The sequence below is a fragment of the Ricinus communis genome, chromosome 2 (genome assembly GCF_019578655.1).
Source record: "Ricinus communis isolate WT05 ecotype wild-type chromosome 2, ASM1957865v1, whole genome shotgun sequence".
NCBI lineage: Eukaryota > Viridiplantae > Streptophyta > Magnoliopsida > Malpighiales > Euphorbiaceae > Ricinus > Ricinus communis.
Window position 1 is genome coordinate 15616882 of NC_063257.1, and position 72089 is coordinate 15688970.

The 72089-nt window shown below is 34.6% G+C and overlaps 2 protein-coding genes and 1 non-coding gene across 4 annotated transcripts; 2 read left to right on the top strand and 1 right to left on the bottom strand.

Annotated features, from left to right (window-relative positions):
- Positions 1 to 7717: 7717 nt before the first annotated feature.
- Positions 7718 to 11860, top strand: LOC8280537 (RNA-directed DNA methylation 4). Of its 2 annotated transcripts, none has more exons than XM_025157513.2 (10): positions 7718 to 8011; positions 8114 to 8200; positions 8368 to 8459; positions 8627 to 8689; positions 8802 to 8843; positions 10051 to 10205; positions 10290 to 10408; positions 10938 to 11016; positions 11120 to 11186; positions 11272 to 11860. In XM_025157513.2, the coding sequence occupies exons 1-10, from the start codon at positions 7903 to 7905 to the stop codon at positions 11599 to 11601; spliced, it is 1143 nt and encodes a 380-aa protein (XP_025013281.1). In that variant the 5' UTR covers positions 7718 to 7902; the 3' UTR covers positions 11602 to 11860. The 2 variants fall into 2 exon arrangements, with proteins under 2 accessions (XP_025013281.1, XP_002520100.1); XM_002520054.4 differs by having other exon boundaries at positions 7721 to 8011; positions 11113 to 11186.
- Positions 11861 to 21720: 9860 nt separating this feature from the next.
- On the bottom strand, positions 21721 to 22200 carry LOC107261316 (uncharacterized mitochondrial protein AtMg00810-like). The gene is made up of 2 exons (XM_015719757.2): positions 22044 to 22200; positions 21721 to 21938 (listed from the first exon to the last, which is right to left on the bottom strand). The coding sequence occupies exons 1-2, from the start codon at positions 22198 to 22200 to the stop codon at positions 21721 to 21723; spliced, it is 375 nt and encodes a 124-aa protein (XP_015575243.1).
- A 20383-nt stretch (positions 22201 to 42583) lies between these two features.
- LOC112534979 lies at positions 42584 to 42690 on the top strand. Its single transcript, XR_003079186.2, has one exon. It is a non-coding gene; the product is annotated as a small nucleolar RNA R71 (small nucleolar RNA).
- The last annotated feature ends 29399 nt before the right edge of the window (positions 42691 to 72089 follow it).

Genomic DNA, 72089 nt, shown 5'->3' on the forward strand with positions numbered 1-72089 from the left:
AATAAAGTCTTTTTAGTAAATTTATTTGTCTTCTTCTTTTCGCACATTTATATATGTTATGATAAAAAAAAGTTGTGAAGCAGAAAAGTAATAAAAAATATATTGAAATATTAATTTTATATTAACTTTTATTTTAAGATATTTATTACTTCAAGATATATTATACTTTATCTTTTAGAAAATATGAAAATACCATAACAATTTATGATAAATATAATTCTCATTTAAATTAAATTATGAAGATAAATGAGTGTAAAATTATTTATAAATTATAATGTAATGAATAATTAAATTCATAAAGGAAAAAATTATTAGCTATGGTAAAGGTTATTATATTTTTTTAAAACTTAAAAATATTTGTCACGATTGCTTTATAATTTAATTTCTTAATTGAAAATATATTTATTTAAAATTTTAATTCAATAAATTAGTAAGATATAGAAAGCATCTAAGATAAATAGTGATCAAATGATGTCATCGTGGAAATTTTAAAGCTTTAAGTTCTCAAATGTATCTTTTAATTAACTATAAATATAGGCTAACTAAAAAATGTAATTACCATTAATAATATAGGTTACAATTTTTAAAATAAGAAAATGAATAAAGAAAAAAAAAAGTACAAGTAAAAATGCAAAAGGATGTTCTTTTATGCTCTTTACTGTTTACTGAATGGTTATATCATGTCACGTCATCTTTTGAAAATAAAAATATTAGTATTTTCTTTTTTCTTTTTTGCAACTTCTTTGGTGTTTTAAAAAAAAAATGTATTTTTGCAAATGAAAAGAAATATTTTTACAAACTAATTTAGCTTGAAAGTAAAAATATTATTAAGACTTTAAGAAAGAGGATTCTTGTAAATAAAAAATTGATGAAAGTTTATATTGAGTATCTATATCCAATTTACTCGAGCTCATCATATCAATAATTATAATATATATAAAAGTGCAAAGAGGAGAAAGATATATAAATTTACTGAAATAGCCTCATGATTAGTGTTGTTAAAATAGGTCAATTTAATTATTTCACAAATTTAGTATAATTTAATAAGAAAAATACATCACAAGAAAACAATGTTTAGCCATGGACAATAGCATCGCTAAAAGTATGGTTGGCGTCGCTAAAACAAATCAGCGACAGACGCTAATTGTCGCTAACACAGGTGTCATTATCATTATTATAACGTCAAACACATTTGTCGGTATATATACCGATGACATGTAGGGCTCTATCGCTATTTGTGTAGGCAAAAATGCGTCGTATCTTCAATCACTTGCCAACAACTGAAGGGGGTTTGCAATTATTTTTAGACATATTATTTTATCTCTACAATTCTACCAAAATTTTGACAAAATATTTTCTATAATACAAACATACTCCCTATAAAATGGATCCAATTTCTAATTAAAAAATATTTCAAATATAGCTACAAACATAATACACATCCATAGCATATCATAGATTATTTATTCATCACTAATTAAACATACCAATCAATTTAACATACCAATATAAAAAGTATAACATACCAATCAATTAGATAAACCAATATAAATAATTTAACATACCAATCAATTCATCGACATAGTAAAAAAACTAATAGGGTAAAGTTCAAAAAACTACGGTTTGATATTTTTACACTTGAAGGACAAAAGTATTATTTGTATCAAATAAGTAACACACGTTTCATTTTATTAGTATTTTTTAGGTATATTTAATATCTTTTCATTATGTATATTATAAATATTAATAGAAATAGAAATATTTGATAAAATAAATATTTTTAATTAATTTAGCATCCGATTAGATATTCTATGATCATAATAAATTGTTAAAACATATATCTTTTTAATTTAATCGAATTTAAAAAATAATTTTTTTAAATAAGATTTTAATATATTTATAAATTCTTTAATGCATTGTTAGATACCACATTACTTATAAAATCATAATTTAGTAACAGTTCATATTAAATATATGCGAAACTATATAAAAAATAATAAAAATATAATGTATATCTAAAAAATACCAAAAAAGACACGTGATATCTTTTGATACAAAAAATATCTACATCCCTCAAGTAAAAAAAACGTTAAAGCATATGGTAGTTTTTTAAACTTTAACCTATTTAATAATTTATTCAATAACTTAAATAGTTAATTTGTTACCAATTTAGCATACTAATCTATTAATTAATTTATTCAATAAATTAAAAAATTAATATATATATACCGCTTATTAATCCCCGTACGTGTCTTCTAGCAAATAAAATCCGAAAATAATATCTATAAATATAAATAATATTTATATACTAAATAATAATTTAAATAATCAAAATAAGATTAATAAAAATAATTAACCAATTAATACTAGATTAACAGAAAAATAAAATAATAATAATAACAATTAACCAAATAATAATAAATTAACAAAAATAATTAAAATATTAAAAAAAAACTAAAAGTCTTAATTAAATACAAAAACTTACTAATTAGATCTTATTGCACTAAATTAAGATTACATTAAAAAACATCTTCAATTAAAAAAAATAATTAACTACATAAATTAGAGAGCTGTTTATGGCATAATCTTCATGCTGTAAACTCAAAGCATGGACAGATCCTCAAGTTAAGACACAAGCGGCCTCTTGCCATGGGGGTCTTTCTACTCTTTTGGATCTTTAGATAGCTGAGTTAGCTCTTTTGGATTACACCAGAAACAGATCGTAGCAACTATTAGAACATTGCCATTGGATCAAGAGAAGAGAAAGGAGAAAGTTAGAAAGCCATGAGAGAGTAAGAGAGTATAGAAGAGAGGGAAGCTTACTTAGAGAAACTTGCTTGAGTTTTATTATCACAGACTTCTCCTTATATAGAGTGGAGAGTCGGTACAAACATTTAAAAGTTAGTGGATATTCCACTAATACTTACAAACAAAAGTTAGTGGATATTCCACTAAGGCTAACAAATAAAAGTTAGTGGATATTCCACTAAGGCTAACAAACAATAATACACCACAACTATAGCAGCTTATGACGACCCACCATTATTACCAATAATACACTCCACTAACTGAGTGGATAATAATACATAATAAAGACAAACACAATAATACAGAAGAGTGGCCGACAGTTGCATGTGATCAGAAGACGTCATCATATGAGTCATCATCCATTGGCTGGGAGTCTTGCATGAGAGCTTCTTGCTGTGCCCTGGTTAAGGTAGGGTCATCTAGTGGAGTTGGAAAATCAGAGGAACATAAATGTTCAAAGGATTGTCCAGTTGATTGATGTCCATTGAATGTACATACTAATGGTGTCGAGACATTAGTCATCCTTGATTCATTTCTGTATTGCAGGACCTGTTTCAGATCTTTTGTGATTGCTGGCGAAGCAAGATGTAGAGGGCTATTAAGTATTCTCCAATGGTAACAGATATTCTGGGTTGCATATGTATTTTCTGTCAATCGGAGATAAGGCCTGTGTAATATAAAAATAGCATGGTATTCCGAAGCTTTGAAAATATTGTCTGAGAATAACCGATGCTCATAGATAAGTTTCAGGAGATCTCCTGTCCATTGATATGGTGTTTTGAACCAGGTAAGGAATCTCCATGGATATGACCCCGAGTTTGCTTCATTGTTGAAGAAGTGTAAAAGATTCATAATGGGTACTTCTATAGCATGATGACAGATTGTAGATAGGCACCATAGAAACCATAACTCACTTTCATGCTTTAGATGTTCAGGAGATAAGTGATAAATCAGACACCGAGGGTAGTTTGGAAAGAAGAAGTTGGGTTGTATTGGGAGTGAGAAGGTTTGTTGAAAAGTTGCAAAATAATGGAACATCATGTTCCGGGCAAAGTCAGTGACTTGTTTGGTTGTGAGATTGTTGGGAAGATCTGGTGGTGAAGGAGGTTGCAGGTTGGATCTGGAAGATGAAGAAGGCATAAAGATTATGGGAAGATTTATTGTAGAGGTGAGAAGGACTATAGGCTGATTCTGAGGTTTGGAAAGTCTGGATAAGAAATCCGGGATTAGGTTTCTTATCCCTTTTATATGCTCAACCTTAAAGTCATACCTGCTGAACCATGATTTTAATCGTAATAGTTGGGGCTCAGGCAAGGTCTTCTGGTTGGATTCAAGAATCTTTGGGAAGGAAGAGTTGTCCATCCGAACTAGGAAGTGCTGTCCAATCAGGAAGAATTCAAACTTTTTTATCCCGTACTTGACCGCCAAAATTTCTTTGTAGGTCGTGTGATAATGTTTTTCTGAAGAGGAAAATTGACCCGATGCATATCCACATAATTGTTCCTTGTCGTGGAGCTTTTCTAGGAGGATGGTCCCCCATGCATAGTCAGATGCATCTGTTTGGAGAATAAGTTCTCCTGCTAACGGGATTGTAAGAGGTGGCGAATTGTGAGCCAGCTCTTTTAATTTTTTGACAGTTGTTGTTTGTTCCGCTCCCCATGGAGGAGGGTTCTTCTTGAGCATCTTTGAGAGGTGGCACGTGTAACTAGACAGGTGTGGAATGGCCTCTCGAACATAGTTCAGGATTCCAAGGAACTGTTGAATTTATTTTACTGATAAATTCTCTTCTGGAAAATTATCAAGTTCCTTTGTCAGGTGGGGACCATATATATACTGGCCATTCTTGAAATGCATTCCGAGAAATTCAATTTCTCGTTGGCCAATAGTGCTCTTCTTTTCTGACAGCATAATGCCATATTTCTGGATGATGGCAAGGAAACTGTATGATTGGTGATGGTCCTCTGCTTCCGAGAATAGAAGGATGTCGTCGATGTAGATCAAAGAAGAGTAAAGGATAGGCCCAAAAATCTCAATCATTGTCTTCTGGAATTGAGATGGGGCCGTCTTAAGCCCAAAGGGCATAACAGTCCACTGGTATTGGGCATTAGGGATACAAAATGCAGTCTTGTATCTCTCTGTGGGCTGGATACCGAGTTGCCAAAAGCCCGCCTTTAGGTCAAATTTAGAATAGTATTGGGCCTTTTGGATGTGGACCTTGAGATTTGAGATCCGAGGGAGAGGAAATTTGTTGTCTTGAAGGAAATGGTTTAAGGGCTTGTAGTCTATGACAAGCCTCTTCTTTCCTCGGATCCTTTCAAATCTTTTTTCCACATAAAAGGCTTGGCAAGCCCATTGTGAAGTAGTGGGTTCAATTAGACCTTGCTGTAATAGTGTCAGGCATTCTGATCGGGCAAGGGCTAGGTCTGTGGGAGACATTCCCATGTGTGTGGCTCTAGTAGGGTTAATCTCTTCATTAAGTTTGAAGGGGAGGCTGATATAGAATTGTGGATTTTTCCACAGAGGAAGAGGATGTTGAAAATGTGAATGAGATTCCGGACAGAACTGAAGGAACTTTTCTGTGTAAGGAAGGAATGGTGGAATAGTATCCGTCACGAAAACAGATTTGAAGTTTCAGTGTATGGCCGAAACTGTCTCTTGAACTTTATGCCAGTTGGAAGAATTTGGAGCTTTTGAGCTTGGTGATAAACATCAAATCCTATCAGGATATCCTTGTTTGGAAGATCTGAACCAATGATGTGCGTCCATACAACGCAATCAGGAAAGAACTGAATTCCGATCTTCTGTCTTGTGATCAGAGTGGTTTGAAGGTTTGGCCATTCGCTCAAGAATCGATCATGGGGCTTCCAATACTCTGATGGGAGAACCATTGGGTTCATCATGCATCTTTGTGCTCCAGTGTCAAAGAAGGCTATTACTGGTACCGGCTTGGAGTATTTTGAAGATAGTATCTGTATGAGAATATATGGAACTGGGGGAGGTTTTGTAGTAAATTGAAAAGTTTCAGAAGGTGGAGAAGAAACAAAGAAAGAAGATAATAGGGTTGGAGAGAGAGGATATTGTATTACATCTTCCAAAATATTCTAATTATAGTAGAAATTAAAATAAAAAATAAATATAACAGAAAGTAAAATCAAAACTTAAGAAATAAAAAATTATATTAACAATATTAAACATAAAACATATTACAGAAATAATAAAATCAATATAAAAGAATAACAAAAATCATATATATATATATATATATATATATATATATATAATATAATATTATATTATATTAAACTTTAGAAAAATGACACAAAAATTAGAAAAGTACCCTACTGTCGTGGAAAGGGAGGCGACGTTGGGGAGGACACCGGTGGTTCCAACAGCAAGTAGCCTACGCTAAATTTTAAGGTTACCGATAAACTCCAAAGAAATAACAACATTTTAATAAACCAATTTTAGCGACTAAATATATTTCATTTGACTCCTTCAATGTAATATAGTGTTTTTTTATATTAAAAAACACATTATTAATAAGAATTATTTTATAAATATGATTAATGTTATATTAGCACTATATTATCATAAATTAATAATTTAATATGTTTAATACTAAATAATTTTTCATTATTAAAATTTTTAAAATACTTAGATTCTTTATTTTTTAATTAAATAAATGGTAATGATGTGAACTGATAAACTTAACGAATGATTAATATTTTAATAAAATATAAAACTTAGTACTTCTATTTTATATTTGGGCCAATAAACTTAAATTTTATTATAATAAAAATTGTTAGATTTGTATTTGGTAAGGTTATTTATCATTGAGTTTAAGTTTGTAAATAAATAAAATTTTAAATCGGTTTTAGTTTCGATTCTTCTAATTGAGACAATATAGAATGGTTCGGTACAGTTATCGGTATACAGAACTAATGAAATTCAGAACTGTACCAAAAAAAAATTTTAGAGCTGAGCATGGAACGCAAAGATTTCGAATAATACAGAAAAGTCGAACCGAAAATATCCAAAATTGAAAATATATATTGACCATTTGACTTTTTTTTGGACCGAATCGTACCAGCATCTTTTTTTGGAATGGTTTTGAATCTTATTTGTTATCCATGCTAAGAACTGTACCTAACTATATCATATTGTCCCGAACCAAAGAACCGAAATTAGAACCAATACTTTTAAAAATTTATTTATATATATATATAATTTACAATAAATAAGTCCAAATTTGAAATTTCCGATATTTGATATGATTTTGGAAATTTTTATTTGGATTCTCTTGAACTGTGCTCACCCTATAAAATTTTGGTATACTTGATTTGAAGAAAGTCAAATGGTCAACAAGTAAATCTTTTCAATTCCGAATACTTTCGGTTCGGTTTTCAGTATGGTTCGGAATCTCCGAATCCTGTGCCCAGCCTAATTAAAAATAAATTAAAAATTAAAAAATTTAGTTATAAAATGATATTTTAAGATAATAATAATAATTTATTACATAAATTATCATATTAATTTTATTTAAAATTATATTATATTAATAAAAAATATTAATAAATTATATTATTATAATTTACGTACAACGTGAGAAAAAGAAATTAGTATAGATAAAATTCATTTTCTACTATTTTTCTATAATCCGTTTAATTTTATATATATTCAATTTATTATATATATCCATATAATGATGCAAGCCTATGTTTCCATGCATGAATAGGCTGCTGTATGGAAAAGACTAAATATCCAATTTACACGGCGTCGTTTTCGGAGGCTGGTGACGTACTGAAAGAGGATGCGACGGTAAATGTTGCAGCATGAGAGTACCAATGACGGCTGAAGCATACGACATCATTCTAATGCAAGTAGGGGCTAAAAAAGTAATTGATGTTAAATGAATCTGATGCAAAAGAGGCAATCGCCCTCAAAATCAATTGAATTGCTACTAGTATTCCTAAGCGCATTGTATCGTTTGTTGGTTGTCACTCCAGCCCAAAACTTCTTCCCTCCTTTTAGACGGATACTTGAATGAATCAAAATTTAAAAATCGATCATAAATAAACAAATCCCTAAGAATTCATGGCGAGTATGGGTGAAAGCTCTTCCACTCCCAAATGCACCACTATAGAAAAGCCTCTAGTTGTTAGGGTTAAGCGCAAGTCCTCCCAGTTTCGGCTCGACGCTTTATGTGAGTAGCGTCTCTGAATTTCTTTTCTTAAATCTTCAGCAATAAACATTTATTTATTTAATAATTTATTTTAAGCTTTGGTTTAATGTTGATAATGTATAGGGCTTGAAATCAATGAGAGGCCATCAAAGCGCCCGCTGTTTGATTTTCAGAAGCTTTCCATTAGTGATGATTCAGCCCATAAAAAAGGTATGAACTACCCAACCTATGAGTTGCAAGTTGGTGGTAATTTTTGAACCGAATACCTTGTAGAAAGTAGGAAGGTCATAGGTATAGTATGTGAGGTGGTTTATGTGGTGCTCTGCATTGTGTGTGTGCGTGTGTGCGTATGCTGATGTGTTGATTCATTGTTGAAGTTGAGGAATCGAAGACTAAAAAGGTTTTTGTACATCACATTACCACAGTCAGCAGCTCAGATGTGATTACTGATATACTGCAATCATTTGTGGTAAGCATGTGGTTACTTTGTTTTGTCTGTGTATTGACAATTAGATAATTGCAATGTGCTCAGATATGATATGTTAGAATGAAATGCTTATATTTGCTTTTGTAAATTATCCTGCAAAGTAGTACCCCTTGTTTTTCTCCTTAATTGAGTTGCTCTTTCTTTTATAGCCTAGTTCTGCTGAAGCCATTCCAAAAAGTGAAGAACGAAAGCAAACATTTAAGAAGGATAATGTAAGTACTTTATGCCTATCTCAATATAACCAAAACTTGCTCCAATAGTGTCTAGGTCTTGCCCGTTCTGTGTCTGTATCTAACACAATACTTTTATTTCTAATACCTGCAGAAACAAGAGCAGCTTTTGTCCAAGGCTAGACAAAGTCAAGAGGTATGCATAGTGAAATTATACCTCATTAGTTTGAAACGTAATATTTCCATTCACGCAAAGTTTTTCTGCCTTTGTTGAAATAGAATATGATGGATGTTTTTTTTTTGTTTCTCCTGATCTCCAATTTGTACATGATGTACTTTTTAAATTATCATACTTTTGTTAAAATTTTCATTGTTGACATGCTGCACCTCTTTTTGTTGTTTGTTTGATAATTATCATTCTTGGGCAGCTTATTTAGCTGCCAGCATAGTCGTCTTGCTTTGGAGCCATGAATTTTGATTATAGTTTTGGTTACAATGAGTGTAGTGAGAGGTCTGTCCACATACTGCTCGTGAAGTAGTCATAAAGTAAATCTTTGTGAGTTTGCACATCCTTCTTGCTGAGGGCGACCATGAGTTGCTTACTCTTTGAGATTGTCCAAGTACAGGGACCATAATCCTTCTCCTTTATTTACAATAAAAAAACTCATTCATTGAAACCTTTCATGATTAGTCATTATTTATGATATATTAGGAATACATACATGTTGATGCTTATGTTCTAACATAGTTCTTTCTTGTAGTTGTAAAGTATTATTTGATAACATAACACAATATTATACTTTTACTTTGTGATATTGTTCTTTTGCTCATCTTCATAACTTAAGCTGTACCAACTTGTAGTTGTTTGAATTCTATTTGGTTTGGGACTGGATGGATTGTCCTAGTTTTTGTGGCATGAAAATTTTAATATGTCATTGAACTCTTAAGCTGATTGACATCAAGAATGTGAGCCACATCATTCTCATGAGCGTAATAATATTTTTGTGAGGCAAGCCAAGCTACATTAGATCCGCTTTGGGTTGGATTCTGTATAATGCAGCTCTCAGTCTCATTTTGGAATATGACGAGTCTCAGAGCCAAGGATTAACAAAGTTCTGCTTGGTTTGGTAGGATTTTGGTTACTTATGGATCTAGCGTACCATAATTATTTCATGATCAGGGCACCAGGTAATCTTGAGATGAAAAAGTGAACATTTTAATTTTATCATCTTATTAGCTCTAAAGCATGCCCAGGCAACTTGCTACTACCTTATTGGAGTTGTTTTCTCTCAAACTGTATGATCAGAGCAGATAACTATGTATTTTGTGATCATGTGCATGCTTGTATCTTTTTCTTATTCTTGTATGAAGCTTTATTTCATCTTTTTCTTCCTATCTATCAGATATCAGCTCAAAATGCTCGTTTTGAACAAATATGGAGGAGCCGTAGGGGAAACAAAGAGGCTTCAGATGATAGAGCACTGCATGACATGTGTCATTTCTATGATGTTGTTCGTGTTGATGTTGGGGGAAGATCTACTGTGATGCAAGAGCAGGAGTAAGTCTTGTCGTCATGTGTGGTACTAGATTGGTCTCTGCTCAAATTATTGAAAGCAACTTAATCTTTAACATGCTTTTGCAGAGTAATGTCCTTGGAGGATCAGAAGATTCTTTCTAGCTATCTGCCTCTGCTTAGAGAGTTTATTCCAAGTGCTGCAGCAGATATTGAATGTGATATAAATAATTGCATGTCTAAGCCTGGTTGTGCCTCTTGATCACCCTAAAGAGTATTCTTATATTACACTTGGTCTTGTGTATTTGAATTTTGGTTTTTGTTGTGGTGTCTGTCATATTCTACAAATCAAAAGTAACCTCATGTTCACAGCACATTTAGAGTTGGCGATTTTTAATTGGATTAGGGAGGGGAAAAATGTGTTGCTTCTTGGGATATGCTGTTGGCTTCTGTACTCACTGGTTCACTTCACTAAGAAATTAACAATTCAATTAAGCCCCGTCTGGTTTTGAGGTTGAGAAAAGCACTTCTAAAAAAAAAAATTCTTTTATTTTTTATTTTTGAGTTTTTGACAACTGCTTTTGGATAGAAGCATCTAAATTAAGTAGGTTTGAGAAAGCAGTTCTTGAAAAAGAAAATCACTCTATTAATTTAAGAAAATTCTAATCCCAACAGGCCCTTGGCCCATTTTGTCTAGTACCAGTGTGGCATATAATTTGTTTCATGTTGGTGAACCTTGCTTGATGGATTTTTGTTTCCTGCACATTATTTCTGCAGATGATTATGTTTATGACTATTATACTGTAAGGGATGACATGGGTATGGGTGATGAAGATTCTTTGAGCCCTTTTCCGCTGTAAGTATTTTATTTCTTATATTTGTTTTGCTGCACCTTTCTTTTCTGCTGTCATTGGTCATTTCCACAGTGGAAAGTGATTTTCTTTTGGTTCAGGGTACAGGTGGAGGATGAAGATTTCTATGATGGGCCAGATGATGAATCAGAATATGAAAGTGAAGATTCGAATGGTACGATAAATTCCGTTAGTATGTCATTCCTTCAATTCAAGTTTCTGTTGCCTTAAGAGCTTTTCTTCTCTTTGATAATTGTCAGCTGAGCATCATCCACGGAATGATTATCCTGATGAAGCATCTGAAGAGGAAGACGAAGAAGAGATTGAAGCATCTTCTAATGAATCAGAAGAACATGATGACACTAGCACTGGATCTTCAGAATTTGAGGAATGTCTGCATGGTTTGTCTGAAGATGCAGTTCCATCACATGAAGATGGACTTTATGACGATGATGACGACGACGCTTTTTACTATGAAGATGATGATGACTTTGAGCATGATGATGAAGATGTTGGTGAAAATTGGAGGTGATATTTTATCGTTTTTACAGGACTTACATTGCCCTCACCTCCTCTCATTCTGTAGCTAGTAAATATTTCTTCAGTTTAAACCATGAAGTTCTAGTTGTATAAACTTAGGTAGATTCCTGCATCATGTTCGGCTGCAGTAGGAACCCCTGAATATAGAGCTACTTGGCCTTGCAATCTAGTCGCAGCAATGCGTTTTTTTCAGACTCGGGAAAGTGGAATTGCTCGACATTTGAGTATTTTTCGTAATGGTCATTGTAGAATGTCAAGTCACCGCCCTTTGTTTCAATAGTTATCCAACTTTTATTTATGTTGTCTCAATTATGGATTAAACTTTTCCGGTATTTAGTTATTTTAATATTTAGTTTAATTTAATAAATATTTAAATTTTATTTTTTAAATATCTTTAATTTTTATTTTGATATAGTGATAATTGAGCTCTGTCGAGCAATAATATTGAAATATTTATGTATAATATAAGTGAATATATTAAATAAAATTATACATTAAAAAGTATTTAAATATAATAAAAATATAAAAAGAAGGTGTCTGTTGGTTTAATTTGAAAGTTAAAGTGTTAAAGGCAGTCAAACAGTGTAAAAAAGTATTTAAAAAATTATAAAAATATAAATTAAAATGTTTATTAATTTAAATTATAAAAATATAAATTGAGATATTTATTAATTTAAACTAAAAGTTAAAATATCAAAGTGATTAAATAGTTAAAATTTATGTCTTTTTAAATATGCATTTAACTATAATCTACTAGCATTTTTAACTTTAGTCACCTTCATTGGTGTTGGTTTCAAACCGAACAAATTTTTCAAGTGTCCGCAGTAAGAGTATAATTTTTATTACACGCTGGATATTTTAACGTCCGAAGCATGAAAATAACCAGAGCTAGATCATATGTCCATATTTTGCACTTTTAATACTTGTGAAAAAGACTTAAATCGTGGTGTATTTTTTATGCTGGGTTTTGTTAATAACCTAAGTAATTGATCTCATTTGTAAGTGACTGAAATTAATCTACAAATAATCTTTTTTATCTTTGATATGTTAAATTTTAGAAATTATTTTAAATAAAATAAATATTGTATTTGAAATAAATTATAATAAAAAGATTCATAAAAAAAAAAGAGAAAATTGAATGGCAAACAAGCTTAATAATGTGATTACTCCAAAGAGAAATTTGATACTTTTATGGCTTTTATTTTCATTCTGCAAGAGAATTATAAAAGATATTAATTAATAGCTAAATTTACTTTATTTTTTTTATTATAGAATGACCAAGCCTTTTTGAGCTGTATTATTCTTATTCTTTTTATCGGAAAAATTGCAATTCAATAATCATGAGAAGAGGAGTATATCATTGTGAACAAAACTTCAAATATGCTTAGGAACAATTTCCATAATCATTACAGTAAAATTTATTTATAGTAATATTCTATATAAGAATAATCTCTACACAGTCATAAAAAATTTTAGTCACAATTAGAAAATATCCCTAAAATAGAAATAAACTCTAAAATTTTTATATTTCGTTTTAAGAAAATATCCCTCTATATAATAATATTAGTATATATATATATATTTTAAAAAATATATATTATGTTATGTTTTATTTTACTATATTATTATTTTGTCTCATTAATTTTATTTGTATAATATAACAATATAATAACATATTTTATCTCTAGTTGCTATCATTTTGTCTAATGTAATTAAATATTAAGTTAAGAGAAAAATTTTAGTATTTAAACCTCAATTAAGTTATAACCTCTTCATAATCATAAAACTTATTTGGTTCCAAATGTATAAATATAAAAAAGTTTTACTGTATTTCCTCGTCCGGCCAAAGTTCTGGACAGTGTGTAGAATATCAACATAAATCAGATGATGCAGCAATCTGTTTGTCTCATCCGTTTTAAGCTTCTCAATGACTGTTGTGGAGTCACTTTCGATGATAACACGTCTTATACCATAATCCTGGGCAATAAAAATCCCATAAAGAATGGCCATTGCTTCAGCCATATCAACGTACCACACTTCCTTAATCCTCCTTGTTGCAGTCGTAATAATATTTCCATTACAGTTTCTGATAATTATACCTAAACCTGTTAAGTTTGAATCTAATTTCACAAAAGCATCATTGTTGATCTTATAACACCATTGGTGATGTGAACTCTATCCTTAGAGAAAAGAGAAATAGAACCCAAATTGAAGTTGATGCTAATTTTAGGATCGTCAAATTCAGATCTATGATGATGGAACTAAAACCTTTGATTATAAAGAATCAAGAACTTTAGTTATAAACAATTCCAAAAGCTTAAAAAGATTAAGTTTTGAAAATTGAAAAGACAAGAAATTTACAAACAATGCAAGAAAACTTGAAAAGTTCACAAAGAATAAAGTAAAATAACAACTCTCGATTTATTGATAAGAAAATAATTCATACAAGATTGATTGACATAGGTGGCCGAATGTAAAGTATTTATAGGCCTCCTACAACCCTAGAATGACACTAGAAAAGGAATAAAATCATTTAGGAAACAGTAGATTACTTCTAAAACTAAATAAGAACTAAAATGAAAATTCCTAAATAGCTAAGAAACATGTGTCACCTATAATTAAGTTAGAAAAAAGGAAATAAGTCATTTAGGAGTAAATCATTACTTCCTAAATAAAATAAAGCAAATAAATTTTTTTCTAAATAACAAAAATAGAAAGTGCCGCCTCCTCTTGTTACTAGTCTACAAGTTTAAGTTCAAACCTTAATTACTTAAGGAGGTTACATGCATGGGCTTGCTCTTTAAAGTCCTCCTTAGCCCAAATTGCTTCCTTAGTGCCTTATTAGCTTGATTTAAATAATTAAGGCCCAATTGGATTTAATCAAGCCCCTCGGTTTTGGATCAAACTAATAAGTCTTAGACTTGATTTCAGAGTTGACTCCTTATGGCTTGTAGTGTATTGAACTCAAATATTCTTAATAAGCCCAACAAATGCTTACTTCATCTTTTTGGCTTTTGATCTTATGATTATTCTTTCTTGGATGCTTAAAGAGTCTTGGCCTCTTGAAGTATATGGACTGGCCTTGGTCACATCATCCCCCTACTTCAAGATAATTCGTCCTTGAATCAGAACCTTCATTAAAATTAAAAGGAGACAAGTCAGCAACATTAAATAATCACCAGGAAAATCTAGTTCGTAGGCATTGTCATTGATGCGCCCAAGGACTTGAAATGTTCCATCTCCTCTTGGCAAAAGTTTGGATTGTCTCTTGGTTGGAAAATGCTCATTGCACACATGAACCCAAATCCATTCGCCAAGATCAGACACCACTTTTGGCTTGTTTTGCATATTGTTCATTCTTTCCTTCAAGATTTGCATGCACTTTTTCATGTAGCACCTTCACAAATTCTACCTTCTTTTTGCCATCTAGATTCATTTGTTCACTTAAATATAAAGAAATTAAATCTAGAGGACTCGATGAAAATAAACCATAAACAATCTCAAAAGGACATAAATTAGTAAAAGAATGCACACTATGATTATATGCAAATTCAATGTACGACAAGCAATCTCCCAAGATTTCAAATTTCACTTAACCTTGTTCCTAAGTAATTAAGACAAAGTTCTATTAAATACTTCAATTTGACCATCAGTTTGGGAGTGACAAGTAGTAGAAAATAAAATTTTAATACCCAACTTTTCCTATAAAGTTTTCCAAAGTAGCTCAAAAACTTGGCATCCCTATCATTAACAATGGTTTTTGGCATCCTATGTAAGTGCACAATCTTTTTAAAGAACAAACATGCGATATGTTGTGCATCATCGATTTTACTACAAGCAATTAAATATGACATTTTAAAAAACCTATCAATAACAACATAAATAGAGTCATACCCATGCTTAGTCCTAGGTAATTCAAGCATAAATTCCATAGAAATATCAATCCAAGGAGAACTAGGCACGGGTAAAGGTATATATAAACCATGTGGTTTGGTCTTAGACTTGGCTTGTTTATACACAATACATCTATAATAAATTCTAGCAACATCCTTTTTCATGTTAGGCCAATAAAAGTGATCATGTAAAACACTCAAAGTCTTAGCAATGCCAAAATGACCCATCAAACCACCCTGATAGGCTTCACGCACAAGCAACTCACGCATAGAACATGTAGGCACACACAATTTATTCTCTTTAAACAAGTAGCCTTCATGCCTATAGAACTTATTAAAAGCAACTTTCTCACATGCTTAATACACTTTGCCAAAGTCATTATCATTTATATAAACCTTTAATGTACTTAAATGCTAATAACTTAGCATCTAGAGTAGCAAGTAATGTGTATCTTCTTGAAAGTGCATCGTCCACAACATTGTCCTTACCTTGTTTGTATTTAATTACATAAGAAAAAGACTCTATGAAATTGCTCCACTTCGCATGGTGCCGATTGAGCTTGTTTTGCCCTTTCAAGTGCTTCAAGGACTCATGATCCTTATCAATTATAAATTCTTTCGGCCAAAGATAGTGTTGCCACGTCTCCAAAGCCCTAACCAACGCATATAGCTCTTTGTCATATGAAGGGTACTTTAATGTGAATCCATTCAGCTTTTCACTAAAGTAGGCCATTGGTTGCTCTTCTAGCATCGACACGGCACCAATTCCTAAATCTGAAGCATCTCATTTAATTTTAAAAGTGTTAGAGAAATTAGGAAGGGCAAGTAAAGGAGCATGAATGAAATTTTGTTTTAACATTTTAAATGCTTGTTCTTGCGCCTCTCCCCATTTGAATCCCACACTTTTCTTTATAACTTTAGTTAAGGGTGCGGCAAGAATACTGAAGTCCTTCACAAATCGTCTATAGAAGCTAGCCAATCCATGAAAGCTTCGTACATCATCAACACTTGTAGGCATTGGCCACTCCTTGATTGCTTTGACCTTTTCCTCATCCACCTCAATTCCTTTTGTAATAACTATAAAACCTAAGAAAATAAGTTTATTTATGCAAAAATCACACTAGGTTAGCATAGAAACACTCCTTATGCAAAACATCCAAAACCATGCGCACATATTTCAAATGCTCATTTAAAGACTTGCTATAAATAAGAATATCATTAAAATAGGCATCCACAAATTTACTAATAAAAGCATGCAAAACATGATTCATTAGTCTCATGAAGGTACTAGGTGCATTAGTTAAGCCAAATAGCATCACTAACCGCTCATACAAACCATGTTTAGTTTTCAAAATCAATTTTCCATTCGTCGCCTTCTTTCATACGAATTTGATGATATTCACTTTTTAAATCAACTTTAGAGAATATGCCAGAACAATGCAACTCATCTAACATGTCATCTAATCTAGAAATAGGATGGCGATAGTTTACAATGATTTTATTAACGGCACGACAATCATCATACATATGCCAAGTTCCATCCTTTTTAGGAATAAGTAGGACATGTATGACACATGGACTCATGATTTCTCTAATGAGCCTTTGCTCAAGAGCTCTTCAACTTGCCTTTGAAGTTCCTTCGTTTCCTCGGGATTACTTCGATACGCTGGCCTATTTAGAATTGTTGACCGAGATATGAAATCAATTTGGTGCTCAATGCCCCTTATAGGCGGTAAACTACTTGGAACTTCGTCGGAAAAGACATCCTCAAATTCCTGAAAAAGAGACACAAAAGAACTAGGCAAAGAAGGGTTCAACTCGTTAGTACTCAAGCAAGCCTCTTTGTAAAAAAGTACATATATAGACTGCCTCAAAAGTAAAGTTCTCTTCATATCTCTTTTTTTTGCATAAAAGCTCATTTTCCCTCTTTATGATTTATGCTGAACTCTCCTTTTCCATACACATCACTCTCTTTCTTTTTATTGCGCATCCTTTCACTCTCTCTTTTCTTCGCTGGTGTCTCATACCTCTCATTCTTTTCCACACAACTCTCCTTTTTCTTAAGTGCCTTTTCTTTTTCATGCACTTTCTCTCTCTATCTTGTCATCTTTTGATCTACATATACTTCCTTGGGGGTTAAAGGTATAAGGGTAATAGGCTTATTATGCATAACAAAAGAGTACCTATTTGAAAACCCTTCAAGAATGACCTTCCTATTATATTGCCAAGGATGCCCTAAAAGGATGTGCCTCGCATGCATAGGCACTATGTCGCATAAAAAATCTCATCTTCATACTTGCCTATGGTAAACGCCACTCTCACTTGCATGTTTTCCCTTCACTTCTCCATAATCATTCAACTATTATAAGGTGTATGGTCGAGAATGCTTTAAAGTAGGCAACAAAAGTTTCTCCACTAACAAAGGTGCTTGCAACGTTGGTATAACTTCCTCCATCAATGATTATGCTGCACACCTTATCTTTTACTTTGCATTTAGTGTGAAAGAAGTTTTCTCATTGCACTTCCTCTTCTACCCTGGCTTGCATGTTCACGGCTTGACATGCTACTAACATCTCACCATATGCAGGTACTTGCAAGGACTCATTATCACTTGCATCTTCTACCTTTTGAGCATCTTATCTTCTTTAATCTCACTCACAATTTTACCATCACCCTTAAGGTACATAGTACGCTTGCTTGGAGAATTTGAAGCTATGTGCCCATATCCTAAGCATCTAAAACACTTAAAAACTCTTATTTTAGTTGCTTGACCCTCGCTCTTCCCCTTTTCTTTTCTTTCGACATTTTTCCCTTCTTTATCACCTTTGCTGAAGTCTTTGATTTGTTGAAGTTCTTCTCTCCTCCTTTCTAATTCGACTTCCATGTAGAAGTGGTGGAAGCTAAATTATTCTTGGTGCATTTAGACTTCACTTGTCTCTCAATTCTGGCCGCCATGTATAACATATCCTCCATGTTGACATAGTGATATAGTTCCACTAAGTCAATAATGTTCTTGTTTATTCCATGTGGGAACCTTGCCATGGTTGCCTCGCAGTCCTCCTCAACATTGGCTCTAATCATCGGCATTTCTATTACTTGGTAGTACTCTTCCATACTTTTAGAGCCTAGTACAAGACTTTGAAGTTTATTGTACAAATCTCTATAATAATATGAAGGAACAAACCTTTTTTCGCATGATTCGCTTCATGCCCTCTCATGTCTCAATTGGTGACTCTTTATTCCTTTGTCTACTAGTTACCAATTGATCCCACCATACTAAGGCATAATTGGTGAACTTAACGGTGGCTATTTTAACATTCTTCTCAGAATAGTGATGGCAGTCGAAGATAAAGTCTACCTTTTTCTCCCACTCCAAGTATACTTCGGGGTCACTTTTGCCTTGGAAGTTTGGAATTTTCATTTTGATACTTCCTAGATTATTTTCAAGCCATGCATGCCCATATCTCCTCGAATTAGACATTTGGTCATCATCTTCTATATCATCTCAGATCTCCCTTCTCCTATAGAATTGATTGTTGCGTGTACTATGCTCCCATTGATTTTGAGATTCAAACTTATCAAATATGTCCTCAAAGTTATTTAGTCTCTTGGTGAACCTCATCTCCATCTTCTCCATCATTTGTTGGATGGACTTCATGTAAAGTTTCATATCTACATGCCCTTCCTTATTTTGAGTGCCTTTTGCTTTATCTTGAGACATGTTGTATAACCTGCTCAACAAGAAAGAAAACAAAAGATACCTCACCTAATCACTCCCTTACATGTTTCACTCCTTTGATGGAATTGCTCGTGTTTTTGCTTAATTTTAGGCTTTTACTGTCTTTTAAACTCACCACTCGCCTTTTAGCACTGAAATTCATTTATCTAAGTTCCTATAGAAGTAAGACAAGTAAACAAGCAATTGCAACAAATTACTTATCAAATCAACACAAGTACTTAAAATTTAAACTTTTAAATTTAAACATAACACATAAGTATCAAATAAAAGAAAGTAATCAAATGAACAAGACTTGATTAAAAGCAAAGAAAAATAAGGTACAGGCTGTCACAATTGTGAAGGAATGAGTAACAAATGGGATTCAACAAGGAATTGCATTTTGTAATTGCAAGGCCACTTCCAACTCACTTTTTGTGCACTAAACAACTTTCTTCTTCTCTTCTTTTTAACTAGGTGAAAATTAAAATTGCATGAATTCTTTTTTTTTTTTAAATATAGGCGAAATTAATAAAAGAACTAGCTAGGGTGGTACTTTTGCTTGAATTCAAACCTGTTAGAAACTAGAAATCAATTTTAGGCCTTTGGTGTAACAAAGATAATTTTGGCCTTCTTTGAATTTTCTTTTGAATAAGGTAAAGAAATTGAATCACCAAGAAAACAAACAAAGAATTGAAAAATGGATAAGTAAACCTAATTTGAAGCCGAAGCTTTGATACCAAATTATGTGAACTCTATCTATGGAGAGATAGAACCCAAATCGAAATTGTTAGGATCGTCAAATTCAGATCTATGAGGATGAAACTAAAACCCTTTGATTATAAGGAATCAAGAACTTTAGTTATAAAAAGATGTATATTGCCACAATTTCAAAAGCTTAAAAAGATGAAGTTTTGAAAATTGATAAGACAAAGAATTTGCAAACAATGTAAGAAAACTTGAAAAGTTCATAAAGAATAAAGTAAAGAAATAACTCCCACTTTATTGACAAGAAAATAATTCATACAAGGTTGATTGATATAGGTGGCCGAATATGAGGTATTTATAGGCCTCCTATAACCCTAGGATGACACTAGAAAAGAAATAAAATCATTTAGAAAATAATAGATTACTTCCTAAACTAAATAAGAAATAAATAAAAATTCCTAAATAGCTAACAAGCATGTGTTGCCTATAATTAAGCTAGAGAAAAAGAAAATAAGTCATTTAGGAAGTAAATTATTGCTTCCTAAATAAAATAAAATAAAAAAGAAATTTTCTAAATAATAAAAATAGAAGGCGCCGCCCCCTCTTTTTGACTAGTCAACAAGTTTAAGTTGAAACCCTAATTACTTATAGAGGTCATACTCATGGGTTTGCTCCTGAAGTCCTCCTTGGCCTAACTTGCTTCCTTAGTGCTTTATTAGCTTAATTTGAATAATGAAAGCCCAATTGGATTTAATCAAGCTCCTTGATATTGGATCAAGCTAATAAGTCTTGGACTTGATTTTAGTGTTAATTCCTCATGGCTTGTAGTGTCTTGAACCCTAATATTCTTGATAAGCCTAACAAGTGCTTCCTTCATCTTTTTGGCCTTTGATCTTGTGATTAGTCATTCTTAGATGCTTAAAGGGTCTTGAACTCTTAAAGTATATAAACTTTTGGCTTTGGTCATATCAATTGGTCAGACAGTCTCTCCATGATACATTATTTATACTAGTTTGAGGAATACTTGATGATCGATCACCACATAGCTCATTGAGCTTATCCTATACCAGAGCGCAAACCTGTTGAAAGCTCATATCACCCTTTCCATAAATTAGGCAATTCCTCGCATATACCATATAATCCATATTATTATAATAATAACTCTACACAAATTGTCTATATTAAAGGTTGTGCTGAGAGTCTTAAACCATTCGATGAAGTTTTGAACTCTGAAAAAATCAATATAGATACCAAGCGAGCAATTCAACCACACCACCCGAGACCAAGGACATTATTTTAGCAGGTAAAAAAACATTGACTCAACAACACCACACCTTGGGCATTGAGAATCAACCCTGATTTTTTGTAAACTTGGTATGTGGTTCTAGAGAGAGAGTTTTCTCTTTCTATTTTCTGGAATAATAGTTTGTTACATTCATTATTGAACTATACAAGATATATATAAAGTAGCTAATGACTACTTGCTGCATCATTATACTACTTACAACAGCTCACTAACGAAGTCAATAGTAAATAACGCTATAGTTAACACCCCCCCTCTTAAGTTGTATCTTGGTGAGAGACCACAAGATGTAACTTGGAAAGTAGCTGCTGATGTGCAGTGGCGCCTAAAGGCTTTGTGAAGAGATCTGCAACTTGAAGCTTTGATAGCACAAAACCAGGAGCTAGAACTTTCTTATATTGCTCCCTTACCATATGGCAATCAATATCTAGATGCTTGGCACACTAGTAAAAATAGGATTGCTAGTGATATGAAGAGAAACTTTATTGTCACATTATAAAGGAATAGGTAAAGGAATAGAAATCTGCAGGTCTTATAGAAGATAAGATAACTAAAGAAGCTCGCAAGTGGTAGCAGCCATTGATCTATACTCTGCATCTGCAGAAGAATGAGAAGTAGTGTTATGCTTCTTACTCTTCCAGGAAATAAGTGACTGATCAAAGAAGATACAAAACCTAGTAACAGACTTTCTAGCGTCCACACATGCACCCCAATCATAATCATAAAAAGCATGTAGCGTGTGATCACTAGCTGCAGGATAGAAAAGACCTAAATCAAGACAATGCTTTAGGTACTTAAGAAGATGAAGGGCAACTTCCTAATGAGTATCCAATGGAGTTTGCATAAACTGATAGAGAAGTTGCTTTGAGAAACTGATATCAGGCCTAGTCATGCCTAAGTATAGCAATCTGCAATACTTCTCAGGATCAGAAAGAACAGTCTTTGAGTCTTGTGACAATTTCAAACCAACAGGCAGAGGAAAGAAAGAAGGCTTGACTCCTCTTACACTAGTATCATACAAAATATCCATAACATACTTCTTTTGATTTAAAGTAATACCTGCAGAAGATCTGTGAACTTCCAAACCTAAATATATTTCAAAGGACCTAAATCCTTGATAGCGAATTTATCATCAAGAAATCTCTTGATCTTGTCTAACTCCATCATATTATCACCTACTAATAGAACATCATCAACATATACTACTAAAACAATAAAGTGAGCATCAGAAACCTTTGTAAACAAATAATTGTCATGCATAGACTGTTTAAAACCAATACTAAGCAAGGAATTGGTGAATTCAATGTTCATTGCCGAGATACTTATTTTAAACCATAAAGAGACTTTACTAACTGACATACTTCATTAGAGTGAGCTTTGGTATACCCTTGTGGAGGTAGCATGTACACCTCTTCTTGCAAATTCCCAAGTAAGAAAGCATTATTAACATCTAGTTGTTATAAATACCAATTTTTACAAGCTGCCAAAGTAATTAATAACCTAACAGTAACTAGTTTAGCTACTAGGGAGAATCTTTCTTTATAATCAAGTCCCTCAACTTGATTGTATCATTTGGTAACTAATCTAGCCTTAAGTCTCTCTACACTCCCATCAGCCCTATACTTGATTTTATATACCCATTTTGATCCAATGGCCTTTTTATTATCAGGTAATGTAGTGAGAACCCAAATTCCATTCTTCTCTAGAGAATCTAACTCTAATTGCATAGCACTCACCCCTCTAGGATCCTTTTGTACTTGAATATAGGAGAAAGGTTCTATAATATTAAAAATTAAAGCACTTTAATCACAAGAGAAAAATGCTGATTTGGTGGTTGTAAAATTGGCTAAGGGATATAGTTGACCACTTAGTGGTTTGGTTATGTAAATTGGAATATAAAAGTCTTGAAACCAAGTTGGGTGTTTTATTGTTTTAGGTGAATGTATAGGAGCAGCTTGTGGTAGGTGAAGTGATGCAGGTGAAGGTTCAGATTCAATTAAAGGTGAACTGTGTGAAGTGAGTGGAGGTTCAGATGATGTAGATGCATTAATAATTGGTGAAGAATGATCATTAGGAAAGAGTAGGGGAGAAGCAGAAGAAAGAGTATCAAAGATAATAGGATGTAATGGTGTAGAGGAATGAACTGTGTCATCCTGTGTTGTAAGAGTAATAGAGGGTAAAACAGTAGGATTTGTAGAATCAATAGGTAAAGTAGCTAAAGGGAATGAATATTCAAAGAAATGTGCATCTCTGCTAGTAAAATACTTGTGTGTGGTCAAATCAAAAAGTTTATAGCCTTTTTTATTAGTAGCATAACCTAAAAATAAGACTCTAATTATCTGACTATCAAACTTGTCTTTATGTGGTTGAGTATTGACTGCATAACAAAGACAACCAAAAATCTTCAAGTGATCATAATCTGGTGGTTTAAAGTGAAATAGCTCATAAGGAGTTTTCCATTGCAGAGTTTTCATAGGCATTCTATTTATCAAGTAAGTAGCAGGCAGAATACAATCACGCCAAAATTGCTTAGGCAGGTGAACATTAAATCTTAATGCCCTAGCCATAGATAAGAGATGTTTGTGTTTTCTTTCAATAACCTCATTCTGTTAAGGTGTGTAAGAGCAAGTTTTTTGATGAACAATGCCATGATCAAGAAAGAAAAAGGTTAAGGTTTGGTTTAGAAATTCCAATCCATTATCAGTTCTAAGGATTTTTACTATTGTGTTGTATTGGATATGGGTATGTTTAAGGAATTTAATAAGGGTAGCAGCATATTGAGCCTTTTGAGAAATGAGAAATGCCCAAGTAACTCTAGTGATAGGATTTTTATGTAGCTACAATCTAAGGCAGTGAACCTATCAATGCAGACTAGCACAAATGGTGAGTATCTAGGTCGTATTCTTGGGAAAGGGTGATCCTAGACCTAGTGTAGCGTCTTATGTTATCTAACCTAAACAAATTAATGAAGTGTTATGCTATGATTACATATGAATAAACAATTAATTAAATGTCAAATAATCTGAAAGGATTTAGGAAAACTCTCGAAGGAAAAAGCAAACCCTAGGGAACCTAAGTTTATTGGATTTTAGTGAAGATAGAGATTAAATTGATTATCAATTGCAATTACCCATGGACGAAGTCTTAACTGAATTCGGTCTCCCTCTCGAGATAACCGAATTCCTAAACTTAATAACCTAAAGTTGGAATCTCTTCCTAACGATCGATTATTCGATTAGCATTAAGGTTTAACCCGTCTCTATTAAACTTTATTAATTCTTAATCCGGCTAGTCAATTACCCTTATTTCTAAGTGATTATTAACCAGTTCTTGCTATTCAAATTTCCAATTACTAAATGAATTTCTCAATTACATAAAGCAATCTAAATACCACAATTCACAATGTCTCATGATTAAAGTGATTTCTCATTAATAATGAAAGCAAGAAGAAACAAACATTGATAATCAAAATTTCATAAAAACATTGAAATTAATCCAACAACATAGGAACCCCAATTAGGTTTGACAATTTAGCTACTCATACTGATGTGTGTAAAATACATACATCTAAATGGGGTTTTTAAGATTGGTTTTATGTACATTTGGATGTGAATTAGTTCCAACACTCACCCTATGTGTTTGTTTGTGTGCATTAGGTCCAAAAGAAGTCAAAGTATGATAAAGGGAAGAATTGGAGCATAATTAGACGTCAAAGCTGCCGAAACAAGCTAAGTATACCCATGAGGAAGGTTAACACGGCCGTGTTGGATTCAACACTGGCCGTGTTCCCAACATGGTCACCAACACGACCATGTTGGATGCATCAAACATCAAAGAAAAAAGAGGTTTTTAGGGAGCACGGGCATCAACACGGCCATGTTCATGGCAGCTGGTCAAATTCATTTCAAAAGAAAGAAAAGAGAAAAAGGGGGGCAACTAGGGTTAGAACGTTCAAAACTCATCTTTTTCTCTGTCTAAGGGTTTTCTGAGTTGAAACTAAGAGAAAAGGAGACTTGGATCAAGGTTTCATTGGGATTCTCTTCGAAGATAAAAGATTGGCGAGGATTGTCGATTGGTTTCAATCCGAGTAAGAGGAACAAGAATCGATCCAAAATTGGGCACGAGGAATTGGAGCTATTTACTCTCATCCAAAGGTGTATTCAGGTTCCTTTACCTTTACTCATTTTTTTTGTAATTGAATTCTTGTTGTTTGTGATTATGAACATGATTAGCTAAACTTATTAACCCATTGGGGTTCTTTATCTAGGGATTTTTGTACTTCAATTTTGAATTGAATGTATTGATTGTCAATATTGGTTTGCAATGGAAGTATTTATTGATTTGTTCTTCATATCTTGTTGAATGATTTTTGAAATTTGAATGATCTTGAGAAAGACGTTTAGGTTTGGATTGTCCTTTGCAACCTAGAATTGAATTCGCCTAGAGATAGGGTGTTCGTTCTACCGGATTGAGAACTAACAACTCTCAATAGTGTTAAATGGTACATAATGCTAATTTGGGTAATTAGAGTTAGGAAGAGATTTCAACCTAATTAATCTAAGTTAAGATGTTAGTGTCCTTGAGAAAGGCATTAATTGTGTAGAGATTTTCCCACGGAAATTGGATTCAATCAATCAATTCCACCCCTAGAGACAAGAATTCCCAAAGTGTTATTCCTTTACTTGAATTAATCATTCCCTAGTATACGTAGTTCAACAACAATTAGAGTAGCTATTAGTTAATTTAGGAATTATTCATTAACACCATTTATTTTCTGTGATTAGATAACAGAGAAGATTGAGTAGATTTAGGTTCATACGTTCTTTGGGGAATAAGACACTTGGTACTCGCCGTTAGCTATACTCCACTGATAGGTACACTGCCTTAGGTCATAGTCTTGCTTGACTGAGCACACATCACATACTAATAAGCAACACAAAATAAAGAATAGATTCAGAAAAATAAATTAAAGGCATGTACACCCTTCTTCTTCAAGTTGGATGAGAAACCCTAAATTCCCAATTTAGAATAGTAAACCTTAATTTGCTTCTTGAAATCTCATCTTGATCTTCAATTTAATGTTAAGACAGATGTAATCCCTCCTTCAATTAATGAAATAATCTTCTAAGGTCGAGAATTGAAGTTTGGAAGCAGATGGTTTAAGCTTGTATAATGGAAATCAAGTTAGAAAACTGAACCCTAATTCAACAAATCGTTTTTGCCTATATAATCCCTTCAGCACGACCGTGGTCAAGCTTTAGCCGATCAAAGACGAGCGAGTCTAGGCCGGCCGGACCTCTCGATTCAAAGATCCGCTGACTTCTTCCAGTTGTGCCCTCGCCGAGCCACCACGTGGTGGCTTTAAACCGTGCCAAAATGGCACTCTTGGAGAGCAGCTACTTGATAATTCAGCACGGCTAGAGTCCAGGCCGTGCTCAACCTCGGAATGCTAGTCCTTGCTCAATTTGATGGATTCTGGTCTATAATTGCGCATATTTCCCTCGATTATTGATAATGTCCCTCGATAATGACCTGAAACGTGAAAGGAAACAAAAGACAAGTGATTCTAGCATAAAATGAGATAACTATGCACAAAAATGTAAACAATTGAGCATGTAAATATGTATAATATGATGCCTATCAAATCACCCTACACTTAAGCTTTTCCTTGTCCTCAAGCAATCAATAACTCAATACATGCATAAGCAACAATCACCCCTCAGAATCCATGCTAAAGTTCACAACTCAACCTTATTCAACATATAAAGAATGAAACTCAAGTAACTAACAAGTTATACACCTTTAAGAAAGAACTATAATAATATCATCTCGAAACACAACTTACATAACAAATCAGCATTAAAGACTAAGAACCATTGCCTCACAGGAATCTCTCAAATCACTCACAGTGTTTACAGGTAAATAAGAAAATTCCCTCAATGCAGCTGCACAAAACCTATTTACCATAAGCTTGCTCATAAATCTCATCTTGGCTATCACGAATAATTGAATACCAAAATCAAAGGGTCTTTTCAAAGGTTGTAATGAGGCTGAAGTAAAGGTACGAATATTTGGATAGAAGTGTAAAGTATACTGAAAAATTATGCACTTAATTGAAATGAATGCTTCAGGAACTGAGTGCTAAACAATAAAAATATTCACTAAGCCCTATTTGAAGTAAAAGATGCTCACAAGAGTTAAATTCAGAAGAGCTAAAAGCTAAGAAGTAAGTCATAATTTTTTCTTTCTTTTTCTATATATATATATATAAGGCAGAGATCTCTCCACACCAAGGAACCAAATCACAATGGATCGAAGCCCTCCTTTTTCTTCCAATTAGTGAAGCAGAATTCTTTTAATATATACAACAGTTCATTTCAAATTTTGTTAAGAATGAATGAGAAAGAAAGAAAGCCCATGCATTCGGTGCCAAAAAGCGGCATAAACTTCAATAGACTCTTCACTTCAAGAGGGACTACCGTGCGGAAAGCAAAGTAAGTACCGTGTAGAGTAGACCTATATATATTTTGATATATACTATGTATATATATTACAACAACTTACATAAGGGCTGCTGTGGTTAGTGACATAAACAATAAGAATAAATATCCAATTTGGATTGAAGGGAGCATCAAAGAATGACTGAAAAGACTAAGTGAATTAAAAACAATGTTAGACACTATGATCCTATAAATGAAGAAACATAACACATAATTACTCAGTATACAGGGTGAAAGGAAAGACAGATGTATAGAATGGTGTATGCGTAGTGATTAGGTGTAAATTATGAAGAATAGGTTAAGGCTCAAACTGGCTGACTAATGGAAACAGAGTTTTGGCCAGATGTGGTGAAATCCTAAGTTGCTCAAATCATCTAATGGTATTCAAAAATTCATGTAACCGCAACAAGCATAGAGCAAGTTCTAGAAATGAAAGTAAGTACAACACACACTCAAACAAGAAAAGTCATGAGCATAATGTGCAATGGATGCTCAATTTTTGGTTCAAAAACTCACGTTTGAAGTGGCTAAAATTTTCAATTAGTTCCCAGACTTATCAATTGAATCATCACATAAATTGAATACGAGATTGACATAATCAAAGTTCACAATCAAAGGTTGTAAATTCGCAAGGAACTCAAGTAACACTGGTTTTACCCGGCCAAATTGACATATTGAATATAGTGAAATTGCTTTCAAGAACATAAGATAAAGAGGGACAATCAAGTACTAGTGTGTGAATTAAGTCATTAATTACAAAAGAATAAACTAAACTTGAATGTCATGAAAACCCTAAGTCCTAACATCCTAAGAATAGTCCATTATCATTGCCTTTAAACAATTAAGGGATACCCACCCCACACTTGAGTATAACACTGTCCACAGTGTTAGAAAAATTAAAACTGGGTATAACACATAACTAGCACATCATAATCCTTGAAGATCATACTTAGTGTTCATTTCAAAATGGCAAAGCAAAGTGTTCTAATAAAATAAATTAACATGAAAGGAAAAAATGAAAGGAAATAACATAAAATTAAACATGCAAAAAGACAACAAAATAAAATAAAATAAAAAGAAAAAGGAAAAAGAAAAATAACACAAATTTTTGTTTCACTACTGGTAGTCTGCTGACGACATATCTTCACTGGTTGGATTTGCTAGAGGATGAGGAGTAGGGAAAGTCGCTGAAGGAGGGGGCGATGGTGACACAGGGTCCGTGAAGCATCCTGCCAGATCGAACTCCATATCATTGATGAACCGCTGATTTTGTGTTCTAGTGTCCATCATCTTTTTAATTTGCTCCGCTATTAAGTCTGTATAGGTGGCCTGCCTCTCCAACCCTGTCATAAGCTGCTGGAGCATATTGTTCAAACCGCGAAACCGTGCACTAGTCTCCTCTTGAAACTGCCCAAACTCCTTTCTCTGCTGCGCAAACTCAGTATAGTGCTGCTGCTGTACATCGCAGATTCGATCTAGTCAGTCAGCCAAAGCACTAATCTGAGCACTCGATGTCCCTACAGAATAAGAGAATGAGACTCCAGATGTAGGCATAAACACTCTGGCTAGGTTAGGAATCCTAACATCTAGAATCCTAACCATCGAATCTTAGGCTCCTCTAGCCTCTGCCTCTCTAGCTTCCCTGACTATTGTGTTCACGAGCCTGTATTCTATACCATGTGGATGTCGAGTAGTCGTGATCATCTACATGTTGATCATCTGTCTGATCCCTAGTGGTGTCATGTCACCAATCTGTGAAAGCTCTGATAGATAGTCATCCAATACATCCAGTCTCTTGGCTAACCTAGTTACATACGGGCCAAAACAGCAGTGCATCTTCTTCTGGGCGTCTATTATAAATGAACGGATTTTTCGAGCCAATAAATATCCTAAGTCAAGCTTCTTCCGATGTTGCATAGTCTGTGTTACCGCTCCAAAACTATCTCCCCCGCCTGTAATCGTGTAAGCTAATAAGGTATGGAGATAGCGAAGATGATCCGGAAGGCTAGACGCCTTAGACCTGCTAGGGTAGTACAATTCTAGCCTGAGTAGCAATGAGTCCCACAAGGTGTCGTACGATATTGGGTTGATGTAGAGACATCCCTGATACTCCTCCTCCGAGATCTCCTGCTCAGTCCATAATCCTAAGTGCATGTCGAATTGTGGGACTGATGATGTGCATAAAATACACACATCTAAATGGGGTTTTTAAGATTGATTTTATGGACATTTGGATGTGAATTGGTCCCAACACTCACCATATGCGTCTGTTTGTGTGCATTAGGTCCAAAAGAAGTCAAAGAATGATAAAGGGAAGAATTTGAGCATAATTGGACGCCGAAGCTGCCGAAACAAGCTAAGTACGAGCATGAGGAAGCTGAACATGGCTGTGTTCCCAACACGGGCACCAACACTAGCCGTGTTGGGTGTCATCAAACATCAAAGAAAAATAAGTTCTTAAGGAGCACGACCACAGAGAGTAACACGGCTAGGAACACTAGCTCGTGTTGGGAACACGGCTGTGTTGGCGGCGACAGGGGGAATTAATTAAAAGAATGAAGAGAGGAAAGAAAAGAGAAGAGCAGGGGAGAACGTCCCAAACCCTAATTTTTCTCTCCCTAAGGGTTTTCTGAGCTGGAACCAAGGGAAAAGGAGACTTGGATCAAGGTTTCAATCGGATTCCCTTCAAGGATTGAAGATTGGGCAGGGTTCGTTGATTAGTTTTCAAATCGAGCAAGGGGAACAAGGATCGATTCAAGATTGAGCAAGAGGAATTGGGTCTGTTTACTCTCATCCAAGGGTGTAATCGGGTTTTCTCTACCTTTACTCTTTATTGTAATTGTATTCTTGTGGATTTTGATAATGAACATGATTAGCTAGATTGATTAAATCCATTAAGATTTCTTTACTATGTTGGCTTGATATTATATTGTTGGATTGTTTGGGTTAGTTTTGTATTCTTCTCGTTTTCAGTATTAATAAGATAATGCATTATTCATGAGACGTTGTGAATTGTGTGTTTAGATTGCTTTGTGTGATTGAGAAGTCCATTTCGCAATCATAATTTTGAATAGCAAGAACTGGTTAATAATCGCTTAGAGATAAGGATAATTAACTAGCTGGATTAAAAATTAACAAAGCTTAATAGAGGCGAATTAAAGCTCAATGCTAATTTAAGAATCAATTGTTAGGAAGAGATTCCAACTTTAGGTTATTAGATTTAGTGATTCGGTTATCTCGAGAGAGAAACCGAATTCGGTTAAGAATTCATCCACGGGTAGCATAATTAGACTCAATAATCCTTTATCTTTTATTTGATTGCCAACTAGTTTAGGTTCCCTTTGGGTTTGCTCTCTTGCCTTAGTTATTTTAGTTATCAATTACTCTTGCATCTCCCTTAGAGCTTAGATTGTAGCTATTAGTTAGTTTAGAAAGTATTCATCACTCATTTTAGGTTAATATAATAAAGAACAAAGGAGTAACTCTGGGCTTTCACTTTCCCGAGGAATACGACCTTGATACTCGCCATTAGTGCTAGACTGCATCGATAGGTACACTGCCTTAGATTGTAGCTAACACAGATAGCACATATCAAGTTTTTGGCACCGTTGCCGGGGAATTGTTTGAAAACTAGAGTGAAATTTGCTATTTGGTAATTTAGCCAATTTTTTTCTTATTATTTTATGATTTTTATTTTTATTTGTTTATTTATTTTATTTTATTTCTACATATTTATTTAGTTTAAGTTTTGTGATTCAGATAGTGAATGATAAGGAGGTTCAATGCTAAACTCAAACTCTTTGTATGACGCATTGGAAAATGGGATTAGGAACCAAAAGAGTGCTAAAAATTGGGATACCCGTGCATCTTTAGAAGCTCGAGTGGAATCATTTTGCAGGGCTACCGATCAACTCTCCACTCCTATCCTTTCATCTCAAGTTTTTTGTGAATTTTGTTGTGGTTTACATTTGAGTAATGATTGTCCATTGTATAGTGATGTTGCACATTGTTCTTATAACTATGAACAGGTGAATTATACGGGAAGTTGTCCAAATGACTCGTATAGAAGCACCTACAATCAAGAATGGAGCACTCATTCACCCTTTAGATGGAGCTTAGATGGCCAAGAACCACCAGAATTTTAGCAGCCTAATCTTGCACCATCAACTCAAGGTGAAGAGTTAGTGTCAGAGGAGCTGATGATGAGGTTTATTGCAAGTCTTGAGGATAGATTCCAACAAACAGAGAGGATACTTGAAGATCAACAAGCCTCGATTAACAACATAGAGCATCAAGTAGGCTTAATCTTCAAGTTACTAGCTGAAGAGCAATTGGGAACTCCATCAAACGCTACTGAATCCGAGGAGCATTTAAGCGCCATCACTTTGCGTTCAGGTGAGAATTTTTCTGGTTTATCTACTATGTTTGACGATGATGCTTCTGTGTAGGACGATTTCTTGAACATGCAGATGGAACCAGAAAAGGAAGAGGCGAACATAATTCCTCTAAAAGACTATCAACAGGAATGTACAGTTGATGATGCTGAGTTGCAGTTAGAGGAATTGTTGGTAGATTTTCCACAAGTCCCTTCGATGATGGAAGATGAGCACAAGTTATCCAATGAAGAAGTCTTGGAGGAGCTCGAGTTTCTTCTAGCAAGTGAACCAAGCCAAGGACTAGAGAAAACCATCGACGTTCCTGAAGAAATTTCCTAACCGTCGATCCTTCCAATTGGTGAAACTTCAGCTTTCAAATTGGAAGAGCCCCTAGAGCATCATGACTACGTGCAATTATACGAGGAGCGAGTTTTGCCCATCATACTGGCAGCTTGCTTGATAGTCGGGAAGAGGAAATTGACGATTATCCCTCTAAGCGGATACTTGAAGCCATTTTCTTGGAAGAAGGATGGATGGTCGTCAATCACGCCCGTTTGCTTTTCACCATGAGTCCAGCTAAGAAGACTCATCACATCAATAAGAAGCGCTTTTGGGAGGCACCCCAATTTTTATCTTTAATCTCTAATATTTTAACCTTTTGTTTTGAAATATTTTATTATTTTTAGTTGTCATATTTTATTTAATTTTTGTTTCAGTTTCAATTTTAATTCTTTATTTTGTTATTTGCAGCCACTCCTCCACCACATACCAGCCAACGCCCTGATATACCTACTGATGCACCTCTTTTCACTCCAGAGCTATAGTCAGGGCAGTATTAGTTCTTTTTCCTTTTTATTTCTTATATTTTGTACATTGGGGACAGTGTGTCCTTCAAGTGTGGGGTGGGTGATAGTTATCCCATCTCAGTTATTTGTTTATTCTTTGTGCAATTTTTTATAAAATCTTGAAATTTTTTCACTTTGTTTCGATGCTCTTACTGTTGACTTGATTTTGAAATCCTGTTTATGTCCATGTGATCGGGTAAGACCGATAGTGTTGAGTTTTGTGGAAGAGTGTAAGATAATCAGTTTGAGTTTTGCACTAAGTTGCTTTGGTTTATTTAATTCTATTTTGAGAATTTTTGTTTGGAACCTACTCAAAAGCACACTTGTGAGAAATTGAGCTTAAATTATAAGCATACACTTTATATGCTTGTATTTATTTCTTGTTGAGAGTGCCAATTATTGTCTTTACTTTTAGAACTTGCTCGGTAATGCTTATGAGGGCCACAATGAGAGTTTAACACTTTGGTATGAAGAGGCACTTAGGTTTTTCATTCTAGCCAAATAGCCTTCATTCGTTTATTGATTCTGTGGATAACCCCCTCTTTCACCATTTTCTATCATATTCCATTACCACTTATTTTTATTCTGCTTTGGGTTATGATTTTGCACATGAGTTGTTTTTATTGGGAATTTTTGTCTTGGGAATAGCTTTGGAATCTTGTAGCAGCTTACTTCAATCCAAAAAGAAATTCACTCTATTATGTGAATGTTCTTTCCTTATGAAAAAAGAAAAAAAGAAAAAAAAGAAAGAAGAAAAATATATAAAAAGAAGAATAAGAGGGAAAGGTGATGAAAAGAAAGAAAGTAAGTGAGCTAAACATTTTGACTTGATTCCTATTTCCCACCTTTGACTACTATCCATTGTTTACCCCTTGTGATTATTGTGACTTGTGTGCATGTCATGTATTTCATTACAGAACACCATAGGTTCAACATCTTATCAAATTTACCTACCCCTACCTAATCCCCATTACAACCCTTATAAAGACCTCTTAACATGGTTGTTGACTCTCCATAAGTGGTAGGAGTAGGATTTAAGAGCAAGCATATAGTAAGTAAGGCAGTAGTTGATGCATTGAGCGATTAAACACTACCCTTTAAACACTTTGAGTGAATCTGGTGAGGAGTTGGTTCTGAATAATTTTGTTGAGACAGTATTTTGCGAATTATTGGCATCTTGGTTGTGATACTTGAATTGATTGCTTCGTTTCTTTTTGTTTGACTTACGCTTGTTAAGGATATGTGCAGGAGCTCTCTAGCTTGTCTGTCAGTTTAAGTATTGTTTCTTAGTGGTTTATTTTCCTTATTTTACTTTTGATTGCTTGAGGACAAGCAATAAGCTAAGTGTAGGGTTATTTGATGTGCGTAAAATACACACATCTAAATGGAGTTTTTAAGATTGATTTTATGGACATTTGGATGTGAATTGGTCCCAACACTCACCCTATGCGTCTGTTTGTGTGCATTAGGTCCAAAAGAAGTCAAAGGATGATAAAGGGAAGAATTTGAGCATAATTGGACGCCGAAGCTGCCGAAACAAGTTAAGTACGAGCATGAGGAAGCCGAACATAGCCGTGTTGGTTTCAACACTGGCTGTGTTCCCAACACGGGCACCAACACTGGCCGTGTTGGGTGTCATCAAACATCAAAGTAAAATAAGTTCTTAGGGAGCACGACCATTGAGAGTAACACGGCTAGGAACACCAACCCGTGTTGGGAACACGGCCAGGAACACGGTCGTGTTGGCGGCGACAGGGGGAATTAATTAAAAGAATGAAGAGATGAAAGAAAAGAGAAGAGCAGGGGAGAACGTCCCAAACCCTAATTTTTCTCTCCCTAAGGGTTTCTTGAGCTGGAACCAAGGGAAAAGGAGACTTGGATCAAGGTTTCAATCGGATTCCCTTCAAGGATTGAAGATTGGGCGATGTTCGTTGATTGGTTTTTAAATCGAGCAAAGGGAACAAGGATCGATTCAAGATTGAGAAAGAGGAATTAGGGTTGTTTACTCTCATCCAAGGGTGTAATCGGGTTTTCTCTACCTTTACTCTTTATTGTAATTGTATTCTTATGGATTTTGATAATGAACATGATTAGCTAGATTGATTAAATCCATTGGGATTTCTTTACTATGTTGGCTTGATATTATATTGTTGGATTGTTTGGGTTAGTTTTGTATTCTTCTTGTTTTCAGTATTAGTAAGATAATGCATTATTCATGAGACGTTGTGAATTGTGTGTTTAGATTGCTTTGTGTGATTGAGAAGTCCATTTCGCAATCATAATTTTGAATAGCAAGAACTGGTTAATAATCGCTTAGAGATAAGGATAATTAACTAGCTGGATTAAGAATTAACAAAGCTTAATAGAGGTGGATTAAAGCTCAATGCTAATTTAAGAATCAATCGTTAGGAAGAGATTCTAACTTTAGGTTATTAGATTTAGGAATTCGGTTATCTCGAGAGAGAAACCAAATTCGGTTAAGAATTCGTCCATGGGTAGCATAATTAGACTCAACAATCCTTTATCTTTTGTTTGATTGCCAACTAGTTTAGGTTCCCTTTGGGTTTGCTCTCTTGCCTTAGTTATTTTAGTTATCAATTACTCTTGCATCTCCCTTAGAGCTTAGATTGTAGCTATTAGTTAGTTTACAAAGTATTCATCACTCATTTTAGGTTAATATAACAAAGAACAAAGGAGTAACTCTAGGCTTTCACTTTCCTGAGGAATACGACCTTGATACTCGCCATTAGTGCTAGACTGCATCGATAGGTACACTGCCTTAGATTGTAGCTAACACAGATAGCACATATCAACTGACATTGAGAACTCCCCTTCCCCCAAGTCTGAAGTAAACTGCATCAGGCTGATGCCAGTTTGTGATCTGTTGCTGTAGGAAGAAGGTGCTGAGGAATTCAATCGTAAGCTTGCGGTAGGTTGGCTCAATGATGTCGAAGAATCATGCATATGGCAGAGTTTCAAACAGAGTACGCACATCCTGAGCCAATCCCACTCTTTACAGGGATACGAAGTCGATCCAATGACCCGCCATCACTTGCTTCCATCTCATGACTTGGAATCGACTTTCGTTATCTGCATTAGGAAATGTCCATAATGGATGACGACCAGGTGCGGGTGGATTCGCAGCTGGTGCACTTCGGGCTCGGACTAGTTGCTGTTGCGGTAGAGGTGCTGGAGTTGGTGCTGGTGCTGGTTTTGGTGCTGGTGAAGTGGAGGAAGATGTTCCTTCTCCACGCGAGCGCTTGCTGGTAGCGGCGCATTGCGGTTGCTTTCTACGTGATTGATCGCGGTCCTTCATATTACCTAATGCACGGTCCCTCATATTACCTAATGCAATGAATCATTAGTATTCGAATAAGAAATCAAGTTAATTAGAAATTCTACCGAAAATTAAACAGCATAACGGCTATAATTCGACTAACAGAAAACTTTAGACTTAACAAAAGACTAAAGCCTCAATCTCTTGCATAAACTAATTAACAAATATATTCCAGCCTACTTTATCGTGCACCAGTTAAAGCAAGTTTATGCTAACAATTGTTCATAATAAAATGCCATAAATAAACTTTATTGCTGCCAAACCCTACACTTATCATTTCATAGTCGAATCCACAGCAAACATAGCAACTAATATAAATTAAATCTAATGGAGGTCATATGGAAGCAGTGTAACAAAGTAAAACTACCAAAACATACTAGCATGTCCTAAATAAAATAAATGCATAAAAGAAAAATCAAATTAAAACAAATAAAAGCAAAAAGTGAAGAGACTTACTTGAATTTGCTGAGACAGGTAAGAGAAATCAAAGATAAGGAAGAAAACAACACCTTGGAGCTTAGAGAGGGGAAGGTAGGAAAAATTTGAAAACTCCCCTTTTTATAGTCACGAGGGTCAGCATGGGCAAGGGCAAGGCCGTGCTGACTAGGACTCGGCCCTTGCTGAACCCTAAAGCTGCATTATGGCACCAATCTGTCACGGGTGGGGGCATGGTCTGGTGTTGTTGCCCGTGGTGCCTTCGGAAGCCGTGGTGACGACTGAATTTTCCTTTGTGCTTTACGTGTATCTTCATCACGGGCGTGGCATAGGTGTGGTGACCGGCACGGCCTGGTGATGTAACCTGTGATGCCTTCAGAAGCTGTGGTAAACGACTGAATTCCTAAATTCTACATGTGTTTCCTCATCACTGGCTTGACTCCGGCAGTGCTGATAAGCACGGCCTGGTGTTGTAGCCCGTGATGGCCACAGAAACCGTGGTGAAAAGGGTGGAGTCTGGATTTTCCTTCGCCATCTCGAGTCGCTGAACTGCCTACCTACATTTGACACATATACGCACGCATTTAGGCTGTAAATCAAGTAAATAAATCATACAGGAAAGTCCGGGCTTCACCGATTACCAAAAATCCGACATAAGTTATTCCAACCCTAAGTTCATACAACTATGTTTAATATATAAAGTAAGTGTTCTAAAGATCAATAAGCATGCAATGAATGATAACATAAAAGTAGACCGAAGAAAAGAATCATAAAACTAGAATGGGAATGCCTCCCAAGGGCACTTCTTTTTGATTCTTGAGTCATTTAGCTAGACTCAATATGAATCATTGTTACAGGTACATAATCATGTTAACCCACTGCTCAGTCTCCAATGACTTTCCGTGATACACCTTGAGCCTATGTCCATTGACCATGAAATCACCCTTCTCGAGATGATGAAGCTCGACTGTGCCATATGGGAAAACTTGCTTAACCACGAAAGGCCCTGACCATCGACTCCTGAGCTTCCCTGGGAACAACTGAAGATGTGAGTTATATAGCAATACTCTATCTCCACTCTGAAACTCCTTGGGACCTTTGAGCCTCTGATCGTGCCACTTCTTTGTCTTTGCCTTGTAAATTGAGGAGTTTTCATACGCTTGTTGACGCCATTCCTCCAATTCACCCAGTTGCCACTATCTTTCCTTACCTGCAGAATCAACACTAAAATTGCAAGTTTTAAGGGCCCAAAGAGCCCTGTGTTCTAATTCGATAGGTAAATGACAAGACTTCCCATAAACCAACCTATAGGGCGTAAAACTTATGGAGGTCCTATATGCAGTTCTAAATGCCCATAATGCATCATCTAGTTTCGAGGCCCAATCCTTCCGACTTACACCCACAGTTCTCTCTAAGATACATTTTAAACCCTTATTAGTAACCTCAACTTGCCCACTGGCTTATGAGTGATAGGGAGTGGAGAACCGCTGCGTTACACCATAGCGCCTGAGTGCCTTCTCCAATTGAGCGTTGCAGAAATGTGTTCCCCTGTCACTAATTAAAGCTTTAGGTGTGCCGAACCTAGTAAATAACCTTTTAAGGAACCTATAAACAACTCTGGCATCATCAATAGGTAAGGCCTGAGCCTCCGGCCATTTGGAGAAATACTCAACAGCCACGAGGATATACTTATTACCATTTGAGGAAGGGAAGGGTCCCATGAAGTCAATACCCCAAATATCAAATATCTCAACGGTCTGCATACTGTTTTGGGGCATTTCATCACGGGCAGAGATATTACCTGAGCACTGACAAGCGTCACAAACCTGAACAAAGGTTCTAGCATCTTGGAAGATAGTTGGCTAATAAAAGCCTGCATCCAACACCTTCCTAGCAGTATGGTTCGCCGCTTGATGGCCTCCTGCAGGTCCTTCATGACAGTGCCTCAAGATCTAGAGACTCTTTTCGCCATAAACACATTGGCGAATGACTTTGTCTGCACACACTCGATATAGGAAGGGGTCTTCCCAAATGTACTATTTCAAATCAGCAAAGAATTTCTTCTTTTGCTGATAAGTCATACTCTTTGGTAAGACCCTAGCCACAAGATAGTTAGCATAATCAGAAAACCAATGAGAATCAGAATATACCTTCAATGAATACAAGTGCTCCTATGGAAATTGATCATCTATCGTGCTATCATCAAGTGCTTCCAAGCTCGGATTCTCCAGTCTGGATAGGTGATCTGCTGCCAGATTTTCTGTGCCCTTCTTATCTCTAATCTCAATGTCGAACTCCTACAACAATAAAATCCATCTGATCAATCTTGGCTTAGCATCATTCTTATTAAACAAATACCTCAAAGCTAAATGGTCAGTGAAGACGATGGTCTTTGATAAGACGAGGTATGATCGAAATTTTTCGAAGGCATAAACAATAGCTAATAACTCCTTCTCTGTAGTAGTGTAATGTTCTTGGGCTCCTATTAATGTCTTGCTAGCATAGTAAATGGGTTAGAACTTTTTATCAAACCTCTGTCTAAGCACAACTCTAACTGCATAGTCACTAGCATCGCATATTAGTTCAAAGGGTAGCCCTCAATCAGGCGAAGCCATGATAGGGGCTATGGTCAAAAGTTTCTTTAATAACTCAAAAGAAGACACACATGCATCATCAAACACGAAAGGTGCAGTGTCCGAGTAGATATTGTTACTTTCTCTCGAATCATAATAATATTGAAATCATTGAATTATTTATTTCTCTTGTCTCTTGAAATCTATTCAATATTTATATTTACACACGCCTTTTTTTAGGGGGCCTGCAGCCATTATGTGGCATAGGGGTTACATCCCGGATGAAGCTTAATAATATACCACTTCTGCGAATAGCTCTTAATGCTGCATCTCGCCCGAGACCAGGACCTTTTATCATGACTTCTGCCCATTGCATACCTTGATCCACTACTGTTCGAATAGCATTTCCTGCTGCGGTTTGAGCTGCAAATGGCGTTCCTCTTCTTATGCCCCTGAATCCACAAGTGCTGGCGGAGGACCAAGAAATCACTCGACCCCATACATCTGTAACGGTCACAATCCTTAACTAGCAATTGAGTAAGAGGCCTAGCAATTTTAGAGAAATTTCTAATAAATCTTCTATAGAACCCAACATAGCCTAAGAAACTCCTAACAGCCCTAATAGAATTAGGGGGTGGTAGCTTAGATATTGTTTCGATTTTAGCTCTATCGACTTCCATCCCTGCATGTGAAATCTTATGCCCTAGAAAGATTCTCTCTCTCACCATAAAATGACACTTCTCCCAATTTAGCACCAAGTTAGCCTCAATGCACCTAGTTAACATGCGTTCTAGATTTGTCAAACAGTGAGAGAATGAATTACCAAAAACAGAAAAGTCATCCATAAATACCTCCATCGACTCCTCAATCATATCATCAAAAATGGCCATCATACACCGCTGAAACGTAGCCGGCGCATTGCATAGGCAAAAAGGCATCTTTCTATAAGAAAATGTCCCGTAGGGGCAGGTGAAAGTTATCTTCTCTTGGTCTTCAGGTACAATTGGGATTTGAAAATATCCTGAAAAACCATCAAGGAAATAGTAAAACATATGTCCTGCCAATCTTTCTAACATCTGATCAATGAAAGGAAGAGGGAAGTGATCCTTCCGAGTTGCATCATTAAGCCTCATATAATCGATGCACACTTAGAATCCCTACATTCATGTAGGTATCACCATCCCGCTCATTTTGAATTCATCATGCCTCCTTTCTTCTAAGACAACTGCATGGGGTTCACCCAAGAACTATGAGAAATAGGGTAAATTAATCCTACATCCAGGAGCTTAATTACCTCTTTTTTCACTACTTCCTTCATGTTCGGGTTAAGTCGCCTCTGTGGCTGAATTACTGCTCTATAGCTATCCTCCATAAGAATCTTGTGAGAACAGAAACTAGGGTTGATCCAGGGAATATCAACAATCTTGCAGGAGAAGGCCTTCTTATACCTCTTGAGCGCATCTAGAGTTTTTGCTCGCTCCTCAGGTGTTAAATCTGCTGCAATAATCACCGGTAACTTTTCTTCCTCATCCAAGAATCCATAGCTTAAGTGCTTAGGCAACTCCTTCAATACTAAGGCCGGGGGGTCCTCAAAAGAAGACTTCACTTTCCGCACTTCTGACCTGTCAAGAGAAAGAAAAGGATCATTAGAACAACTAGGCTCAATAGCTAACAAACTAGCGAGCTGCTCCAATACTTGCTCGTTGGCTAGCTCCTCCTCCTCTCCTTGCAAGGCTACCTGCAAAGGATCATTAAGTAACATTTCCTGTAAATGAGACTCAACCAAATCATCTAAAACATCAATAGAAAATACAACATCATCATGGTCTAAAGAGTGTCTCATAGTAGTAGCTAGGTCGAAGGTAATGGTCTCATCATCTACTTTAAGTTTAAGCTTTCCATCACAAACATGTATTACAGCCTTAGATGTTGCAAGAATGGGTCTACCTAGGATCAAAGGCACAGTACTCTCACCTTTCATATCCATAACTACAAAATCCACAAGAAAAATAAACTTGTCTACCTTAACAAGCACACCTTCAACAATACCCCTAGGAATCTTTACAGTCCTATCAGTTAAAAGAATGCTCATCCTAGTGGGCATATGTTCATTCAAACCTAATTTATCAAACAGACTAGTGGGCATTAAATTTATATTAGCTCCTAAATCAGCTAATGCACCACCAATAGGCAAATTGCCAATGACACAGGGAACAGTAAAACTCCCTAGATCTCTTCTTTTGAGTGGCAGCTTGTTCTGAAGAATAGCCGAACATTCCTCGTTCAGAGTCACTAGTCCCAAATCCTCCAACTTCCTTTTGTTGCTCAAAATTTCCTTTAAGAACTTTGCATACTTCGGCATCTGCGAAATAGCTTCAACAAAAGGCAAGTTAATTCGCAGTTGTTTAAATAAGTCAAGAAACTTACCAAACTGCTTATCAACCTTCTCCTGCTTAAGTCGAGCAGGGTAGGGGACTGGTGGCTGGTACTTTCTCACAGGGCTCTTTTGCCTGTCTTCCACCTTTTCTCCTCCCATTGTCTCAAGCTCTGGCTCCTGCTTAGCTGGCTTATCCTGCATACAAACATCCTCATCATCAGCTAAAGGTAGAGAGCTAGACAATTGCTTACCTGATTGCAAGGTGACAGCCTTGCAATGCTCCCTAAGGTTTGACTCTATTGTGCCAGGGAGCGATCCTTGTGTCCTTTCAGACAATATCTTAGAAATCTACCCAATTTGACTCTCTAAATTCTAGATGGATGCTTGCTGATTTCTAAGAGCACTGTCTGTCTGTTGGAATCTTGTCTCTATCGACGTGACAAACTTCATCATCAGCTCCTCCAAGTTAGATTTTTTTTCGGCTGATGGAAGGGGCCGTGATGGTATAGCCTGCTACTGCTGTTGTGGTGCCTGCTGATGCAGTCTCTGAAAGCCTAGTGGACCCTAGGAGTTGTTGTTTCTCCACTCGAAATTTGGATGATTACACCAGTCGGGGTTGTATGTGCTGCTGGATGGGTTGTTCTATTGTCTAGGGGCATTACCCATGTAGTCTACCTGTTCAATCTTAGCAGAAACAATAGAAGAAGCATTATTACTCGAAGCTGGTCTAACTTTTTAGTCAAAAGCTCCATTTGAGCTGCCAAGGCTGTTGTGGAGTCCAGTTGATTGACCACTCCCTGCCTCACTGGTCAGCTCCTATAAGACTGCCACTGGTAATTGTTCATGGCCATCTCCTCTATTAAGTTCTGAGCCTTCTGCCCATCGCTACCTCCCATCACCGTGATCAACCATTTGTCGAGTAGCAAGGTTCAAACCGCTATAAAAGGTCTAAACCTGCATCCATACTGGTAGACCGTAGTGTGGACAACATCTCAACAAGTCCTTGTACCTCTCCCAGGCATCATATATGCTCTCGTCTTCCATCTGCACAAAAGAAGAAATGTCATTCCTTAATTTAGCAGTCTTAGCTGGAGGAAAGTACTTGTAAAGAAATTTCTCAGCCAATGATCTCCATGTCGTGATAGTGTTGGCTGGGAGCGACTGCAGCCATCTTTTCGCTCGGTCCCTCAGAGAGAAAGGAAACAGCCTCAACCGAATGGTATCATCAGTTGTTCCATTTATCTTGAAGGTGTCACAGATTTCCAAGAAGTTGGCAATGTGAGCGTTTGGGTCCTAGCTCGGCAGTCCCCCAAATTGTACATTATTTTGCACCATTTGTATCACATTTGGCTTTATTTTGAAATTGTTGGCTGCCACAGGTGGTCGCAATATACTCATTTGTGTCCCCTCGAGAGAAGGTCTAGCAAAATCGTATATAGTTCTTGCTTCATCCGCAACTCGATTGTTGTCCCCCATCTCTGCTGGTCGATTCACAGAAGCTTCAAACTCTATCCGCGCCTCCTCTTCTTCTTGCATACGCTTCCTCAACAAATGGAGGGATCACTCTAGTTCAGCAAGAGGGTCTACAGTAGTAGGATTGGAGCTTCTGGTCATAAACTACCTGAAATGGATACACAACAACCAAAGAACACAAGAATAAATAATACTAAAGGATAAAAACAAATTGAAAAGACAAAGAAAATAGAAATGGCTAGATTAACAAAGAAAAACACAAATTTAGTCTAGTTCACACAAAAACATTTTTCCCCAGAAACGGTGCCAAAAACTTGATTAGCTTTTTATGTAGCTACAATCTAAGGCAGTGAACCTATCGATGCAGACTAGCACAAATGGTGAGTATCAAGGTCTTATTCTCAGGAAAGGGTGATCCTAGACCTACTGTAGCGTCTTATGTTATCTAACCTAAGCAAATCAATAAAGTGTTATGGTATGATTAAATATGAACAAACAATTAATTAAATGTCAAATAATCTGAAAGGATTTAGGAAAACTCTCGAAGGAAAAAGCAAACCCTAGGGGACCTAAGTTAATTGGATTTTATTGAAGATAGAGATTAAATTGATTATCAATTGCAATTACCCGTGGATGAAGTCTTAACTAAATTTGGTTTCCCTGTCGAGATAACCGAATTCCTAAACCTAATAGCCTAAAGTTGGAATCTCTTCCTAACGATCGATTATTCGATTAGCATTAAGGTTTAACTCGCCTCTATTAAGCTTTGTTAATTCTTAATCTGGCTAGTCAATTACCCTTATTTCTAAGTGATTATTAACCAGTTCTTGCTATTCAGATTTCCAATTACTAAATGAATTTCTCAATTACACAAAGCAATCTAAATACCACAATTCACAACGTCTCATGATTAAAGTGATTTCTCATTAATAATAAAAGCAAGAAGAAACAAACATTGATAATCAAAATCTCATAAACATTAAAATTAATCTAACAACATAGGAACCCCAATTGGGTTTGACAATTTAGCTACTCATACTAATAAGCAACACAAAATAAAGAATAGATTCAGAAAAGTAAATTAAAGGTATGTACACTCTTCTTCTTCAAGATGGATGAGAAACCCTAAATTCCCAATTTATAATAGTAAACCCTAATTTGCTTCTTGAATGTTCCCAAATCTTGTCTTGATCTTCAATTTGATGTTAAGACAGATATAATCCCTCCAATTGATGAAATGATCTTCTAAGGTCTAGAATTGAAGTTTGGAAGCAGATGGTTTAAGCTTGTATAATGGAAATCAAGTTAGAAAATCGAACCCTAATTCAGTAAATCATTTTTGCCTATATAATCCCTTCAGCACGGCCGTGATCAAGCCTGTGCTGATCAGCATGGGCGGAGTCCAGGCCCTGCTAGACCTATGCATTCCGCATCTGTTGACTTCTTCCAGGTCGTGCCCTCGCTGGTGCTGAGCCACCACGGGCCGTGGTGGAAGCCATGGTGGCTTCGAAGCCGTGCCAAAATGGCACTCTTGGAGGGCAGCTACTTGATAATTCAGCACGGCTGGAGTCCAGGCCGTGCTCAACCTCGAAATGCTAGTCCTTGCTCAATTTGATGGATTCTGGTCCGTAATTGCACGTATTTCCCTCGATTATTGATAATGTCCCTCGATAATGACCTGAAACGTGAAAGGAACCAAAGGATATGTGATTCTAGCATAAAACGAGATAACTATGCATAAAATGTAAACAATTGGGCATGTAAATATATATAATATGATTCCTATCATCTAGTCTTATCATCAACAATTGCTAAAAAATATTAAGCTCCTTAAACAAAGAAATCTTATAAGGACCAAAGATTAATATATAGAAGATCAAAGGCTGTTGTAGTTTTAATTTGTGAGTATGGAAAAGAGTTTCTGTGTTGTTTGGACTGAGAGCATATTTCACAGTCTGAAATACGAACAGATAAGTTAGAAAGATTGGGGATGTGAGTGAACAAGGTGGAGCTCATATGCCCTAATCTAGCATGCCACAAATCACTAGCAAAATGTGCATTTCTTCCATAAGTATTAGAATATGAAGGATTAGTACGAGCAACATCAGAAATATTATTCATATTGCTATTTGACTTGTGTGTAATACAATGATTTGCAGAAAAAGAGGGTATTACATCACGATAATAATGTTTGTCTTTATCTAGTATTCTAAAATAAGAAAAATCCAGTCTATACAGACCTTGAAGCTCTCTGCCTACAACACCATTGCATCAGTCTTCAGGTCTTGGATAATGTAATATTTGGGAACAAAAATCACTTTCAGGTGATTATAATGAACTAACTTGCTAATGGATAGCAAATTATACTTGAAAGATGGCACATAAAGCACATTAATGAAAGGATAAGATGGTAAAACTGAACCATATTGATCAACAATAGCGGTATTACTTGTTGTCAAGATAATTGGAATTGGTTTGGGTAAACTTTTTATGGTTTGAAGGTTATTAGGGTTATAAGTCATGTGATATGATGCTCCACTATCTAATATCCAAAACTGACTTTTCACATATTCTAATATAAAAGAATTAGTAGAGAAATAATTACTTGCAAAAGAGAAAGGATTTTCATACACTCATTCAATTGTGCCTGTAAACTAATTCCCAAAAATTATTGATGAAGGCTCAACTGCATCTCTTCCTTTTAGATACTCTAAAACACCATGAAAAGTTTGCTTAAGCTGTTCATGACTTGGATGCAAGTCTGTGTTCCTTTTTGTAGAATCCTCTTTAGTTGATTTATTATCACTAGTATTAACATTGTTTGGTGTTGTCCTGCTATTTGGATTATTTTGAAACCACTCAGGATAACTAATAAGTTTGAAACATCATGCCTTTATAAGTCCTGTTTTCTTACAATAGTCACAAAACCTCTTCCTTTATCTTTATCCCCTCTATCATCTCCACTATTCCTTCTGTTTTCCCATGTTCTTCTTCCTCCATAATTTTGTTTGGATAGTAAGGCGATCCCGTCAGCATTGACACTCACTCCATTTGTCACTTGCCTTTGTTTCTCAAAGCAAGAACCATGGCATAAGCTCTACTTTCACTAGGTAAGGGATCCATCAAAAGGATTTGATCTTTAGTCAGTTCATACTCCTCATTAAGTCCCATAAAAAACTGTACTAGCTTTTCTTGGACATTAAAATCATGAATAGACTTAGACAATCCACAAAAATAGTTCTTAAACGCACCATAAGTACAAGTAGGTATAACAGTCATACAATCTAACTCATCCCATAATTGCTTTAATCTTGAAATTTAGACTCTCACAGAATCATTACCTTGTGGAATTGAGGATATATCACGCTTTAATTGGTAAAGAATAAACCATTACTTTGTCCAAATTGCTGTTTGAGTTTATTCCATAGATCTTTGGAAGAAGTTACAAAAAGAAATGATGCTGATAGCTCTTTAGAAATTGAGTTTAAAATCCAAGAAATCACAATGCAATTAATTAATCCATTGTTCATAAGCATCCGAGTCTTCTTCTAGCATTACACATTTTTCCGTAATAAACCCTAATTTGTTCTTTACTCCAAGAGCAATTTTCATTGCACGGCTCCAGCTGAAGTAATTGTTACTTGTAAGTGTTGAACTCATAAGAGTGAGATTTGGATGATCTGAGGACTGCAACATCAAAGGATATACTCTATAGTAGCTAGAACCATAATCTTTATCTTTGCTTCGATTTTCTGTCTCCTTTGAAGGTTGATACGAAGAATCAGTTGTTTGAGTTGTAGTAACCATTTCAATCTCAAGAATTTCTATAACTTTTGGATTGATTTGATGAAAAATCAGCCAGATTTCGTAGAAAAGAATAAAATTAAATGGTTCTTGCTCTAATACCATGTAAACTTGGTATTTGGTTATAGAGAGAGAGTTTTCTCTTTCTATTTTCTGGAATAATAGTTTGTTACATTCATTAATGAATTAGACAAGATATGAGATTCAAACGGCAAAAAGGCATCCAACAGAAGTTGACGTTTCCACCTGTGGGTATCCTCATCAATCAGGTCAGGCACATGAGCAGGTTTAGTGATCTTGGGACTAAAGGCTTCATCGAACTCAATCCACATAGCCAGTTTCCCTTCCAAATCCGGACATTAGTGCCCTTCCCAATACGCCAGCAACAACCTTGTTTTAAGATTTCCTAGGACCTGATGATACTTAGCCAGATAAAGCTCGGTTGATAGCCTACTTGGCTGATAAAAAGATTCAAGATTTGTTGATATACTTAAACCATCAACTTTTTATTATTAAGAAATGCAAAGTAAATCCAAAATTAGAAATATAAATTAAAAGAAAGCAATAAATAAAAACTGCATGACAAAAAACCTTGCAAACTCAAAAAGTCAAACTAAATTAAGAAGCATATGCAATTTTTAACGTAAGAAAGTATAAAGTTAAATGAGGAACCTAACTTTAGAAAGAAATCAGAAGTTATCGTGTATAAAATCAGTAGCTAGGAAATCGAATCCAAATATTTGGCAACAAGAAGGTGAAAAGGAACAGATAGATAGAGACAATAATAATTACAAAAGTTACCTGATTGACATCAGACTTTTGTAATTGATATTTATAGTAAAAATAAAATTGAAAGATTATAGAACAAAAGTTGTCCATTTTTGAAATTTTATATAAATATATTATAATAGTAGTGTGACATCACAGTCAACAAGTATAAAAGTAAAAAAGAAGATAAACAAGTCATTATTTGTTATAAATATTTCATTGTCCGAAAGTTAAATTTCTAAAAAATTATTCCTTATATATTAAAAATTAAAAATTAAAAATATTTGAAATATAATTTTATTTTTTAAAAATAAATTTTTTACTTTACTATATATTTTAAAAGGCGGTAATACCAAAACCAAATTAGTATTAGCTTTTAGATATTTAAGTAAAGATATATTACTAAATTGAATTTTACTTGACTAGAGAAATTTTACTTATCTAGCCCTCTAAGTAAGTTATTTTTCTATACTAGTATTTTTACTCACATGTGTAGCACGCAAATATTAACTATTTAACTTATTATTTCTCAAAAATAGTATATATATATATATATATATATATATACTATAACTAACAATGAATAAATAATTTTATACTAATGATTTAATAAGTTAAAACATAGCAAATATTTTCTAATATGAACTGTTTTAACAAATTAGCCTTATTATTGCTGACATATTTAAATTAATATAATTATTAAATTTAAATTAAAATAATAGTATTAGTGTTAAAAAATAATATAATCTATAAAATACCAAAACAAAAAGGTAATCGTAGAATAGAACCTATTGATTCTAAGAATATATTTACAATCTGCAAATATAATTATTTTTTTAATATTATATTTATTACTAATATTAATACCTCTAGAACTATAATAATTTGAATTATAGTTCTTTGTTAACATTATTAGTTTAGAATTATTTTTAGTCTTTTTTTTTCTTATTCTAATTATTATAATCAAACTTTATTTTAAATGATCAATATTAAATAATTAAGGAATTTAATTGAACTTTGTTGGAATTACTATATTTTACTAACTTTATATTTTTTCTTATAGATTTTAATTTAATTTCTTTTATGGCATCAAGTAACTAGATATAGTTATGAATAATCAGATTCATTATTGTTTATCTAATAAAATTAAAATTATTCAGTTAATTTAAATAATATACATTGTAAGTATTGCACTTGACTAGTTAAATTTAAGAATAAAGTCCAATTTAACCATTAACTTTATTACTCGGTTTGATTTAGCCTTTTTCTAAATTTATGGATATTTTAGTCTAAATATTTACATATTTAGCTTAAATTAGTCCTATTTTTTACAAAAATCAGAGAGTAAATTACACACTTTAAAAAAAATGGATACGATGAAAAATAAAAAATATTAACTTCTTAAATTAAATTATTTAAATTAAAAATTAATATTTAAATAAAACATAATAAAAAAAGAAATATTGCTATAGTATTATTATTGTTTCTTTCTTAATAATGACGATGAAGAAGATAGTTACAGTGGTAGTGCCGTAAAGGGTGATAGAGGTGAAAATGGTTTCAGCGAGAATAATGGTGGTAACAGTTACTTATTATTTAATTATATTAATTGTGCTAAAATTATAAATTAATTTTCAAATAATATTATAAATTTTTTAATTATTCAAGATGACTCTCTTTTTTTTCCCCCCAAATATATAAAGGTTTGGATTAAAAGTCCATAAATTCAGAAAAGAACTAAATTGAGCCCAGGTGACAAGGCCAATTGAACTTTATTCTTTAAATTTATAAATTAATGAATTATATTATTAAATATCTAATTTAAAAAGTAAGAAATTGATATATAAATATTATATTTTATATTTAAATAAAATTTATTAATAATTAAATAGAATATACATGGCTACATATATATTATAATTAAATAAGGTTGAATAAGAATTAGATAAAATATAAAATCAAAATTTCATAATTTATACACTGCAAATTAGCAAATCCCTAGATACATGCTAGAATTGCTCTATGCAAACCAACGAAAATTGTTCTATAATATTTCCAGTATCATTAGGCTTAGCTAATGCTTAAGGAGCTCCCTACATTAATAATATGAATACCAAATTACCAATGGAGAATCCTATACCGGAGGCATGCCTCCAAAAAAATGATGAATAACATAGGACATTAAGAATACCAACCAAGACCTCCTGTTCAACTCCAACCATCTTAGATGATGGATATGGAAGCTATTAAAGATGTGGTTTTGACCTCCTGTTCAACTCCAACCATCTTAGATGATGGATATGGAAGCTATTAAAGATGTGGTTTTGAAACTCTATAAACCAGGTATGAGACAAGTGGAAATGCTAGAGTTTCACAAGCCCTACCCCAATGTAATTGACAGAGGCAATCCATAACTTAAAGGTTATAGAATTCCAGACTTTGCATTATTGTCAAGAAAAAATGGTCAGTCTACTCTTGAACATATAGCTAGGTTTACTATATAGTGCGGTGAACTATCAAATTATGAGAATTTTACAAATTTTTAAATTGAGGTTGTTTCCTAATTCCTTGACTGGTATTGTATCTACATGGTATGCTACTCTTCCTAGGAACTTTATACCAACTTGGTAGGAAATGGAGAGGCAATTCCATACTTAGCTCTTTAGAGCTGAACCTGAGGTGTGGATTGCTGAATTATTCAAGATAACCTAAAGGATAGGAGAAATAACTGATATCTTCATTGTTAGGTTCAAGAAGATGAGAAATAAATGCAAAATCTTTTTACTTGAGATAGAATTTGCAAAGATGGAACAAAGAGGTCTGGATATTGAGCTTAGGAAGAAATTCCAACGGATAAAGTTTCAAGATTTCTATGAGCTTGCAGCAAAGGTGGTATATGAAGAATTACTCAAAGAAGAACATCAAAGGTAGCAGTGACTAATATTTCTAGCACATAGAGCTGTGTTTGTCCATCTTTAGTGAAAAAAGTGTTTGAAACATGAAAGAAGTCTTATGCAACATGCAACAACCTCAATACACATTTGATGTCTCTAAAATTGAGGAGATATTTGAATCTTTTTAAATGAAAAATTCATCAAGTTGCCCCAGGACCACAAATTCCTTCTCAAAGAAGAAATTAAAGGAAGAGATTACTGTAAGTACCATAATACTTTCAATCATTCCACTAACTCTTGTTGGCCATTCAGGAATATGGTTCAAGACAAGATTAATAAAGGAGTTTTGAAGTTCTTAGAGAAAAAGGAGGTTATGCTCATTGATGAAGATCCATTCCCACCAGTAGCATCTATCAATACTACTTTTGATCTAAGAGCTCTTTTCATTAAAAAAGCTAAGTAAAGGGGTAAAAAGGCTTTGGAAATATAGCTAGGGGAGGCACTTCACAGGGTTTAGGTCTCTAAGAAATCTTTGATGGTCAAGGAATCCTAAGAGGTGAAAAGGTATGCTCCTCCACACTTTTTTAGGGAGCCACCAAGGAGAATGCCCTATTTTTCTCAAGGCCCAAAATTTCAGAGAGGACAACAACGGTACATTGTACCTCCTATAGTGCAACTAAGTTATCAATGGCACAGGTTACAGTAGAAGAAGTTCTTTAAGCCATTAACAGGGACTCAAAAAAAGAGAATACAAAGACAAATGGCAAAGGAGAAAATGAGACAGAAAATGGACACTTCCACTAAAGAGAAAACAGAAAAATTCAAATTCTATAAGGAAGCAACTAAAGATGCAGATAATTTTGATGATGATGATTTGTTATCTTTTATTGGTAGTTTTAATGATAACATGCAAGGAGATCAAATAATGGAAGACACTTTTGTAGTAGGGGGAGTCCCTATTCACTATGGGTGTGCTACTGCTACTGTGACTTTACCACCCTCATCCATGTCTAAAGATGCAGAGGACGAGGATCTAATTGAGATTAAAGGAGGACCAAACACTAAGGGGTAAACTTTTCAAATAGTAGAAGAAGACTGATATAATGGTATCACTATCCAAGCTACTCAAGCCAACAAACCAAAAAGAGTGATATTTGAAAAGCCTTTAGTGGAAATGATAAAGCATATTAGACCCATGTATTTGAAAGCCCACCTAAATGGAAAACCTGTTCTAAGATTGTTAGTAGACAATGGGTTAGCTATAAACATTCTGCCATTCAGGATGGTGAATGCTTTAGGGAATTAGGAGGATGATTTGATAGCAACAGAGGTATTAGTCTCAGCTTTCATAGGTGAAGTGACTAATACACTTGTTGTTTTGCCTGTGGAAATCACTATTGGCAGTAAGACTTCTCTTTTTGCTTTCTTTATGGTTAATTTAAATGCAAGTTACAATACTTTACTAGGGAGAGATTAGATTCATGCCAATTGGTGTGTGCTATTCTCCTTTCATCAGTTTTTGCTATTTTGGAAAGGTGATGAAGTGGAAGTGGTATGGGTCGATAGATAACCCTTCTTGACTAGTTCAAATGCAGTGGAGGCAAGGTACTATGATGTGGACTTTGGACCAATCAAGTTTATTTGCAAGAAAAAGAATGGAGATGCCAAGCATGTTTACATGTTAAGAAAGAAAACAGAGAACCAGATCAAAGCTCTCTTCAAACCTACAACTATCATGACACTCAGGTTGATGTCTCAACCAATCATATAGGAGATTGATGACTTTAATAAGGAGCTGGTGGCAGTTGCAGCCACTATATTCAAGATATGTCTGCAGTAGACTTTCTACAGACTTGAGGCAGAGGTCTAAGATATAAATAAAGTTGAAGTAATTTTTGAAGAACTAGAGGAAGATGTGGAGGAGATGCAGATTGAGGACTTAGCAATGACAGCTCAGAAGTTTGAGGATGTAAAACTAGAAGTCCACCATCCTTTGGAAGAACTTAACCTTGGCATTCTAGAAGAGCCAAGGGTGACCTACATCAGTACCTTACTACCAGAGAATTTAAAGAAAGAAATTGTAAAGACTTTAAAGGAGTTCGAGGATTGCTTTGCATGGAGCTATGAAAAAATGCCTGGGTTAAGCGGAAGCTTAGTAGAGCACCACCTTCCCATTAAAGAAGAGTTTAAAACTTATCGGCAATCAGCAATAATGATGTCCAAAGAGATTGAACTCAGAGTCAAAGAAGAGATTGAGAAACTACTAAAAGCAGGATTCATCAGACCAACAGGTACTCCTAGTGGCTTTCCAACATTGTGCCTGTTACGGGTGTGTGTTGATTTTAGAAATTTAAATATAATAACTCCTAAAGATATGTATTTAATGCTTATAACAAGCATGCCAATTGTTGCTACTGCTACTTATGAAGTATTATCTTTTATGGATGGTTATTATGGTTATAATAAGATCTTAATTGCTATAAATGATGTTTCTAAAACTGCTTTTAAATATCCAAGGTTAATAGGGACTTCTGAATGGCTTGTTATGCCCTTTGGACTAAAATATACAGGTGCTACTTATCAAAGGGCAATGAATGCCATCTTTCACGACATGTTAGGTCATCATATGAAAGTTTATATTAATGATATAATCTTTTACGGATGGTTATTATGGTTATAATAAGATCTTAATCATTGTAAATGATGTTTCTAAAACTGCTTTTAAATGCCCAAGGTCAATAGAGACTTTTGAATGGCTTGTTATGCCCTTTGGATTAAAAAATGTAGGTGCTACTTATCAAAATGCAATGAATGCCATCTTTCACGACATGTTAGGTCATCATATGAAAGTTTATATTGCTGATATTATGGTAAAGTACAAAAAAGCTACTGACCATGTGGAACATTTGTGGAAGAGTTTTGAAAGAATGAGAGAGTATGGACTACAGTTAAATCCTCTGAAGTGTGCTTTTGGACTCCAGGCCGAAAACTTTTTAGGTTTTCTGATGCATCAACGAGGAGTTGATATGGACAAAATAAAGCAAAAGCAATAATTGAAGTAAAGGCTCCACAAAACAAGAAGGAACTTAAAAGGTTCTTAGGATAGGTAAATTACTTAAGAAGGTTTATTTCTAACTTGGCAGGAAAAACTAAAGAATTATCAAAGTTACTCAAGTTGAAGCAAGTGGCAGAATTTAGGTGGGAGGAGCACCAACATAAGGCTTTAGAGAAAATAAAAATATATGACAAAACCACCAGCTCTAATGCCTCCAAGAGATGGGTTTCCACTTAAGTTTTTATTTGTTGCCGCAAATGAATGTATAGGTTGTTTATTGGCACAAAATAATTCTATAGGTCATGAGCATGCTATTTATTACTTAAGTAGATTCTTAACTCCTATTGAGATTAGACAATCACTAATTGAAAGCTTGCTTGGCTCTTTACTTTGCATGTACAAAGTTGAGGCATTATCTCCTCAAATCAAGAGTGTATGTGGTGTCTCAAACATATTTGGTGAAGTACATGTTTAATAAACCTTTGATCACCAGCAAAATATGTAAATGGTCTTTGGCTTTGACTGGATTCTTATTAATTTATTTTCCTAAGAAATCTGTGGAAGGTCAAGCTTTAGCGGATTTTCTAGCTGATCATCCTTCTTCGAAAGTTCATGGAAATGAAGAACATGAGCTGCTAGTGAATAATATGAAGGTTCACAATGGGTTCTAAAATTTGATGGATCAAGTACAGAGAAGTCAGCAGGAGCATGAACCATTATTACGTCACCAATTGGAACCAAGACATCATTATAATTCAACTTGGCATTTTAGTGTACAAATAATCAGGCTGAATATGATGCCCTTATGATTGGATTAGAGATCTTGGAAGAGCTATGAGCAAAGGAAGTAATAGTGATTGGAGATTCTCAGTTAGTTCTTAAACAATTAATAGAGGAGTATAAATGTAATAGTTTATATCTAGCCCCTTATTTTATTGCTGCTACTCAAATTATTGACTCTTTTTAGGAAGTTTCTTTTTTACATATACCTAGAGAGGAGAATTGGGAAGTAGATGAGCAAGCTCAAATAGCTTTAGGCATCAGAATGAGTGAAGAGCTCACTCATTAGCTAATTGTGGTGGAAAAAAGGAAGCATCCTTCAATTACTGAAAGAGGAATCGATGTAAAATCTTTCACTATAGATGTAAGAATTATAGAAGATTGGAGAAGTGACCTGAAGAGATATTTGGATTGTCTTGGGATGAAAAAACCTTATAAAATAAAGATTCAAGCCCAAAACTATGTCCTTCTCGAAGAAGAATTATACAGGAAGGGCCATGATGGTCTACTACTGAAATGTCTTGGATTTCTAGATGCACTGAAGGTAATGAAGCAGGTTCACGAAGGTGTTTGTGGGGCACATTAGGCAGGACTAAAAATAAGGTGGTTTATTAGGAGATATGGCTAGTTTTGGCCAACTATCCTAAAAGACTGCATAAATTATACTAAAGGCTACCAATGATGCTAGAGACATGAAAACATTCAAAGGGCTCTAGGTGATGAACTACATTCAATTATTAAGACGTGGTCATTCAGAGAGTGGGCCATGGATTTGATAGGTAAAATTGTTGTGTTTAATTTTACACACGTCTTTGAGTTGAATTTTAATGAATCTTGAATGATTAAGTAGTATTAATTAGAAAGAATTTAGATTTAATTAGAAGTTTATTGAAGTTGTACTTCTATTCTAGTATTTTATTTACTTTTGGTTTACTTGGGATTTTGTATTTGATTTTAATAAGTTTTTTCTCTTTTGTAGAAAAGATTAAAAATAAATCCTAAATGATCAAGGAAAGTTATGGTATGACTATACATGGGTGTGCTTGTGCCCATGTTGCACGTTAGAAGAAGAATCAGGAAGCATGGCTTGACACATGACCATGCCAGAACCCTTGTCTACCTTTGGATCTTGAATAGTATGACGCATGAGTATCAAACGGGCGTGCTTGAAACTGTGACTGCTTCTGCCCAAATCAAAGAAATAGTGAAAACTCAGCATGGGATCACACATGGGCATGTGCTAAGCCGTGCTGTAAAGTGTAGATCGTGACATGGCCATGCTGAAAGCCGTTTCGAATAAAAGAGAGTTTCTTTTATAATGAAACTCAATAATTTAGGGCAAAATAGGATTTTCTTTGAGTCTTGAATATAAAAGGGGGGATAAAATAGCTATATGGAAAATCACCATCATAGAGACAAAACTTTTAAAAACACATTCAAGGAGTTCAAAAAGATTTGTGTAAAGATTCAAAAGTTTGAATTAACTATTTCTTTTTCTTCTTTGATTTCTTTAATGATGTTTTTGTGTATTGCCGCAATTATGCACAATTAAACTTTCTTAGGGTTTAGATTTGCTTAGCTAGTCTATTACTTGTTTGGATCTTAATTTCCTTTTAATAAATTAATTTTGAGTCAACTTTATGAGTTACTATTAATTGTTCTCGTATTTGATTTTAGGCCTGATTAAATATATACTTTTAGGTAAATTAGAGTCAACTAAAGTTGCATGATTTATCAGCTCATAGACTTATAAAACTTAGGAACCTCGATCACGAAAGTAGACGAATCCTTGGGGGAGTAATAAATTGCGAAAGAACTTAATGAACTCTAGTTAGATGACATGACCATGAAAACAGGCTGTAATTGACTTTGGTATTCTAAGATCAGCTTGAAAGGGACTCTAAGTAATTTCAGTGATTTACTCTTGATGGAGTTAATGATTTGAATTGTGAAAAGATCTTGTAATTCGAGTAATAGCTAGTGAAGCAAATCTAAGCTCTAGTTTTTAATTAATAGATTTTCAAAAGGAATTATTCTAGCTTTAAATTATCTTTTCTTGTTAGTTATTTATTCAATTACAAAATTATTTGATCTTGTTAGATTGTGGAAATATAATTAGGGCTATTACTTAGTATCAATCTCCTCATGGGAACGATACTAATATTCACTCTTTATTACTTGTTGCGATCCGTGCACTTGGAAAATTTGCCTAACAATTTTTTTGCACTATTCCCGATACCGATATATGTGCATTTTTTTGTTTCTGCTAGACTAACATCTCGTGCAAACTTTCTATTAAGGATTGTCTAAATCCTTACAAATTACCATTGATGCTATTGCACAAGGCTCCTTTCTGAGCAAAACACTAGAGGATGCATATGTACTCTTAGAGAAGATGGCATCTATACGGTTGTGTGCCATAACTTCATGAATCTCCAGCCTAGCACACGGACAGGGAACAGACACGGCTGTGTCATGCATTATTATAAAAGGGCACACTTTGCACCCTAGCCGCTGCCTACTCTTGTTTTCTACTTTTTATTTCTTTTCTAAGCTTTTCTTCTTATCTTCCACACCCTTCTCCCAAAACACATCTACTCTACAACCAAATTTTTCGTCTTCTCCATACAATCACCATGCCTAGAAAATTAGTTATGCATAAAAGACCTCCAAGAAATGACATTGTTCAATCCAAAATTTCCTTCCCCAACGATGAAGACACGGCTGTGCCACTACTAGAAACTCGACCTTCATCTTCACGCCAACGCATTTCTTCGTAATAACTCCACCTCTTTTAACTTTTACGAAGAAGCAACACAAGGAAAGGTGTGTTGTTCTAAGCTCTTTACTATTCACCCCTCTTATAAGACTAACTATTATGATTTAGGCTTGATTAGGTTGGGAGCATTAGAAAAATGATTGAGGTACCCAAATGGCAGGGGTTCCTAATATTCAAAAACCTATTTTTCTTGAGCTGTTTATTGAGTTTTTGTCTACCTTTTCACTTGCTAAGAGACTAGTCAACTATGATAAACCTAGGTTTGTAAAATTCTAGTATAGGGGTAAGTAATTCTCCATCTCTTTGAACGAGTTCATTATTGGGTGTGGTTTTTATGATACTACATTTTTAATTAGTGATGCATGCTCTAGTACACGTATAAATTTTGGACATGCATGTCCTACTGCATATTGGTGAGAAATCATTCACCCTAATGCTAATGCAAACTATGATCTTAGAGTTAGTAAAAGCACTGCTATAGCTAGTCCTACCCTTCGATATTTGTATAGGCTCATTGCATTTACCATTTATAAACATAAGGAGAGAGCATGGGAGTGGTCTCTAAATGAGATTTGTTCTATTTGCACTGTTTCGATAAAGGACTTATACCACACTTAGGTTATGAGTTTATACTTCATATGGCTAGTGTGTCTAGAAAGAAAAAGGATGCCACTTGTGGTGGCTCTTATATCACTAATCTAGCTCATAACCTAGGCATTATTGACACCCTTTCCAATTTAACCCAACTGTGTAGCATGCTTCCCTTCAATTTGAGTTTTATGAAGAAGATTAGATTGGTTAACATAAGAGCAGAGCTATCTATCTTAGAAGGACCCTTAGATGATGTCCCTGTTAATAGTAACCCTAACAATCCCCACCATGGGGCACCTTCTTCTTCCTCGTTGCCATACCACATTGACGCCACTCTGCAATAACATTTTGAACTTCTCTATTGGCTATGTGACAGTTTCTCTAACTTTTGCCATAGCTAAGGTATCCTAATGGCTCCTCGCCTTATATTTTCTTCCTATTTCGTAGTTGTTGTTACCGAGGAGATTCACGATAATAACACTGATGGTGAGGTTGTTGATGATACCAAAGCTACCCATGATGATGAAGAAGATGCACTATTTGATGATTGATTAATATTAAGACTGTTTTTGGATTTTTATCTTTAATTTATGATGTTTCTGGATGTTCTTATCATTTTACTTATGTTTTTTTTGATATTATATAGTTTTATGTAGGTTAAGATTATTAAAAAATTTATATTATTATTTTTGTTTTATGTTATGTTTGCCTCCTTTTTCTTCAACTTCATGTTTGGAAGGTGATACACATTGGTTAGAACACATAATGAACAATAAGGGAAGGCTGAGAAGACAAGTAGAGTGATAAGGAAGAGAGAGTGGCGTTAGAGAGGGACAACTTGATATTTAAGGTAAGTAAGCTCTCGTAGCTCTTTATCCATGTGCTTTAGTCCAATCCACCTTTTTGATCCAATTCTGCAGAATTAGGGCAGTACTGCCATTCACTTCTTTTTCTTTTTATTATTTATGATTCATGTTTTCTTTCTTTATCTCTTCCTTAATTCAGTCATTGAGGATAATGCCTAGGGTAGTATGGGGAAGGATAATATATTTTGCATATTGCATATCATATGCATTTAGGGATTAGGTGTGGGTAGGTTTCATTTTGCATTTTATTTTCATTTTATATATTGTTTAATTTTCATTAACTTTCAACTCAATTAGTCCACATCTTTACTAAAATCTTGTCCTTAGAACTTTTATTTGATTCTTTTTGTGCAAACTTGAAGCTCAATTGCGATTAGAGAACAATGATGTATAAGTATACATTTTTTATTTAATCATCAAATTACTGAATGCTTTATTATTTGAGATAGTTGAACATTGCCATCATGAGTTAATAATTTAGGTCTTATGATTTAATCTTAGCTTGGAGGTTGAATTTGAGATTGATCTTGGGAGAGAATGCGTCCTGTTTTTAATTCTTTAAAAATATAATTAACAATATCTCTCTTTTCTTAATAAAGAGTTAAAGATTTAAATTTTTCTGCTCTAAATCTACTCCAATGCTCTAATCAGAGTAAGAGTATTCAAACGACTCACTCGGTGGAATCCACGCTTAGTAGTGGGGGAACGATGGGGATTACTAAAAGTGGAAAGATTTGAGAGATAAAAAGAATGAGTTTGGAGCATAAAACGCACTCATCAAAGTAATAAAAGGAAACGCATTCACAACTAATTTTCTTTTTATTTTCAAAAGAATTATAATCTTTGATGCTCTTCTTCTAAAGTTTTGTTTATTGGATTTCAAAGAGCTAAATGCTTAGGTTATGATTAGTAAATCATTCATATATGATGTACTTTTGTCTAATTATCTTCCTTAATAAATATTTTTCGATCTTGGTATTGTCAATTTGCAATACTTGGAAATTGCATTTTTTTTATTGTAGTTGAGCTAGTTTTTAAATTTTTTGCTTGAGGACAAACAAAGCTCTAGTGTAGGGGAAATTTGTTTTTTGTAATTTTATACATGTCTTTGAGTTGAGTGTTAATGGATTTTAAATAATTAATTAGAATTAATTAGGAAGAATTTATATTTATTTAGAAGTTTATTTAAGTTGTGCATCTATTCTAGTTTTTTATTTACTTTTGATTTACTTAGGATTTTGTATTTGATTTTATTTTTTTTCTCTTTGTAGGAAAGATTAAAAAGGAATTCTAAATGATTAAGGAAAGCTATGTCATGACTGCACATAGGCGTACTTGTGCCCATGTTGCATATTGGAAGAAGAATCAGGAAGCATGGCTTGACACAGGGTCATGCCAAAAGCTGTGTGTACCTCTAGATTTTGAATTTATGACGCATGGGTATCACACGGGTGTGTTTGATACTGTGACTGCTTTCGCCCAAATCAAAGAAATAGTGAAATCTCAGTATAGGATCACACATGGGCATGTGCCAAATCGTGCTGTAAAGTGTAGCATGAGACATGGCCGTGCTTGAAGCCGTGTTAAATAAGAGTTTCCTTTCTAATGAAACTCAAAACATTTGGGGCCAAATAGGGTTTTTTTTTAAGTCTTGAGTATAAAAAGGGGGACAAAATAACTATTATGAAGAATCACCATCACAGAGACAAAAGTTTTGAAGATGCATTCAAGGGAGATCAAGAAAATTTATGCAAAGATTTAAGAGTTTGAATTAACTGTTTCTTTTTCTTCTTTGATTTCTTTAACGATGTTTTTGTGTATTACCGCAATTATGCACGGCTAAACTCTTCTTAGGGTTTGGATCTTAATTTTCTTTCAATGAATTAATTTTCAGTCCATTTTATGAGTTGCTTTTAATTGTTCTTGTATTTGATTTTAGGCCTGATTAAATACATGCTTTTAGATAAATTAGAATCAACAAAAGTTGCATAATTTTTTAGCTCATAGACTTGTAAAACTTAGGAACCTCGATCATGAAAGTAGACGAATCCTTAGGGGAGTAATAAATTGCTAAGGAAGTTAATGAACTCTAATTAATTGATATGACCATGAAAATAGGTTGTAATTGACTTTGGTATTCTTAGATGAGCTTGAAAGGGACTCTACGTAATTTAAGTGATTTACCTTTGATAGAGTTAATGACTTGAATTATGAAAAGATCCTGTAATTCGAATAATAGCTAATGAAGTAAATATGAGCTCTAGTTTTAATTATTAGATATTAGAGAAAATGCTGGAGGATAACCCAAGAGACTCACCAAGAATCCTTTCAAATACTTTATGGGCCCACTAGACATCTAAAAGGAGCATTGCTAATTAAAACCAATCCACATAGACATAGTCCCAAATATCAACTTTGGCATGAAATCAATAGTCCATTAGGTTAACAATATGGTAATTAGGCTGAATTAATAAAATTGGATTGGACATAAGTGGGCTTTACTATGTTTAATAAAATTTGACTCGTTTAGACTAAGTATTTAAAATAGGCTGTGGCATGCATAAAGTAGGCAATAGGCTAAACAGTGGTAAAATTTAGACTTAAATAAAATTAGGCTAGAATTAAGCGGACCTTTGCCATGTTATATTATTTCTGTGTAGAATTTATTTGTCGCATTTATAAGAAATAGGCTTTTAACTAATAATATTAAAGGTAGGAATACACAATTAAGGACGTTGGTTTCTATATCCATCTCTAAATGTGGCGATGCTTCTTTAAGGAATCTAGTGGTGACTCCCTTATCCGCGCTAGTCTCTATGACTAGGTAGTGTGTTCCCGATTAGGTTGAAAAGCCTTGCAATGTCGTGGTTGCTAAAGACATAAGGGTTCGTGCCCGAAACCATCAACCACAGTTGGGAAAAGTTCAAATTCATTAGAATTAGAAAGAAACAAAATCAAATCCAACAAAGTAAGCAAGTAGTAAAGATGGCCAACACCCATGGCCATCACCAACAAAGTCTCAAAGCTATTTCAAAATCATGAAAATAATAAAAGTATGAAATAAGAAACAATGTAGTATAGGTCTAGATGATGGACAAGAGGAACTGAACTGCCTTCATCTCTGGCAAATAGAGTCCCGAGTACTTTGGGCAACAATTAGTTCCTCATTATAATGCAGGGGTAGTTTGCTCTCAACTTTAGGCCTTCAGCAACAACTCTGGAAGAAGCATGATCATACTCAGCTTAGCTTTTGACTCTTTGTGAGAAGTTTAACGAGCCTGGCCTCTTTAATAACCACCTGAGCCCTCAAAGCTTGGAGGTCATCATAGGTGTTTTGTTAAGCATCCAAGGCCCTTCTATAGGCACTCTAGGCATCTCTAGCTGTGGAAGTTAATGAATCAAAGTTGTCCTTTATAGCCTTAAAGGACAATAACCTCTGAGAAAGGCTAAAAATGCTAGTATTTATCTTCTGAGCTGAAGGAAACATAGACTTGACTTCCAAAGCAATATCCCCAATCAAGGCCTAATCCTCAGAGGTAGAAGCAGCAACCCTCAGAGTGTGAAGAGAAGTCTGAACCACTTGATGTTGGGCATCATTCAGACTCATTAGGTTAAGACTTAATAGATGTTGAGTATTGTTGTTAGCTGAATTTACATAAGCCTCAATATGAGAAGGCCATGGTGAGGAAGCCAAATCAAGGTTAGAAAGGGATTGATACACTCAAGTGTTGAGGCTATAACCTATAAGAATATAAATATTGTATAATATCAAGTGCCAGGTATAGTGTTAAATATGTACAAAAAGAAGACTTTGGAGATAGGAATACCTCAAGGAACATAAAAGGTGAAGGCTCTTATAATTATTTGAGGCACCATGCCCAAAAGGAGGGTTAGGAACATACTGGTCAAATAAATCACCACCAGTGTCAACACCAATATCATCATCATCATCTATGGATTCACCTTGGTGGTCTCTACCAGTAACATCACCACAACTAGGTGGCAAAAAGACCTCCTCATCATACAAGAAAGAAAAAAATAAGTATTTAAACTTCAAATAATGAAATTCTATTCATTAGGTTAAAAAAATGAAGGTATCTCACATGAGAAAAAGAACTAGAGGACTTATCTTCATCTATATCAGAAGAAGTATTTGAAAGGCTCAATGATTCGACAGAAGTATTGAAGAAGGCACTCTTCTGCCTGATTCACCTAAATGCCTCACTGCTTTAGAAGCTAAAGGAACTTTGGGAAGAGGCTTAGGCTTAGACGCCCTTGCTTTTGGTGAGGGGACGATGCTTAAGTGGTGGAAGGGTGACAACTTTCATTCTACTGTACACTTTCGGAGTTGTACACGTAGGAGTAACGATAGTGTTTAGTTTCTTTTTATGTTGAGAAGTGGGAGATAAGCCTAAAAAAGGATATGAAATGGTTAAAAGAATAAAAATAGACAAAAAGAAACAAGAGAAAAAATGAAGGAAGAGATGCATACCTGCAAGCATCGACTCGAGACTGTTAGGAGCCAGACTAGAGTAAAGTAAAGGCTACTAAGTCTAAAAAGCAAAGGTCTCTGCCTTAGTAACTTGAATAATAAAGCAAGAAAAAGATAGTTGTTGTTCCATTAAACTCCGAATAGCTTCAATATTCACAAACTTAGGAATGACAAGGGCATAAAAATCAACATGTGGAATCACCTGGTGAAGTCCAAATTGTCTACTTCATAAACAAGGTAGATATTTCATAAACCGAGGATGAACAATAGAGGGAGCATTGGTGAAGCAAAGAGAGCCTTTAATGACTAAGAGACGACTAGTGGTGAAAGCATAAAAAAGCATAGTCCGAAGATCAAACAAAGTATCAAGATTTGAAATGATGCAATGGAACCACCAAGGGTTGACCAAAGGACCTCTAAAACCCTAGATATCAAGCTGCTAAATAGAAAACTCACTCAAGGAGCAGAAGAAAGTAAACATCTCAGCAACCCCTAAAGAAGTAGTAACAGTCATTAGCTCTATTCCCATAAAAGTGAAAGGAGATCGTCATGGTTCTAATCTAAGTAAGCGAAAATAGATAAATAACCAAAGTTGAACAATCTATAAGTGACAACCAATTCTAAACAAAGAAGAGTCAATGAGAACCCTCTAGAGAGAGTGATAAGTATAAGCCAAGAGCATCATAGTACCTAATGCAAATGTCCTTCTAGACACCACGGCTCTGGCTAAATAAATAATCTCCATAGAGGGCTTACCCGATACAGGGAAAATGATGTACTGACTAATAAGAACGCACATAAAATCAATGTGCTTAGTTGTAAAAGCTAAAGCATTACGCTAAACCACGTCTGAATGATGCATACGATGAATGTAAAGTTGGAAGAGACCTTATGAGCTGGTAAAAGAGGATCCCTAGCATCTAGCAGGATGGTTGTCTTCTCACCCATTATAGGCATGCCAGTAGTAGAAGAATGTCCTTGAGGGTTAGGGAAGCAAGTCCAAATGGAAATATGAAAGAATGGATAGAGAGGGCCTAAAACCTTAAAGCAGCATAAAGCATGTCTTGCTCCATAGATATCTAATGCTTGGTCATCTGAATGAGATAAAAAAATACCAAGAATGTGGGTGGCGGTTTCGGGCTCGCCCCAAAGTGTCTTTAGCGACTACGGGACTACAAGTCTTTTCAACCTAATCGAGAACACGCTAATTAGTCACAAAGACTAGCATAGAGATGGGAGTCGCCATCTGGGTAATTCACCGGGACACTTTTACTGATAAGTGATGTCTCTCGATTCCATAAGAAAACTTATGCCATAAATCTAGAGATGGATTTAAAAGCTAATATCCTTATATCTTTGTCTTTAATTTTATTATTTAATGGGCTATCCCCTATAAATGCAATAATTCTATTTCTACAAATTAAGCACTATAGCATGTGAGGTCTTCTTAAGTCTAGCCCATTTTATTAAGCCCAACCCATATTCAAAGTTATTAATCTAATTTACTAGTCCATTATGTACAAGGCCCTTCTAGTCTAGCCCAATCACAGATTATGCTTTGAATTACAACCTTTAAATCTAAATGGACTACTTTTTATAATAAGGCCCAATATAAGTGTCTTAAATCTAATGTGGCTCAATTAATTGAAGCATGGCAAAACTCAATAAGTCTATATGGATTTTAATTTAAGCCCATTTTACCATCGTTTAACATAATTGACTGTATTTTTCATGTTAAGGTCTAATTTTAGACCTAAAGTTTGTATGTCTAGTTTTAATTAGGCAATCATACAACAAATATTTGACATCCATCTAACATAGAACAAAAATAGAGTGCATGAAATTAAATCTAGCTATTATAACCCTCCTACAACTAAAAAAATGAAAGAAAAACACTTAAAACTGAGTTAAAATACACAAAATTGATCCAAATACATAGAAAATATGAATTAAAGCAAAAAAGGATGAAGGACCGATCGACTGAGGGCACAGAGCCCATTACCTTTAGGGCTAGATTTGGCTGATTCTGCGACTTTTCTTGAAATTTTCATGCTCCGAAACAAATTTTACATGCATAAAAGGTCAAAATATGATTAGAAACACAAAGTAATGAAATAAAAGTACGCAAAGCAAATTAGACAGACTAAAATACATGGAAAATAATATAAACATAAAGAAAATAAAACTAGTAGAAGGCCAAAGCATCCTATATGGAAAATTCTAGATTTGAACATATAGCCCTAGGATTATCATATAATTACATACTCATTCATAAAAGGACACAAATCATATAATCGTAATCTTTCTAATTATTAGATTCCAAATCTAGCACATGGCATATTATCAGATTCAATTCCTAGCATAGATCATATTATTAGATTCAAAACCTAATAAAATCAAAACATGTTAATACAAGAAAAACCCTATTATAATCATGTAAATCATATGGATCATACAAAATAACTAAAGAGAACCGATCCTAATCATGTTTCTAAAACATAAAATAAAAGAACTAGTTTGTAAAGATGGAGATGCTGATGATGTTGGATTTTGGGAACCCTCGGGTTGTCACTGTTGAATGTTGATCTTCGAGTCTGTGAAGATGATGAGGTGGTGAAATCGAATATTAGTTAAGAATCCAGTGCTGGTTGGGCTTTAGAAATCTTCTGCCGTGTAAAAATAAAATTTCTAAATCTCTAGTTCTTACTTAGTGATTTTCCCTTTTTATTACCTAAACTCCTTCTACTATTCTCAAACATATATGAATTTTCCAAGGTTCCTAGTCTCTGCTTAATGGCTGAAGCTCTAATAGTTGATGTGTTTAGCTCAATTAATATTGCTCTAGTAATTTATAAGTGTAGCTAACCCTAGACCTAAGCCATATTATTCTATTTATAGCAGTAGGGTTAGGAACCCTAGAGGAGCATATAACTATACAATTATTTTAATAAAAAAATCAATCAATTATCTTTTATTTTATCAGATTAATATCCAACAAAATAAAATCCTTTAAATTCAAATAATTATCACTAAATATATTTAAAAATCCAAATAATTATCACAAATCCTTTTAGAAATCTCTTTTCTTTTCTTACTAATTTTGGCATTTCAGGTCAAAAAAATGCGTAAAACAATGTTGAATCTTGAAAAATAGCCAATCGGCACTGCGTAGAGAAGACACAGATTCAGTACCTAGAGAAAACACAAACACAATAAAAATAAATCAAATAAAAAATAAAAAACGCTAAATCATTAGCTTTTGAATTAGTAATAATATCACAATAGAAAAGAGTCCCCGGCAACAATGCCAAAAACTTGGTATGCGCTATCTGCATACAGCAAAGTGCACCGATCATATCAAGTAATACAATAATGAATAACAGTATCATTCCGCTAGAGACCTAATTGTGAGTACTACCTTCAATCATACACTAATACTTGGCAATCAAAATTTTATTTGGGTGTAATAATATTTAAAAGTAAAATAACCTTGAAAATAAATATTAAAAGAATTGGTAAACTTATCAAGGAGCCTATTTAGGTAGTGAATCCCCCTAATAAGTTAAATATTTCATGAAACAAACAACAATTAATTTCAATCAAGAGTTGAGCTGGCATTCCACCAAATTAGGCTTAAACCTTTCTCAAGTGATTAAACCCCTAATTCTTAAGGGGAATGAGAGGAAAGTCTTCTCAAACCCACTCACTTAGGTCATGCAATAAGATTAAGGAACTATTAAACCAAAAGATCTTTTAAATCTATCTTTACTATCCTAATGAATCCTTAATCCCTAAGATGTTATCAATTCATAAAAAGTTATCTCTAATTAGTTTATAAGAATAAATCTCAATTAATATGTCGAGTTATCAATTAAAATAGATAAGCAATCAAAGGGAAAAAAACAACTCATAGAAAAGATTAATTGCATTAACTTTGAATGAATCCATACAAAACAAATTAAGGTTCATCAAAATCCAAATAGAGAAATAAAGATTAGGGAAAGAATATCTCAAACTATTCATGGAAGAGTAGATATGAAAATTTTTAATCTTGGAAAATAATGAAGGGATTGATGTTCTTCCTTGAGAAATGACCAATCAAAACCCTAAAATGAAAGGAAAATGAAGTTTCTAAGTGTTTCTCTCTCTAGAAATGAAAATCTGACGGAACTCTTCAATAAGACTCTAAAAGTTCCTTTAAATAAAGTATCTTTATGTTCCATATGGGGACCACACAAGCACCACAGGGGTGTCATGTCCTATGATCAACACGCACTTGAACTCATCCTCTCGGTTACATGGGAAGATCAAACAGGCATGTCCTGTTCCCATGTCATGCCTTAGACAATCTGCCATTATACACAACTCACACGAAAAATCCACATGGGCATTTGCTCCCCTTGTTGTACCTTCCTTCATTCTGCCACTTTCTACACTTCACATGGAAAGTCCACACGGGCAAGTTCTTCCCGTGTCATGCCTACGTGGGACTCCATCTCTTACTAAATAAGTGATTCTTCGACTGATTTCCATGTATTTTAATGCCAAACTTCTCATTGTCGTGTAAGCTTTCTAAAATACTTGAAAAGAACTGAAGACAAGTTCTATAAATAAATTAAATTGAATTGAAGGTAAAATCAAGACAAAGCAAGGCTCAAAAGTAAGTGCTTCTCGCACTTATCAAATTTTGCCACACTTGAGCAATTGCTTGTCCTCAAGCAAATTGAATCGAATGAAAAACAAAGAGATGACAAACTCTCTCTCCAATAAATAGATATCAAATAATTTAAAGGTTAATCAGTAATGTCACCACAACCTAAAATTATTAGCCAAGACTCAATTCTTAAAAAAGCTACCAACTTCTAAGGTAATCTCATAATAAAAAGCAAAGGGATTCAGATACTTGACATCCAAAGTTAGAGAAATGAGCATTCCTTCGAAACTACTCAAAATTTTGAAGATAATAGAGATAAAGATTTTTCTCCTAAGCACAAAACATATTCTCATGAAGCGCAATTACTTATTTTATTTCTTTAGAGATTCACGAGTATTTGAAATGGTCATTCTAGTCTTTTTACTCGAATATAGACATTTGTGATACCTACCCCTGGTTACTCAACTAGAGTCACAAATTCAAACGTCTACTCATATTCTCCAGTTTCCTTTAGTTAATTTTCTTTTTGTTTTGGACCCTTTTTGAGTATAGCAGAATAGAGCAAAAAAAAAAAAAACTCTGAACATTGTATTATTCCTTACTGTACTTTCATATTATATTCTTTCAGACATTTCAAAAGAATTAGAAAATGCAAATGGGGAATTAGATGTATCTACTCAATAAAATCAAGAGAAATTGGAAAAATTTCAATGCTCATAAACATAACTAAAGCTTCAAGATAGAAGAAAAGATATGCGATAAATATCAATATAAACCCTAGCATGGATGCTAAGTTTAATTCACAATTCATAGCCAAATCAACTAAATCATGATTCAATAAACAACTAACTGAATTCATTATTTTAAACCTATGAATTCAAGAGAGAGAGAAAATCATAACAAGTAACTAATTGAATTCAATAAGCTCAACAAAGGTCAATCATAAATAAGCAAAAGACAATAAAAACTTCCCCCACACTAATTGGACACATTGAGGAGTCGAAAGAAACAATGGGGAAAGAATTGCTTTCTTGGATTTAAGTAGATTGCATAGCTCTGAGTCCAAAACTTTGAGGTACCTCTTCAACTAACACATACTAAACACAATGACAAGAGTAAAGGTAATAAGGAATCATAAAAGCACACCAACTTAGAGAACCAAAGTTACTATTAAATAAAACCAAATAAAATGTATCAAACAAGAAAATAAAATTGTACATAAATTAAAACCGTTCTAATTCAAAACACAAGAAAAATAAATCAAAGCAACTAAATTGTTCAAAATACATAATGAATAACATAAAAAAAATATGGCATTTAGTCCGCCATGCCACCGTCATTGTCATCGTCGTCTCCTCCTCATTGTTGTCATCAGAATCAACATCATGGACCGCTCCATCATCCGATTGCACTTGATGAGCTTGATAGAAACTCGGTGGAGGTCTTGGTGGGGCATAGCCTTGAGAATACTAGTAATGCATCATCGACTTCTAGAGCCAGTCCATATTCATTTGCTCACTATGCATCATTTCCTGCTGATTCTAAAGCATCCCCATCATTTGAACTTGATTATTGAGTAGCTTATTGTCCTAACATTGAAGCCCATGCATTTGCATTTCCAATCTGCAAATTTGCTGCTCAAATTCCATTGGCTTCCTATCCTTGTTTGTTCACACAAAATTATATGCCATCCAATCCTTATATGGCTCACCTCCAATAGGCGGGGGACGAAAAGAGGAGGATGATGGTCGATCCGCTTGGGGATTAGCCGATGCACTAGGGTTATCGGTAGTGATTCCTGATGGGTGAGTTGGCAAATTAAAATGAAAATTGTCTTGCAGAGGAACTATATTAGCCAAAATTCATTTTTCCTTCACTGTAAAGTTTCTAAACTCATCAATTTTGGCAACCCATCCAATGTCATTGCCGATAGTCCAAAAAAATGCAAATTCTTTGCTAGCTGTATTATGTACATACACCCACACAAGAACCCTTTGTCCAATTTCTTGGCCTGCTGAAGCAAATATACCAATAGACACAAGGCAACAATACACCATATACTCTCCTCTAAACACATCAAATAAAATAAATCCTATTGAGTGCAATGCCCACCATTTTCACCTGTACCCATTATTGTTGTAGTCAATAAGAAATGCATAAAACACAAGGGAAATGAATTGAAAGTGGAGGCTTTTGATTTAGAGGTCACACACCTAGGTGCATTAGGCGCTAGCTTTGCCCAAACCCCTTATGGAGTACAATTTTTGAAGAACTTAAAAGGTGAATGCCTATAGTCATCGGATTCCATTTCTTCCTCCGCATAAATACCCATAGCAATGGCGAACTCATTTATCGATATGTCAAAATACTTTCTTCCCAATCGAAACTCCACTATTTTACCTATACGATCAACCTTTGAGCCGACTTCGAAACATAGGGTGCACAAGAACTCGAGGGTTATCTCGATATATGCCTAGATCTAGGTGGTGATGGTGAAGATGAAGAAGGAATATCATACACTTAGCTTTCTTTAGTACTCATGGCTATAAGAAAAGTAGGAAGAATATAAAATCTAAAGAGAAGATAGAGGGGGTTCTATTTATAGAGCAACACCCAAGAGTTATAGTCCTTATTGAAGTTGATAATTCTTGTTGGAATAATATTAGGATTCTAGCTGTCATAATGAAACTAAACTACTACTCCTTAAAGAAAAAGGAAAAAGAAAGATAACTCTAATTAAACTACTAGTCTAATTCTAATTAACTAAAACTCTAAAATCCTTATTGGGCTTAATTAAATTAAAATGGGCTTAAACCTATGAAAAAAATAAACTAAAGCTTAATGGGAGTAAGGCCATTAACTTTGAAATCACCCTTTTCAGGATGGGTCAACTCAACTGCTCCATATGAAAAAACTTGCTTAAGAATAAATGGGCTTGACCAACGTGACTTTAACTTATCTGGAAATAGTCGGAGTGTCGAATTGAATAGAAGTACCTTCTCTCTAGTTTGAAACTCTCTCCTTAGCTTAATCCCAGCATCACGCCACCTCTTTGTGCATTCTTTGGTTAGATGGGCATTCTCATAAGCATGCAGTTTCCATTCATCCAGCTCATTAACCTGTAATTTCCTTTTCAAACCTGCACTAGCTAAATCAAGATTAACTTGTTTAATAGCCCAAAAAGGTTTGTGCTCGATTTCAAGAGGTAGATGATAAGATTTTCCATATATTAATTTATAAGAAGTAGTCCACAAGGCTATTTTTAACGCAGTCCTATAAGCCCACATCGCATCATCAAATTTAATGGACCAATCCTTCCTAGACCGTTCCACAATTTTCTCAAGGATCCTCTTTAGCTCTCTATTGGTATTCTCTACTTGGCCACTAGTTTGGAGGTGATGAGGGGTGGCAAATTTATGTGTGCCACTAACCTTCCTTAATACTTTTTCTAGTTGGGCATTATAAAAGTGTGTACCCCTATCACTAATAATGGCTTTGGGGATGCCAAACCTGTAGAAAATATTTTTCAAAAATTTCACTACTACTCTTGCATCATTGTGAGGCAAAGCTTGTACCTCGACTCATTTAGAGACATAATAAATAGCCACTAAGATGTATTTATTGCCAAAGGAACTGGGGAAGGGTCCCATGAACTCTATGCCCCACACATCAAAAATTTTGCATTCAAGAATACCGTGTTGGGGCATCTCATCAAGAGACAAAATATTACTTGTATGTTGGCAATGATCATATTCTCGCACAAATGATTGGCTATCCTTAAATAGAGTTGGGCAATAGAATCCTGATTCTAGGACTTTTTAAGCTGTTCTACTCACCCTATAATGTCCTCCAGCTGGTCCACTATGGTAATGACCAAGAATGCTCATAGATTTCGGCCATGCAACACATGTCCTTATTATGCTGTCGGCACCTATTTTAAATAGAAAAGGATCTTCCCAAAAGTAATATTTCAAATCTGTAAAAAATTTCTTTTTTTGTTGATAAGAATATTCTTTTGGAAGTTCGCTTGCAACAAGATAATTTTCAAAAGTCAACATACCATGGTATGAAAAGATCCAAATTACTTACCAAACTTACCATAGCATACAATTGTGTTCTGGCGATTATCTGAGTGGAAAATTCCATCTCCACGCTAGTCTTAATGACTAGTTAGCATGTTCCTGATTAGGTTGAAAAGCCTTACAGTGCCTAGGCAGTGAACCTATTGATGCAGCCTAGCACAATGGTAAGTATTAAAAATATCGTTCACTAGCCAGCAAACAAGCAAGTTGTTCCAACACATCCTCATTGGACAACTCC

Excerpts from the sequence above, each read along its gene's own strand:
- LOC8280537 (XM_025157513.2), top strand. The coding sequence starts at position 7,903 with ATGGCGAGTATGGGTGAAAGCTCTTCCACTCCCAAATGCACCACTATA. Across the intron at positions 8,201-8,367 it reads TGATTCAGCCCATAAAAAAG|TTGAGGAATCGAAGACTAAA; the intron begins GTATGAACTACC and ends TCATTGTTGAAG. Across the intron at positions 8,844-10,050 it reads AGGCTAGACAAAGTCAAGAG|ATATCAGCTCAAAATGCTCG; the intron begins GTATGCATAGTG and ends CCTATCTATCAG.
- LOC107261316 (XM_015719757.2), bottom strand. The coding sequence starts at position 22,200 with ATGGATATTTTGTATGATACTAGTGTAAGAGGAGTCAAGCCTTCTTTC. Across the intron at positions 21,939-22,043 it reads CATGACTAGGCCTGATATCA|GTCTTTTCTATCCTGCAGCT; the intron begins GTTTCTCAAAGC and ends GTCTTGATTTAG.